Raw genomic sequence first — 72,089 nt, forward strand, 5'->3', positions numbered from 1 at the left:
AGATATAACAAGCATACATATATATGCATCCAACATTGGAGCACTTAAATATAGAAAATAAATAATAACAAATAGGAAGGAAGAAATAGAAATGATACAATAATAGTGGAAGTCTTAAATACTGATTTTCAACAATGGATAGATTATCCAAATAGGAAATCAATAAGGAAACATTGATCTTTAACCATACTTTAGATCAAATAGACATTACAAACATACACAGGAAATTTCTTCCAACAGTAGCAAAATACATATTTTTCTCAAATGCACACAGAGTATTCCTCAGAATAGGTCATATAATAAGTCAAAAAACTATCATCAAATTTAAGATGACTGAAATTATAATAAGTACTTTTTTTGACCACAGAGGTATAAAACAAAATTAGTAAGAGACAAAAATGAAAAATTCACAAATATGTGGAAATTAAGCAACACGCATCTGAACACCAATGGATCAAAAAATTGAAAGAGGAATTAAAGAAATCCTTAAAGTAAAAATAAAAACAGCATACCAAAACTTACGAGAAGTTGTAAACATAATCTTAAGAGGGTATTTTATAATCATAAAAGCCTACATTAAGAAAAAAGAAAGATTAAAAATAAACGACATAACTTTATACCTCCAGGAACTAAGAAAAATAAAACAAAACAAAGGAAATCCCAGAGTTAGAAGAAGGAAGGAAATAACAAAGAATAGAGTAGAAACAAATGAAATAGTGATGAAAAATAATAGAAAAGATCAACCAGAGACCCGATTCTTTGAAATAAACATTAACAAAACTTTCACTAGGCTAAGAAAAAAAAGGAGAAGATTCATATAAATAATATTGTAAATTGGGGCACCTGGTGGCTCATTCAGTTAAGTGTCCAACTTCAGCTCAGGTCATGAGCTCACAGATTGTGGGTTTGAGCCCCACGTCAGGCTCTGTGCTGACAGCTCAGAGCCTGAAGCCTGCTTCAGATTCTGTTTCTCCCTTTCTCTCTGCTCCTCCCCTGCTGGAGCTCTGTCTCTGTCTCTCTCTTTCTCTCTCTCAAAACTAATATAAAACATTTTTAAAAATTTAAATAATATTATAAATAAAAAAGGAGACATTAGAATGAATACCACAAAACACAAAGCATTTTAAGACACTATAATTAACAACTCTACACTGATAAAATGGATAAACTAAAAAGAAATGAATAAAGGTCCAGAAACATCCTAGGATCGAATTATGAAGAACCAGAAAATGTTAACAGAGCGATAATGACTTAGAAGATTGAATTACTAATAAAAACCTCTCAAAAAAGGAAAGTCCAGGACTAGATAGTTTCACTAGTGAATTTTATCAAATTTTGAAAAAAGAAATAACTATCTCAAAGCCTTCTGACAAATAATAGAGCATGAAACTTGACCAGACTCTTGAAACCAGTATCACCCTGATACCAAAATCAGAACAGGAGACTACAGGAAAATAAAACTATAGACCAATATTCCTCATGATTATAGATGCAAAACCTTTCAACAAATATTAGCAAAGTGAATTTGACAACACATCAAAAATATCATACACCATAGGGTGCCTGGGTGGCTCAGTCTCTTAAGCATCCAAGTCTTTATTTTGGCTCAAATCATGATCTCATGGCTCATAAGATTGAGCCTTGCATCTGGCTCCACACCGACAGCATGGAGCCTGCTTGGTATTCTCTCTCTGTCTCTCTGTCTCATTCTGCCCCTTGCCCCATCCTCAAAATAAATAAATGAACTTTAAAAAAAAGATAATACACTACAATCAAGCAGAATTTATCAATGGAGTACAAGGATGGTTCAATATATGTAAATTAACAAATATGGTACACTACATTAATAAAATAAAAGATAAAAATCATATAATTCTCTCAATAGATTCAGACAAATCATTTGATAAAATTCAATATCTCTTTGTGAAAAAAAAAAGCTCAACAAATTGGGTGTAAGAAGAACATACCTCAACAAAATAAAGGCCCCATATGATAAACTCAAAGTCAACATACTCAATAACGAAGAGTGCAAAGCTTTTCCTCTAAGATCAGAAACAATAGTAGGACATCTTAGTATCTTAAAAACTGTCTTAGAAAGAAAACCCTTTTATTCTGAATAACACCAAAACTAATAAAAAATTGAGAAATAAACTTAATTAAGGATGGGAAAGTTCTGTATACTGAAAATTAAAAAAACATTGGTAAAATAAATTCAAGGACAAACGTTCAGTAAGGGATTCTATGTTCAGGATCAGAATTAATATTGCTAAAATGTCCATACTACCCAAAGCCTCCTATAGACTCAATTAAATGTTTATCAAAATTCCAGGGCTTTTTTTTTTTTTTTACAGAAATACAAATAACAATCTTAAAATTAGCATGATACCAAATAAGAGTTTTGAATAGCCAAAGCAAATCTGAGAAAGAAAAACAAATCTAGAGGCATCACATTTCCTAATGTAAACTATTCTATAAGCTACAGTAATCAAAATAGTATAGTATCTGCCTAAATATAGACACAGACCAATGGAAGAGAATCAAGAGCCCCAAAACAGACACTCACTTATAAGATATTTGAGAAGAGTGCCCAAAATACTAGATGGGGAAAGGACAGTGTTCAATAAACACTGTTGAAAAAACAGATAATCACATGCAAAAGAATGATATTTGACCAATATCTTAAATCATTTACAAAATTAACTTTAATGGATTAGGGACATAAACATAAAACTGAAAAACTCCTAGAAGAAAACATAGGGAAAATCTCCCTAACTTTGGTCTTTGCAGGGAATTTTTAATTTTTTTATGTTTTATTTATTTCTGAGAGGGAGAGACAGCATGAACAGGGGAGGGTCAGAGAGAGAGGGAGAGACAGCATGAACAGGGGAGGGTCAGAGAGAGAGGGAGACACAGTTACTGAAACAGTCTCCAGGTTCTGAGCTAGCCGCCAGCACAGAGGCTGACGCGGGGCTTGAACCCACGAACTGCGAGATCATGACCTGAGCCGAAGTGGGACACTTAACCGACTGAGCTACCCAGGCGTCCCTGCAGTGAATTTTTAGATATGATAGCAAAGGCATACAAGACAGAGGTAAAAATTAATAATCATCAAACTAAACATCTGGAAAGCAAAAGAAACAATCAACAAAATGAAAAGGCAACCTACAGAAAGAGAGAAAATATTTGCAAATCATACATCTTTTAAGAGGTTAATAGCCAAAGTAATTAGGAACTCATACAACTCAACAGCAAAAACAAACAAAAACAAAAACACACACAATAGCAAAAAAAAAAAAAAAAGGTAAAAGGAAAACAATAGAATTAAAAAGTGGACAGAGGAACTGAGCAGACATTTTTCCAAAGAGACATACAAATGGTCAATGAGTACTGGCAAAGATGATTGACATCACCAATCATCAGGGAAACACAAATCAAACTATAATGAGATCTCTCTTCATACTTATTTCACTAGCTATTGTCAAAAGGTAAGAGGGGTGCCTTGGTGGCTCAGTCGGTTAAGCATCCGACTTCAGCTCAGGTCATGATCTCACAGTTCGTGGGTTTGAGCCCCGTGTTGGGCTCTGTGTTGACAGTTCAGAGCCTGGAGCCTGCTTCAGATTCTGCGTCTCCCTCTCTCTCTGACTCCCCTGCTCACTCTCTCTCTCCCTCTCTTTCTCTCTCTCTCTCAGAAATTAATAAAAAATTAAAAAAAAAGATAAGAAATAAGTATTGACAAGGATGTGGATAAATGAAAACCATTGTGCACTGCTGGTGAAAACTGGTACAGTCATTATGGGAAACAGCATGGAGGTTCCTCATATAATTAAAGTAGAAATACCAGGGGCACCTGGGTGGCTCAGTTGGTTAAGTGTCTGACTTCAGCTCAGGTCATGATCTTATGGCTCAGGAGTTCAAGCCCCACATTGGGATTTTCTCTCACATCTCTCTCTCTGCTCCTCTGCCACTTGCTTTCGCACTCTCATAAATAAATAAGTAAGTAAATAAAAAAATAAAATAAACTTAAAATAAAATAGAACTACCGTATGGTCTAATCTTACTTCTAAGTATATAATACACAAAGAAAATGAAAACAGTGTTTTGAAGACTTGTCTGTACTCCCTGCTTCTTAGAGTATTATTTACACTAGCTAAGACATGGAAACAATCTAAGTGACAATTGACAGATGGATGGATATAGAAAAAAATGTATATATATATACACAATGGACTATTATTCAGCCATGAGGAAGCAGGAAATCCTGATACCTGTGATAACATGAATTATTTAAAGCATAATGCTAAGTGAAATTACTCACACAGAGACAAACACTGTATGATCTCTTTAGATGTGGAATCGTAAAAAACCAACTAATAATAGCAAAGAGTAGAATGGTGGTTACCAGGGAGAAGGGTGTGGGGAAATGGGGAATCATTGATCAAAGAGTTAAAATTTCCAGCTTCCATGGGGCGCCTGGGTGGCTTAGTCGGTTAAGCGTCCGACTTTTGCTTAGGTCATGATCTCGTAGTTCGTGGGTTCGAGCCCCGCATCGGGCTCTGTGCTGACTGTCAGCTCAGAGCCTGGAGCCTGTTTCAGTCTGTGACTCCCTCTCTCTCTGACCCTCCCCTGCTCACACTGTCTCTCTCTCTCTCCTAGAAATAAAAAAAAAAAAATATTCCAGCTTCCAGTTATAAGATGAATAAGTTCTGGGGGGAGTGTGCAGCATGGTAATTATAGTTAATATAACTCTATTACACACTTGAATATTGCTCAGAGAGTAGATCTTAAAATGTTCTGATCTCAAAATGAAATGGAGGTGTACCTAGGTGGCCCAGTCAGTTGAGCTTCTGACTTTGGCTCAGGTCATAATTTTGTGGTTCACGAGTTTGAGCCCGGCGTCATTTTCTGTGCTGGTAGCACAGAGGCTGGAGCCTGTTTCAGATTCTCTATCGCCCCCTCTCTTTCTGCCCCTCCCTAGCTCATGCTCTGTTTCTTCCTCTCTGAAAATAAATAAAAACATTAAAACAACGTAAAAAATGAAATAATAATTTTGTGACATGTGAAGGTGTTAACTAATACTATTGTGATAATGATAATCATTTTACAATATATATGTATAAAATTTTAATACATGTACATATGTTGTGTTTTAACCCCTTAAACTTCTACAATGTTATATGGCAGTTATAACGCAATAAAGGTAGGGAAACTAATAAGATACAGATAGTTATATCTACATTTATAGTGCAAATAGTCCCTTATACTTTAAGATCTCAAAGTAACAACAAATAATCACCCATTTCAAAACCGTATTTGCTAACTATATTAGATTGAAATTCCCACATTAATTCCTTGTCCATTTGAGGCTGGTATCATAAAAGCTTTGTGAAATGCTATCAGCAATTTATATTTGAGAACCTACATTAAATATTTATTCCCAACCTATCTCAATATGTTTAATGTCTTTTTGCTTCTAGAGGCACAAATTGAAATATCTACATAAATCGATGAAGAAATTAACATCATGAGACTTACCAAAGGAAACAAACTTAAATGTTAACCTATCCCACTGATTAACTTTGAAGGAAAAAATGAGTATTGAGTACATACATACTGAGGTGAAGAGTCCTGCAATGAAAAAAAAAAAGTGTTTCAAAGTGATACAAAGACAAACACTACCTATTGTAAACATAGCCTGGGACCTAAGAAACCATCAGTCAAAAGTTCAACGTTTTTAGCCAAATTTATCTAAAAAAATCCCTTAGGAAAGATATTGAACACTGGTCAATGTGTTTCCACTTTACAAGATCAATAACTATAATTTTGATCTTTCTTTGACAATCTAAAAACCTAGTAATAACTATTCATAGTGATTTCTAGGCACGGTTACATTTTCTTTCTTAATCTTTAAATTAATCCAGACAGATACAATATTATCTCTGTTTTACAGACAAGAAAATTGAGACTTTGAGGCGTTTGGCAAAATTTCATACAAGTAATCCCAAGAAACCAAGAGTGTTTACTTTTAGATAATGAGCTTTCAAACATGATACTATACTGTGATCTCATTAATTTATTCTCTAATAAATATCTATTGAACATTCATTTTTGAGTTAGATACTGATTTTAAAATAAATGCTTTTAAAGAATATATATCATGCTAAATGTAATATGTGGTATTTTTGCTTTATTGATAAATATTTTTCACATAAAATAATTTTAGTTGAATTTTTTTCATATAAAAGTGATTTAGTATATTTGATGCCTGGTCTCTGATCACACTGGACATATATTTTTTTTTTTTTAGTTCACTTCAGGTCATTGTTAAGACTGTAAATCACCTATAATTTCTAAACATCTACTTCTTGTCTAGGACTCTGCTGAGTTAAGTGCTACCACAAAATTCTCTGTCTTCATAGGATCTATTGTAGAAGGTTAAAACATGAAAAATGGAGTTAACTTACAGTGTAAGGTGTGCCATAAGAGGAGAAATACTAGAGCCCAATGGATATACCCACAGCAGAGACCTGAGCTCATCAGGGAAATCTTCCCCAAAATAGGAAGTCTAAGGAGTCAGCTATGTAAAAAAGGGCGGGGGGGGGAAGGTTAAGGACAATGTGTGAGAGGCCTGAATGAGAGAAAACAGGCACGCTCTGGAAAAGGAAAGAAGTTGAGTGGGTAAAGATTGCAGAGCAATTAGGAGTATAGAGAAAATACATAGAAAAAGGCCATTGAGATACAAGACCAAGAGTTGTGCAACCCTAGATAAGAAGATTAGACCAGGGGTCTTGAAACTTTTTCATTCATTAAAACCACATTTCTTTGCTTTATCAACTTTAAAAAATAACAACTGATCCCTTAATGTGAAAGGTATGCACTTAGTTAACTTACAGTCCGTATTCTGTCTTATAAGTATACATATATGTATATGTGCACATGTGTGTATGTGTGTGCACACACGCATGTACTTTTGCTTGTTTGTTTCGCTATTGGTTACATTTGAAATTATAAATACTTTTTTAATGTTTTATTTATTTTTGAGAGAGATATAGAGACAGCATGAGCAGGGGAGGGTCAGAGAGAGAGAGGGAGACACAGAATCTGAAGATAGGCTCCAGGCTCTGAGCTATCTGTCAGCACAGAACCTGACGTGGGGCTTGAACCCGTGAGATCATGACCTGAGCTAAAGTCGGATGCTTAACTGACTGAGCCACTCAGGCGCCCCTAAATAATACTTTTAAATCTCTAATTTTGAACCACCAAATTCTGAAAGCATTTGAATGTCTCTTTACAAGCTACAGATATCAACATTGTATACTTGTCATCCCCTACATTCCACTAGGTTCCACTTATAAGGATAATGGTATTTACATTAAGCTGTGACAATGAAGTTTTCTGTGCTTTGATTAAGAATTGAACATACAAAGCATAGAAAGAGTTAAGATGATGAAGCAGCATGGAGATCCTGAGCTTGTCTCATGCTTGAAATGCAGCTAGATCAGCAACAAACCATTTTGAACACCTAGGAAATTGATCTGAGGATTAATGCAACAATGTGCATAACTTGAGCCAAAGACTCAGCAGGTACATGGTGCAAAGAGGTGAACTGGGGAGAGAAAAGCCATAGAGGGTAAGGAGCCAGTTTCAAGAAGAGAGGACAGAGAGAGAGAAAGAGAAAGGGGGAGAGTGCATTGGGGTCCTGCAAAAAAAGCACTCCCCCTGAAAGTAGCTGGAGAGAAAGAGAGAGAAAGAATGAAAACATTCACAAGGGACTGAACAAGAAATCTGTTCCCCAAAACCATTGCAGGGAGAAAAGAGGAGAGGGTTTCAATGCCACCAGGATTCTATAAACAGTGAAGTACAGAGTTTGAAGTTTGAACCTTAGTGCCTCATGGTGCTCTGATGAGGAAGTAGGGCAAATCCCTAAGATCAAGCAGCATGATCTGAGTGCTCCATGATTTCAGGGAGAGAAGTGTTTCCCCTGCTGGCAGTGCATTCGGTAGAGGCCCTCAGCCTTCTCCACAGGCAAAGGTCCCATTGAACCCCAAAGGGCAGCCACATTTGCTGGTATTGGAACAAAGACGCCAGGTGGGGACAAACCTGGCACTGGCTGTGTGTTGTGATTTGCCATAATCTCTGAACCACTGCCACTGTATGATCACATGAATGTTTTCTGGGGCAAGCCACACCCAGTCATTGTTCAATGAAATCATTCCCCAGAGAGTCAGCATGGGTCCAAGCCATGGGTGTCTCTGAAATGTGAGGTCTTGAAACACAACCCCATCTGAGATAAAACTCTAGAGGGAGGTGACCCTTCCAGGTGGCAGCTTGGACACTGACAAGGTAAATGTGGGAAGTGGACTGAGGCCTGAAACAATGAGAGGTGCTTGATCGTGGGTTGGTGAGAGCATGGTTACTGCAGACTAGGGATTTGGATGAAGCCATTTCCACCTCACTAGAGCATACACATGTGTATATGCACATGAGCACCACACTGATTCACCCCAGTTATCTAAGTAGCACCATCTACTGGAGAACAGAGCCATTATACCAAGCATGGTCAACTGCACCATGCAAGGACATTAACCAGAAGACCAGCACAAGTCATTTCACATGCTTGGTGCACAAACTATAGAGTTCTTCATAGTTTCAGTTCTAGGGGAAAACAGATATAATTTCTTTCAAGTTTCATTTGGTTTGCTTTTGTTCATTTTCTTTGCTTCCTTTTCTTTCTTTGTTTAAATTGTTTTCTTTTTTCTTTCTTTTCTTTCTATTTCCTGGATACACAAAGAGAAAATTTTACTTTATTTTTTTATTATTTGTAAACTTTTTAATTCTATTTCTTTTTCCATATTTTAGTTTATTCTATTGTATCATATATTCTTTTAATTTTTAAAAATCTTCTTAACTTTTTTCTTTCCTTCTTCTTTTTCTTATCTATCAAGCTTCTTTCAACAAGAATACTGAAACACACAGGATTTTGCTTCCTTTATTTGATTTTTTTGTTTTGTTTTAATTGTTTAATTTAATCTTTTTTATTTTATTAAAAATTTTCTTCCTCCAAAATGACAAGATGAAGGGATTCACCCCAAAAGAAAAAAGGAAGAAATGACAGCCAGCAACTTATCAATACAGATATAAATAAGATGTCTGAACTAAAATTTAGAACCACAAAATTAAGAATGCTAACTGGGGTTGAAAAAAGACACCAGAGAATCCCTTTCTCTGGAGATAAAAGAAACAAAATCTAGTCAGACTGAAAAAAAAATGCTATAACCAATATGCAATCTGGAATGGAGGTCATGACATCAAGAATGAACAAAGCAGAACAGACCAAATCAGGGATATAGAATATAAAATTTTGTAAAATAATGAAGCAGAAATAAAGAGGGAAACAAAGGCAAAGACCACAATACAAGATATCAAGAACTCACTGATATGTTAAAAAGGAATCATATCCAAATCATGGGAGTGCCATAAGATGAACAGGGGCAGAAAGTTTATTTGAGAAAATTATAGTGGAAAATTTTCCTAATGAGGAAGAACACAGACATCAAAGTCCAAAAAGCACAGAGAACTACTATTCAATTAAAAAAAAAAAAAACAAAAAACGACCATCACTTCAATACCCCACTTACAGCAACAGACAGAGTATCTAAGCAGAAAATAAACATGGAAACAAATTTGAATGACACACTGGACTGGATGGACTTAGCAATGTATTCAGAATATTTCATCCTAAAACAGCAGAATACACATTCTTCTCGAGTGCACATGAAACACTAACGACAATAGATCATGTATTGTGTCACAAATTAGCCTTCAATAAGTATGAAATGACCGAGACCATACTTTGCATATTTTCAGACCACAACACTATGAAATTTGAAATCGACCACAAGAAAAAATTTGGAAAGACCATGAATACTTGGAATTAAGAACATATTACTAAAGAATGAATGAGTTAACCAAGAAAATAAGAGGAAATTAAAAAGTACATGGAAGCCAATGAAAATGAAAACATGACAGTCCAATACCTCTGGGGTGCAACAAACGCAGTCATAAAAGGGAAGTTTATAGCAACCTAGGCCTTTCTAAAAAAGGAAGAAGAGTTTCAAATACACAATCTAATCTTACACATAAAGGGGCTGGAAAAAGAACAGAAAATAAAGCCAAAAACTAGCAGAAGGGAAATAATAAAGATTCGAGCAGATCCCAATGATACCGAAATAAAAACAAAACAAAACAAAACAAAACAAAACAGTAGAACAGATCAATGAAACCAAGAGCTGATTCTTTGAAAGAATTATTAAAACTGATAAACCACTTGCCAAAATGTTGAAAAAGAAAAAGGGAAAACCCAAATGAATAAAACCACAAATGAAAGAGAGATCACAACCAACATCATAGAAATACAATCAATATTAAAAGAATATTATGAGTAACAATATGTCAACACATTGAACAATCTAGAAGAAATGGACAAATTTTTGGAAGCATATAAACTACCAAAATGAATCAGGAAGAAATAGAAAATTTGAACAGACCCATAACCAGCAAAGGAATTGAATCAACAATCAAAAATAGCCCAAGAAACAAGATTCCAGGGCCAGATGGCTTCCCAGGGGAATTCTGGCAGACATTTAAAGCAGAGTTAATACCCATTCTTCTAAAGCTATTGAAAAAAAAAAAAAAAAAGAAATGACATGAACACTTCCAAACTCATTCTATAAGGCCAGGAGTGACTTGATTCCAAAACCACACAAAGAACCCACTAAAAAGGAGAACGAGAGACCAATTTCCCTGATGGACATGAATGCAAGAATTCTCAACAAGATACTAGGGAACCAGATCCAACAACACATTTAAAGATTTCTTTACCATAATCAACTAGGATTTATTCCTGGGATGCAGGGCTGGTTCAATATCTGCAAAATAATCAATTTGATACATCACATTAATAAAAGAAAGGGTAGAACCACATGATCCTCTCAATAGATGCAGAGAAAATGTTTGACAAAATACAGCATCTTTTGAGATAAAAACCATCAAGAATGTAGGGATAGAAGGATCATACCTCAAGATCATAAAAGCCCTATATGAATCACCCACTGCTAATATCATCCTCAATGAGGAAAAACAGGTCAGGAACATGACAGAGATGTCCACTCTCACCAATTTTATTCAACATAATGTTGGAAATTCTAGCCTAAGCAATCAGAAAACACAAAGAAATAAAAGGCATCCAAATTGGCAAGGAAGAAGTCAAACTTTCACCCTTCACCAATGACATGATAGTCTACATGGAAAACCCAAAAAATTCCACTAAAAATCTGCTAGAACTGATACACGAATTCAGCAAAGTTGCAGGATATAAATCAGTGTATGGAAATCAGTTACATTTCTATATATCTATAATGAAGCAGCACAAAGGAATCGATCCCATTTACAACTGTACCAAAACCCATAAAATACCTAGGAATAAACATAACCAAAATGGTGAAAAATCTATACACTGAAAACTATAGAAAAGTTATGAAAGAAAATGAAGAAGACACAAAGGAATGGAAAAACATCCCATGCGCATGAATTGGAAAAACAAATAATTTAAAAATGTCGATACTACTCAAATCAAACTACATATTAAATGCAATCCTTGTCAAAATAACACCAGCCTTCTTCACAGAGCTGGAACAAACAATTCTAAAATTTGTATGAAACCCAAAGACACTGAACAGCCAAAAGTAATATTGACAAACAAAAACAAAGCTGAAGGAATTACAATTCCTGACTTCAAACTGTATTACAAAGCTGTAATCATCAAGACTTTATGGTACTATCCGAAAAACAGATACATAATTCAATGGAACAGAATAGAGAACCCAGAAATAGACCACAAACATATGGCCAACTAATCTTTGACAAAGCAGGATAGAATATCCAATGGAAAAAAAAAGTCTTTTCAGCAAATGGTGTTGGGAAAACTGGACTGGGACATACAGAAGAATGAACCTGGAACACTTTCTTACACTATACACAAAAACAAATTCAAAATGGATGAAAGATCTAAACATAAGACAGGAAGCCATCAAATCCTAGAACAGAAAACAGGCAACAACCTCTTTGACCTCAGTCTCAGCAGCTTCTTACTTGACATGTCCCCAGAGGCAAGGGAGACAAAAGCAAAAATGAACTATTGAGACTTCATTAAGATAAAAATATTCTGTGTAGTGAAGGAAACAATCAGCAAAACTAGAAGGCAACTAATGGAATTGGAGAAGATATTTGCAAGTGATACATCAAATAAAGGGTTAGTATCCAAAATCTATAAGTAACTTATCAAACTCAACACCCAAAAATAGACACTTTTCCAAAGAAGACATCCAGATGACTAACAGATACAGGAAAAGATGCTTAATGTCACTCATCATCAGGGAAATACAAATCAAAACCATAATGAGATCCCACTTCACACCTGCCAGATTGACTAAAATTAACAAGTCAGGAAACAACAGATGTTGGTGAGGATGCAGAGAAAGGAGAATCCTGTTGCACTGTTGGTGGGAATGCAAACTGGTGAAGCCCCTCTGGAAAACAGTATGGAGGTTCCTCAAAAAATAAAAAATAGAACTACTCTATTATCCAGCAAGTGCATTACTAGATATGTATTCAAAGGATACAAAAATGCTGATTTGAAGGGGCACATGGATTCCAACGTTTATAGCAGCATTAATGACAATAACAAAAGTATGGAAAGAGCCAAATATCCATCGACTGATGAAAGGATAAATAAGTGGCATAAATATACAATGGATTATTACTTGGTGATAGGAAAGAATAAAAGCTTGCCATATGCAACAGCATGGATGGAACTAGAGTGTATTATGCAAAGTAAAAGAAGTCAGTCAGAGAAAGACAAATATAATAATTTCACTCATGTAGAATTTAAGAAACAAAACAGATGAACATAAGGGAAGGGAAGGAAAAATAAGATACAAACAGAGAGAGAAACCTTAAGAAACCATAAGAGACTCTCCAATACAGAGAACAAACTGAAGGTTGCTAGTGAGGTGTTGGGTGTAGGGATGGGCTAAATGGACAATGGGCATTAAGGAGCTCTCTTGTTGGGATGAGCACTGAGTGTTAAATGGAAGTGATGAATCATTAAATTCCTGAAATCATTCTTATACTAAATGTTAACTAACACGGATTTAAATTTAAGAAAAATAAAAAATAATACTGAAATAAAATGATTAAAATGTTTTTAAATTAAAATTTTTTTAAAGAATTGAACATTAGAAAGCACATTATTATGATTACATAGATAGTGTTCAATGATGTGCTGAGTCTAGACTTCCTTTTCACTGGGTTCATTGTAGATCTGAATCATGTACAAAGGGTATATTTGCCTCTCATAAAAACCCATCAGTTATTAATAATTATGTTACATGTTATTTTAATTCAAATTTCAGTCAAGTCTTTGGTGAAAAATTTGTCCTGTAGTTTCTTTTTTTTTTTTTTTTTAATTTTTTTTAATGTTTTTTTTTTTTAAATTTATTTCTAGGAGAGAGAGAGAGAGACAACGTGAGCAGGGGAGGGTCAGAGAGAGAGGGAGTCACAGACTGAAACAGGCTCCAGGCTCCAAGCTGGCAGTCAGTACAGAGCCCGACGCGGGGCTCGAACCCACAAACCGCGAGATCATGACCTAAGCAAAAATCGGACTAAGCCACCCAGGCGCCCCTGTCCTGTAGTTTCTAATTCTCTTTCCTTTATATTCCATTTTTGCAACAATAATTTTTGCATAATAATAAAATCTTTTCTATTGAGATCTTTATTAAGATCTCCAAGTTTTCTCTCTTGGAATATTCTATTCTCTTACTTCAGTGTGGACTGGTAAGCAGCTACAAACTTGGAACTTCTCTTCAGCACTTTCCTGGTGTAGAGCTGCTCTTAAAATGAAAGGACTAAGTTTAGCTTGATTTCATTGTGGCATGTCTACAAATTTAGATATATGAATCTAGAGCTCAAGACCAAGATGAAATTTGAAGTTAAATATTTGCAGGTAATTAAATGTCAAAGCCATTGGGATTGATGAAATCAACCAGTGAGAACACAGTACATAATTCTGATAATAATACCCAATAATATATGTGCAATATTGTTATTCTATGAATCCGAATATTAATTAAGATAACTGTTTCTTCATGGTTCAATAACATTAAGCTCATATTAGAAAAAAATGTTAATAATACTTAATAGCAATAGAATTATTGATGTAGCCATTGTACTATGAAATTCAAGTAATTTAGTCCAGGAAACAATTATAATCATGTATATTCTAAATTTTAAATATACTTTATTGTCAAAACAGAAAATAAAAAAGATTTTTCAAAAACAAGTGCCCAATTAATTTTCATTATTCATTTTTGCTGTTTCAAAATGTTGAGGGTTTTTTCAATTATATATCTACATGATATAATTAATTAATATTACTGTCCCTATTTATGCAGGGAATACACATTGAGTATTTTTTATGTATATGTGTATGTATATATACTAGAAATGAACTAAAGTTAATTTCCTTCCAGGCTACAGTATTTATGTTATCAGGGCTCTATTAGAATGTAGAAATATTATCAAGTCTCTATTCATGTACACACTTCATCTAACCCCTTTAAGTTGATGTTTGCCTAATTTGAAATATATCATAAGTGCATTTACTATATATGTGATGCAATTATTTACATTTGTGGTATAAGTTTGAATTACTTAAAGTACAGTTAGGCAAAAATTGCTTCGTAGCAAGAGTATGAAGGAGTATTTCATCACAAAATCAAGTATATTTTCTACAGTTTTTAGGTGAGAAAATCTCTTATATTACTTGAATCTTGCATATTAAATTTAAGGTTAATTTTTTTCTTCTATTTAACAAAGAGCTGTGAAGGGGGTACCTGAAGTGGCAGACTAAAAATGTAAAAAAACAATATCCTGTATAAATAGCTGACACAGCAACATTGCATGTACTTTTTATCTGGCAATTTACAAACTAATGATACTGTCATTATATAGAATATTAATGGTATGTATCTTTTCTACACATTATTAGAAGCGACTTAAGCACACTGAGAAACTACATTGATTTTTACTAAGCATTAATAATGTGAAGAAGGTGATCTGGAGAGAGATCTTACAGAATAGTGACTAGAGTTCAAACTGTAATTAAAATGTTTCTATTAGGCTTAGTAAATCTTACCATGAACAGGCAGCAAGAGAAAAGCTATTCAATACATAAAATACTGTAACTGAGCTGACAGGCTCCTGACAAACAGTTTCCAGATAGTTCTAGCTCTATGTATATAAAAGCCATATACATATATATATTGCCAAGGCTAATCACATGTAAAATCATAAATAAGTATGATGAGGCAATTAATTCTCTCTCTTTGTTGACAATTTTGAAGCAAGATATGAAGAACAAATTATTCCAAACCTGCCTTTCACTTTGCATTTAGAAAAGAACTAAGTTACTGAAGTGAACTCTTTTTCTCAGAATCAAATTTAGCAAAGAATTAGGAATATATTTGATATCGGGGAGGCACAATTATTCCACAAGATTTCATTATTCTACTGATGTTTATTTTTTTTATAAATGAGAAGGCACTTTGGTTTTAATCATGTCAATTTTTTCAAAACTTCTAGCAGTTAATTACAAGAAGTGAGTGTGCTTTAGAAGTTGAAGAAGACTGTTTTAAATAAATTGGTATGTGTTAATTAATAGACTATACCAACCAAGATAATTGTTTTTAAATTTCTAGTACTCTGGCCAAAGACAGTTTTGTTTTCTGTATATGTATGAGAAAGACCACACTTTCCATAATGTATATAACAGGTAAGTCTAACAGTCTTTCATTTATGTATGCAATTGGTTATTTCTTAAATTCACATTTAATCTGGCTTTACTATAAAGGACTATCGTAAGGAAATGAGAGAGCTGGTCATGGATAACAGAGAGTTTCAGACAGAAGAAACAACAATCCTGAGGTCTGAGATGTTCAAAGAATCTCAAGAGAGCCAAATGAGCTTAGTAGTCAGAAATGAGAGTAGAGAGGTAACTGTGATCCAGACCAGAAGATCCTGTTGTAGATCATTGTAAAGATATTGACTGTCATTTAATATACAATGAAGAATGATAATGGCATTTTAAAGAGAAGAGTGCAATGATTTCATTAATGTCTAAGAGAAATCATTACTGCATTTGAGAAAGTATGATATGGGGCTAGAATGGAGTTCAGAGTTCAATTCGGAGGGAGTTTTAATATTAGTAGATCAAACTAATAATAGGGAACAAGTGTATAAATTCTGAATATATCTTGAAGGCAGAGACAGTAAGATTTCTTCTTGAATTGGCTAGTTGTGTGTGTGGGAGAAAAGAGTCAGGAATGAGTCTATGGATTTTAGCTTGAGAAACTAGAAAGATGAATTTCATCTCTACAGACTTAGATGAATTCTGTAGGTAAAGCAGTTTGGAATTAATTGATCAAGAAACCTATTTTGGAAATGTTAAGCTTGAAAAGACTATTTTTATATTCAAGTGATGATGTAACTGAATATAAGAATCTAGGTATCATAAAGATATGTGGTCTAAAGATAAGTATTTAAAATATGTGGGCATATGGATAGCATTTAAATATAAGAAAATAAAATTAAGTTATAAAGGAAGTAGTAATATGAATAGAAAATTAAATCAAAGACTAAAATTCTGGGACAACTTCTTGATAAGAGGTCAGAAAATAAAGGAAGAGCTAACAAATGAGGCTGTGAAAGGACAATTAATGTGGCTGGAAGAAAAGTATGAATTTGTAAGAAGGGTTCTGAAAGCAAAAGGTAGAGATAGTATTAAGAATTGGAAGTGGTACCTGTGTCTAATGCTTTTGATAAGTCAGGTAAAATAAAAACTGAAAAGTGACAATTTAGCAATGTGGAGGTCATTGTTGACCTTCACAAAAGCAGTTTTTGTAAAATGATTGACGTGAAATCCAGATTGAAATAAATTCTGAAAAATATTTTCTCTCTCAAATGTAACAACTATATTTAATACTTTAGTGAATTAAATCCTTCTTTTCCACAGAACATAGCACAACTTAATAAAATGAAAGAATTCACTGAACCAATGGTTATCTTATGAGCAATGATAATTCTGAGCTCATCTTTATAAAAATATACGTTTATATGTTTAACATGTATTTAGCTCACACATATCTCCACTCTTGCAAATGGATATGAGTATTATAAAGTCTATCAAGAAGTGGGGTCCCTTCTGAGAAAGTACAGATGCAAGCCCAAGTTCAGACCAGTGTTTTTTTCTTTTCAGATATTCCCAAAAGTCCTAGAGTGAATAGAATTTGCTCCACCAGTCTGCACTCTTAGCTAAATGATAAGTATGACCTGCAGTCTAAAATGAAGTTCTTATAAAGCCTAAAGTGTATAAGAACCTGTGTGAAATTTTGAATCATATTAAAAACATATAACTAGTAACAAACTTCTGATGACATAGAAGACTAATTTTATGTTTTATGTGTACTTAATTAAAAACAATAACATGCTTTTCCAATTAATTAGACAAGTTTAAGATGAGAGGAAATAACCAGGGACTACTAACAGAGAGATAAAACATAGAGTGGTTTAAGGAAGTTAAAGCCTGCAAGACATACCGAGTTTTTAGATTAGAGGGCCCAGAAATTTTAACTTTGTCTGCCAATGCTTATATAGGAACAGAAGATGTGAGCATATATAAAAAGAGGGAGCTACAACTCAGCTCCCCACCATTATAATAAATACTTTAAAATATTCTTACATATAAATTGGAAAACAATACACAATAATCTGAAAAAACAGCTGGAAATCTTGTTGTCTGTGTAGTATTTGAAGATGGGATAATTTCCACTACGATAAAAAACACACATATTAGATAAAGAGATTTGTCAGACCTTGAAAAGTCATAATGAAATTACAAAGAATTCTTAAGAGATTAAACAGAAAATATAATTCAGATTGGGTAATCAAAAAGTGACAGATATAAAAAGTGAAATAAATAAATCCATGATAATATCAGAAAAAATTTAATTTAATACTCCTAAAGAAATAGCTCACGCAGGCATAAACATCAAAATAAAAAAGAGTGGACATAACATAATGGACATAGAATTCTACATATAATGAATAGAAACCTATCTTTTCAAGATTTTTCAAAATGTTTAGAAAATGTATATTAGAATATTAAATAGTGGACAATAGGTTTTATATATAACAAAATTTATTATATATATAATAAGTATATATATATTGGAAGATATTTTCTTAAAATATATATAAGAACTTATAAAATGAACATAAAAGAAAAAATCAGCCATAACTACAGTTGTAAAGTAAAAATTACACTTCTAAATAATCATCAGTCAAAACTTATAATAAAAAGTTAAGAATAATTAAAATTGAATGATACCCAAATTCACTATATATCAAAATGTGTGAGATGAGTGTCTACCACTTATTTTACTATTGTCTGGCAACTCCAAATACATCTTCCTCTTTTGTGCTTATGACACTAAAACAGGTACTTTGCAGACTATATTTCTCACTTGATTTCCAGTTAGGGAACTAGAAAAGCAGTAGGAAGTGAAAGGTGATAAAAAGACTTATTTGTTCTGGCCTCTTGCTGTTTCTTTTTGCATCAGCTCAGTCATGGCCCATCACCCACATAGCAGAAGTTGCTTTTAGTCTCTAGCATTTTTAGGACTTCCCTAAACCAGTCATATTGTACTCCTTCAGAGATAGTATAATTAACCAATGTCTATAGTGCTTTCCTCTAAGCTTCTACCTTCTGATAATCCAATATTTTTCCTATTTCACCCCAGAGCACAGTCTTTCTGAAACTTTTTTTCTTTTTAATTTTTTTTTTTATTTATTTCTAGGAGAGAGAGACAGCATGAGCAGGGGAGAGTCAGAGAGACAGGGAGTCACAGACTGAAACAGGCTCCAGGCTCTGAGCTGGCAGTCAGCACAGAGCCCGATGTGGGGCTCGAACCCACGAACTGCGAGATCATGACCTAAGCGAAAGTCGGACGCTTAACCGACTAAGCCACCTAGGCGCCCCTGAAACTATTATGTCTATTTTACCTTAGCCTTCTCATTTTGCTCCTTTAGTTATTCAATTTAATAATCAAGCCCTTAGCTTTTCAGAGGAAGAAGCAAGGTGGAGGACATGGCACTGACTGGGAGCACAGCCACTACCACCATGAGCCTTCTCAACAAGCCCAAGAATGAGATGCTCCCAGAGAAGCTGCAGAAGTTGGAGGAGGAAGAATTTAACCATAGATCCACTCTTTGTACTCATGCAATTAGTCAAGAACAACACCCAAGTGCTCATCAACTGCTGCAACAAGAAGCCCTTAGGCCACGTGAAGGCCTTTGACAGGCAATGCAACAAGGTGCTGGAGAAGGTGAGAGATGTGGGCTGAGGATCCCAAAAGTGGCAAGGGCAAAAAGAAGTCAAAGCCAGTAGACAAGGAGAACTACATCTCTAAATTGTTCCTACATGGGAACTCGGACACTTGTCCTGTGGAATCTACTCATGGCTGATAAAAAGGGACCTCCTCCCCATTGTCAAAATTATTTCCCTTTATAATGGGAATAATAACTTTTATCTAGTCACAAAATATTACTACTATTACTGCAACTACTACTACTACTACTACTATTACTACTACTACTACTACTACTACTACTACTACTACTACAATCCCTATATCGTATCTCTCTGCTGAAATACCTAAAATAGCCCAAGCTTCCCTTAGTGGAGTCTGGTTATAAATCTAAACCAATAAGCAGAAGAATTTATAGTCTTTTTTTTTTTCTTCCTGAGAGAGAGAGAGAAAGACAGCATGAGTAGAGGAGGGTCAGAGAGAGAGGGAGTTACAGAATCTGAAGCAGGCTCCAGGCTCTGAGCTAGCTGTCAGCACAGAGCCCAATGTAGGGCTCGAACCCACGAATCATGAGATCATGACCTAAGCCGAAGTTGGACGCTTAACTGACTAAGCCACCCAGACACCCCTAAGATTTATAGTCTTAAATGCATATATTAGAAAGCAAAGATTAAACCTTGTAGGATCAATATTCATCTCAAAAAATTAATAATGGAACACCTAAAAAATTCCAAAGAAATGATAGTGATGAAAATAGAAATGAGAGCTAAAATTAATGAAACAAGAAATGAGAAGATCAAGGAAATCAAAATCAGTTTTTATATAGAGTATAAAAGCAAATTATCAAAAACGTTTATAAATATATAGTGTGATAAAAGAAGTTTAAACCCATAAATTCAGTACTGATTTGATAACATAAAATAAATTAATGGAGGGGCGCCTGGGTGGCTTAGTCGGTTAAGCGTCCGACTTTCGCTTAGGTCATGATCTCGCGGTTCGTGGGTTTGAGCCCCGCGTCGGGCTCTGTGCTGACTGCCAGCTCAGAGCCTGGAGCCTGTTTCAGTCTGTGACTCCCTCTCTCTCTGATCCTCCCCTGCTCACGCTGTCTCTCTCTCTCCTAGAAATAAATAAAACATTTAAAAAAAATAAAATAAATTAATGGAATTGTTTTTGTTAAGGCATAATATAGAAAATATGTAATTATATCAATAATTTTGAGTATTATTTTTCCAAAATTCAAGATTTATTTGTTACAACAAATCCTAACAAAGTAAGAATAAGGGGAAAAGTTTCTTATCCTAAAAAAAGGTTTGCATTAAAATGAAACCAGGGAGTTTTTGGAAAATGGAATGGGAGGATCCCAAGCTCATCTCATCTGATGGACATACTGAGATAACAGCTACATCTACATGACAAACTCTGAACAGTTTGTGAGTAGTTCTATTTTTAATGTTTTAAGGAAACTCTACTGTTATCCAGAGTGGTAGCACCAGTTTCCATTCCTGATAATAGTGTAAGAGGATTCCTTTTTCTCCACATTCTTGTCAATATCTGTTGTTTCTTGTGTTATTAGCCATTATGACTGGTATTAGGGGATAAATCATTGTAATTTTGATTTGTATTTCCCTGATGATGAGCGATGTTGAGCATCTTTTCATGTATCTGTTAGTCATCTGTGTATCTGTATATCTTCCTTGGAAAATGTATATTCATGACTTCTGCCCATTTTAAATAGGATTATTAGTTTTTTGGGTGTAGAGTTTTATAAGTTTTTTATGTATTTTGGATACTAACCTTTTATCAGATATGTCATTTATAAATATCTTCTCCCATTCTGAAGGTTGCCTTTTACTTTTGTTGATTGTTTCCTTCACTGTGCAGAAGGTTTTTATCTTGGTTCAGTGCTAATAGTTTATTATTACATTTGTTTCTCTTCCCTCAGGAGACATATCTAATAAGAAGTTCCTATGGCCAATGTTAAAGAAGTTACTGCCTATGTTATCCTCTAGGGTTTTGATGGTTTCCTGACTCACATTTAAGTCTTTCATCCATTTTGAATTTATTTTTGTGTATGGGATAAGAAACTGGTCCAGTTTCTTTCACACATCACAGACCAGATTTCCCAACCAATGGTTGAAGAAACTGTCTTTTCCCATTGGATATTCTTTCTTTATTTGTCAAAGAAAAGGAGAGTATGGGAAAAGCCTCCCTCCCCCCCAAATCAGCTGGAAAAAAAGTGGAAAAGTGGAAACAGCCACAGGGACTGAACTAAGAAGGGAGAAAGGAGAGGGCTTAAATTCCAGTAAGACCCTATAAACAGAGGGACTGCAGAGACTGAAACTGCAGCTCAATACCTTGCAGTGCTCTGGTGGGAAATGTGAATCTCCAGGAGCAAAAGTGGGTCCAGGATGTCCTCAGGCCACACGTATTTTCCATAATCCCTGAAATGGTGCTACTACACAATCGTGTGAACTTTTTCTGGGGCGGGCTGCTGCACAGTTTCATGAAATTCCCTGAGTGTGGCAGGCGCAATCAACCCAGTAAGCTAAGCAGCACCATCTAGTGGAGGACAGAGCTATTACATGAAACCTTGCCGACTGGGCCGACCTTTCTCTTCAGAAACACCACAAATCTCACTGCCTGCTTAGTTTACAGACTATAAAGAACTTCATAGTTTAACTTCAGGGGAAAACGATGTAATATCAATTATATGACAATCTGTTCGCTAATCTCTCTATTCAATTATCATTTTTCTCTTTCTTTTTTGGTTCTTTTACTTGAATACTGAAAGAGAAAAATATTTTTATTTTCAATTTTTATTAAAATATTTTTTCTACTATATATTTTACTCCTTTGTAAATTTTTCATCTTATATTTTACTTCCATCATTTCAAGTTATTATATTTCATCATATTCATTTTCTCAAATTTTCAAATGTTTTCGTTTTTGTTCCCCTCTTTTTTTCTCTAAACAATCTGACTCGTTTCAATAAACAGTCAAACACACCTAGGATCTAAAATAATTTATTTGATTTTTTGTGTGTCTGTGTGTGTTGTTTTTAATTTTTAATTTTAATTTTTACCCTTTTTTCTCTATCAACCAAACTCCTTTCCATAACCAGACCAAAGCAAACCTAAAATCTAGCGTCATTGATTTGTGTGTGTTATTTTCAATTTTTTAATTTTAATTTTTTAGCCTTATTAATTCCTTTTCTTCCTGCAAAATGATGAAATGAAGGAATTCACCTCAAAAGAAAAGGCAGGAAAAAGGACAGTCAGGGACTTAAACAACGTAGATATGAGTAAGATGTCTGAACCAGAATTTGGAAACGTTAAAAAAAATACTAGCTGGGGTCAAAAATAGATTAGAATCTCTCTCTATTAAAGAAATAAAAGCTAAGCAGGATGAAATAAAAACTGCTATAACTGAGCTGCAATCTCAAATGCATGCCATGTTGGCAAGGATGGATGAGGCAGAGCAGCGAATCAGTGATATATATCAAAATGCAGCATAAAGAAAGATGTGACAGCAAAATGAGATATATATCTTTTCTCTCATCTTAGTACATGTTATTGGGAAAAAAAAGATTTTTAAAAATACATGGTGTTTTTTTCTATTTAAATATTGTTTCTTATTATGTCTCATTTCATTTTTTACCCATCCAATCCTTTTAAAATGTTGCTCAATTTGGCCTCTGTGTAGTGCAGCCTCACAGGACTCATGCCTACTTGCAAGGCAGGGAGATATTCCAGCCAGGGCAGTGGAACAGTGGTGTTAGACCTCAAGGCTGCAGACAAATCACAGTGTCTCCCCACCTCAGTATGCTGATTCCCTTCCCTAGTTATTGAGAATAAAGAGTGGCTAGAATTCCTGTTACCTTTTTCCTTTATTAATACAATGTCTATTTAACCTAACAAGTGTTAATTCAATGCATTTAAATTGTTTCCATGTGAACATGTCTAAGGGGTTGCAATTGTTTGTTTGAAATTATCTGGGAGGAACCTGAGTGCCTGTCCGTTAAACTTCCGACTTTTGCTCAGGTCATGGTCTCATGGTCCATGAGTTCAAACCCTGTGTCAGGCTTTGCACTAACAGCTCAGAACCTGGAGCCTGTTTTGATTTTGTGTTTCCCTCTCTCTTTGCAACCCTCCCCCCTTCTCATTCTCTCTCTCTCAAAAATAAAACAAACAAACAAACAAATAAGCATTAAAAATAGAAAGTTGAAGAGTCATATTACTAGTAAAGAAATTGAATCTGTAATAAAAAAAATAAAGTCCAGGACCAGATACCATTACAATTTAATTCCATCAAACACTTAAAGAAGAGTTAATACCTAGTTTTCTCACACTATCCCAAAAAATAGAAGAGAAGGAAAATTTCTGAATTCATTCCATAAGGGTAGTATTACCCTGATACCAAATCTAGGCAGACATTACAAAAAAAGAAAACAATAGGCCAATATCTCTGATGAACATATGCAAAAATTCCCGACAAAATATTAGCAACCCAAAATCAATAATATATTGAAAAGTTTTTTTGCCATGATCAAGTAGGATTTATCCCAAACATGCATGGATCATTCAATATTTACAAATCAGTCAGTGTGATACACAGTAGCAACTAAACAATGGATAAAAATAATATGATCATCTCAATAGATGCATAAAAAAATTTAACAGAATACAACATCTGTTCATGACAAAAATTCTTAACAAAGTAGGATTAGAAGAAATATACCTCAATATAGTAAAGGTCATAAATGACAAACTCATGACTAATATACTTGATGGTGAAAAAGATAAAGTTTTTTTCTAAGATGAGAAGCAAAGACAAGGGTGTCCACTCTCACCACTTTTATTCACTATAGTACGGAGGCCCTAGCCATAGCAATCAGATAAGAAAAAAAATAGAAAGCATCCAAATTGGTAAGGAAGAAGTAAAACTTCTACTCTTTGCAGATGACATGATGCTATATAGAGAAAAACCTGAAGGATTCCACCAAAAACTATTAGAACTGATAAAGGAATTCAGGAAAGTAGCATGGTACAGAATGAATGAATACATATAAATCTGCTCTGTTCATATACATTAATAACAAAGTTGCAGAAAAAAAGTGTTAAGAAAACAACCCTATATACAATTGCCCCAGTAAAGAATAAAATACCTAGGAATAAACTTAACAAAGAACAAGAAAGATCTGTACTCTGAAAACCATAGATCATTGATGAAAGAAATTGAAGATGATAAAAATAGAGAGATATACCATGCTTATGGACTACAAAAAATAATATACTTAAAATGTCCATATTACCCAAAGCAATCTAAAGATTTCATGCAATCTTTATCATAATACCAATAATATTTTTTTTACAGAGCTGTAATAAATAATCCTAAAATTTGTATGAAAGCATAAAAGGTCTGGAATACTCAAGCAATCTTGAGAAAGAACAAAACTGGAGTGGCTTCTGGGAGTCTGAGTCATTTAAGCATCCAGCTCTTGATGTTAGTGTAGGTCTTTATCTCAGCATCATTAGTTCAAGGCCTGCACTGGAACCTCCTTAAGAAGATTAAAATTAAACTAAGCTAAGCTAAGCTAAGAATAAAACCATAGGTATCACAATCCCAGATTTCAAGATATACTACAAATCTGTAGTACCAAAACAATATGGTAGTGTCACAAAAATAGACACATATATCAAGGAACAGGATGGAGGGCTCACAAACCAACCCACCCCTGTATGTCAATACATCTATGACTAAGGAGGCAAGAATATAAAACGGGGACAGTCTTTTCAATAAATGATGTTGGGAAAGCTGGACAGCTACATGCAAAAGAATGAAACTGGATTACTTTTTTACACAATACATAAAAAGAAATTAAAAATGGATTAAAGACTGGAGTGCCTAGGTGGCTCAGTCCATTAAATGTCTGTCTTCAGCTCAGGTCATGATCTCACAGTTTGTGAGTTCAAGTCCTGAGTCAGGGTCTGTGCTGATAGCTCAGAGCCAGGGGCCTGTTTCAGATTCTGTGTCATCCTTTCTCTCTCTGCCCCTCTCTGACTAATGCTCTGTCTTTCTCTAAATAAATAAACATTAAAAAGGTTAAAAAATGGATTAAAGATATAAATGTGAAATGTGAGAATATAAAATTTCTTAAATAAAACATAGTAATCTCCTGGATATCAGTATTAGCAACATATTTATAGAAACGTCTTCACAGGCAAAGGACACAAAAGCAAAAATATTCTATTGTGAGTATATCAAATAAAAAGCTTTTTTTAAAAAACATTCTTTCCTTTTTTTTTTTTTTAAGGTTTTATTTATTTCTAGGAGAGAGAGAGAGACAGCGTGAGCAGGAGAGGGTCAGAGAGATAGGGAATCACAGACTCTGAAACAGGCTCCAGGATCTGAGCTGGCAGTCAGCACAAAGCCCGATGCGGGGCTCAAACCCACGAACCGCGAGATCATGACCTAAGTGAAAGTCGGACGCTTAACCGACTAAGCCACCCAGGCGCCCCATCAAATAAAAACCTTTTGCACAGCAAAGGAAACTATCAACAAAACCAAAAGACAACGTAATGAATAGGAGAAGATATTTGCAAATCATAAATCCCATACGGAGTTAATATAATAAATTTACATAATTTGATATTAAAACACATCAATCTAATTAAAAATAAGCAGACTATCTGAAACACATTTTTAAAGACATACAGATGGACAACAGAAATAAAACGATGTTCAACATTAGTAATCATGAGAAAAATGGTAATCAAAATCAAAATGAGACATCACTTCACACCAGTCAGAAAGACTAGGATTAAAAAGATGAGAAACCACAATTTCTGGTGAGAATGGGAGAAAAAGGAACCCTCACATCCTGTTGGTGGGCATGCAAATTGAATGTCCTATGCAAACGCACTATGAAAAACAGTATAGAATATCCTTAGAAAATTAAAAATAGAAATACAATACAATGTAATAATTCCATTACTGGGTATTGCCCACAGAAAATGAAGATGCTAATTTAAAAGAATACATACATTTCTATCTTCGCTGCAGCATTATTTACAATAGTCAAGATAGGAAACCAAATTAAGTGCCCATTTATAGATGAACGGATAAAGAATATATGGTATACACACACACACACAAACACACACACACACACACACACACACACCATGGAATATTACTCATCCATAACAAAGAATGAGATTTTTCCATTTTTGACATTTTGAATGGACTCAGAGGGTATTATGCTAAGTAATCAGAATAAGAAACACAAAATTATATGATTTTGCTTACATGTGGAAAGTAAAACACAACAAACAGACTCTTAAAAACAGAACAAACTTCCGGTTCCCAAAGGAAAGGTGGGTAAGAGAATGGGCAAATAAAGAAAGAAAGTTATATTTTAGTCATGAAAAAGAAAAGTATAGCATAGTGAATATAGTCAATAACATTGCAATAATTTGCATTGTGATAGATTATGACTATACATATTGTAGTGAGCATAAAGTAATGTATAGAACTGCTGTATCAATATGCTGTACACCTGAAACTAATGTAACACCATATGTAACTATACTGGAATTAAATTTAAAAACTTAAATAAATGATTGATAGATAATAGACAGATAGATTTTAGATAATATTGTACATCTGAAATTGATATATTATCAATTATAATATTATATAAATATCAATCATAATAAAAAAATGTTTTATCAATTATCAAATTGATTGAAGGAACAGAATCATTCTCTTTAGAGTTAAAAATAAGAATTTCAACTATTTTTATTCAAAATTGTTCTCATGTTCCTAGTCAATATGAGACAAGATGAGTTAGTGAATCATAAATATTGAAAATAAATTTTATAAAATTATGCACAGTTTGTGTGTGTGTGAGTGTGTAATAAATGACAATTCTAAACTATATGTGGAGGGGTGCCTGGGTGGCTCAGTACGTTAAGTGTCTGACTTGGGCTCAGGTCATGATCTCACAGTTCGTGGGTTTAAGCCCCGTGTTGGGCTCTGTGCTGACAGCTAGTTCAGAGCCTGAAGTCTACTTCAGATTCTGTATCTCCCTCTGACCCTCCCCTGCTCACGCAGTCTCTCTGCCCCCCTTCTCTCTCTCTCTCAGAAATAAATAAAACATTGAAAAAATAAAAAAAATATATGTGGAAAAAAGATTTTTAATTAATAATTTAAGTTGAATGATATTTGCTCATATGAATATCATGGACCCTGATTAGTTATATACCAATAGTTATAATTTAAGACTAAACTCTAAATAACAACCAATTATAATTTTTGTATTATATATTGACCCTTACTCTCTGTAATATTTGAAAGAAAATTGAAAGATTTTAAAGTTGAATATTAGAATGTCTGATTCTTGAATAACAATATGGTTATTGCAATTGTTTCATTAAAAAATAGAAGTTTTTCCAACTGATAATAAAATGTAATATTAATATTTATAATAATCTTGAGGGTCTTATATATGCAGATGTAAAAAATCACATGAATAACATGAATTAGGACAAAAAGTGGGATTACAAGTCTTGATCTTCCATTTACTACTTTTGGGAAGTTGGACTAACCTGCCACCTATACATGTTTCACTCTCCTTATCTGTCAAATCGGTGGACTAGGTAAGATCAACAATGTGTATCTGTTTTAAAATAGAGAAGTTTTTCTATTCAAAACTAATATATGTTGGAATTGAAAATACCAATTCTGCCATATACAGGCAGAATTACTTTTCTGTGCACTGAAAGTCTCCAACTCTGCCTCTTGCTAGAGTTTCTACCTTCCTACTACAAATCTTGAAACAATTCCACATCACTTATCTTTTACCATAATAAATAAATTAAAATGTATAAATCTACAGAAAAAAAGAGAAACAGAACAGGAGGGAAAATTAGAATGTGCCAATGAAATGTAAAAATCTAGAAAGTGGATGGGTGGATGGTAATTCAGTCAAAATGCAAGAAAGAAAGCAAATGCAGGAAAGAAAGCAAAAAAATGATATAAGCCATCTCTAAAGCATTCCTTCTCTAAAGCAATACACCATATTTTAATCCTTAAATTCTTCCTACAAGTATTTTGAAGAAAATGTGTATATACTGTCAATGAGTAGCAAGAAAAATAAAAAATACAGTGCATTGAGAAAGGATCAATAAAAATAAAGGACCACAAAGATCCATCCATAAAGATATTGAAATCGTCGTATATAAACTATGAAAGAGTTGTGTTCATTATATTTAAAGAAATAAAAGACACATATGAAAATACTTACCAAGAACAGAAAACTAAAAAAGGTAAACTAGAAAATAAAATTAAAAGCAGAAAACATACTTTAAATATTGAAAAGAGTAACAATAATTAAAAACTCAATGTACAAACTTGAAAGAGATGTAGAAAGAATTTGTGCGTCAGAAGATCAATTAGAAGAAATTAGACAGAATGTCATATAAAGTCAGAAAAGACAGAAAAAAATGGAAGAGAATAAGCTAGAGTGGGAGGGCAGAGTGAGTAGATCTAACATTAAAAAAAGCTAAACATTCAATAGGAGAAAAAAAGGAGTGAATGTTCAAAGGCAATATCTGAAGCAATACTGACAAAGAGTTTTCCAGGAGTGATAGGAAAGCCAATCTACAAATTCAAGTTGAATAAATCTGAAATATATATTTTTTAAAGTTCACAACTGGCCACATTATGGTAAAACAGGAAAATATCAAATATACAGAAAAAATATTAAAAACAGACGATGGGAGTATATAGTTGACTTAATACCAACAATGGAATCGAGAACACAGTGGAAAGATATCTTCAGTAGGTTGAAGAAAATCTTTGCCATCCTTAAGTTCTACATTCAGTGTAAATATATTTCAAGAATAATGATAAAATAAAGATATTTTCACACAAAGAAAATCTTGAAGAGTTTTCCAACGGTAGAGACTCAGTAAAGGACATTTTAAAGCATAAACTTTACGCAAAAAGAATGTGATCTCTGATGGCAACTCAGTGATACCTGAGGAAATAACATACTAATAAAGTGGTAAATATGTGAGTATATCTAATTTAATATTGACTCTATACAACTATATTATTCATGATGTTTAACATATAAAGAAATGTTTTAGAAATGTTCAACGAAGGGTACATGTAACTGAAGGGTTAATATGTTGTTATATTTTGCATTATTAAGGAAGAAGTTTTACCTTCATTAAAATTTTACCTTACAGTGATGTCATCAAGGAGGCAAATACGAGATCCTAATCTCCACAAGCCATCAGAAATCAACAATTAGGCAGCTATCTATGAACAAAAACAGCTCTGGGAGAGCTTAGGAGTCCACTTAAGAAACTTCAGCTACACAGGAAAACAAAAAACCTGAGAATAACTGCACAAAGAGGGAAAGAAGGCAGCTAATTTTGCGTGCATCCCAAATGCCAACTCTGCTCAGAACCAAGAGCAAACTCCCCATCCAGAAAGAATTCTCCTCACTGGGAAAGGGAGACCAGGGAAGAATCTTCCCCTGACTTTTGGGGCAGTGCTCTAAGGACCTGCTTTGGTTTCACCCACCTAGAGACCAGAAATGCTGAGATGTATAGAGAAGGCTAGTAACAAAAAAGAAAAGCAAGGCTATCAGTATTAGCCAAGCAGCTAGAGTGGCCAGTTTTCAATGACTTGCTCTTCAGAAGATCCCAGTAGTTTTGCCATTAAAGAAATCAACAAACAGCACAGCTACTACTATAAATACTCTGCAGATTTCACTGATTTTTCACATCACAACTATTTGCATTGGCAGACACCAGATACCTGAGTATCTCCTCACTCCCTGGCACTCCATCCCATACTGGCAACTAGTCCAGAGCTCTACAGCTGTACAAGGACAAGATGCTAACCTAGTTGACTCACACCCTTGGGTCAGTGCTCCGATCTAGTCCATCCAACCGTACAACTGCACTTGGCAGTCCTGACGCCCATGACCATCGTCTGCTGACTGGCATGTGCTGTGCATGCCGTGATCAGATCCCATAACCAGGGAAATACACATAAATAGCCCAGGCCCCAAAAGATGCTTGTGAGCCCCCTGATGTGGCCCAACTTTTTTTTTTTTATCACTGACCTTCACTACTGGGCTAGCCCTTCCAGTTGTGTACCTACAATAAACACAGCATGACTCCCAACACTGACCTCCAATGCAGAGCTGTACCAGAAGGAACCCTGCAGTCATAGGAGTGCATGCCCACGGACAGAGCCCCTGCAGATGCCAGTAGGCCTGTAGTTGACCCTGGTCCTTGCTGCTGGCTTCAGCCCCCACTCAGTCAAGACTGAATTGTGAAAATATGAATAGATCGATAGTGTGCATAGGATTGATTCAGTAATGAAAAACCTTCCAAAAAGAAAAGCACAGACCAGATGGCTTCATAGGTGAATTCTATCAAACATTTAAAGGAAAATTAACACCACTTTTCAAATTAAAAAATATCAAACTAAAATGCTTCTGTGCAACAAAGAAAATTAACAGCATATTGGGAAAATATGTGCAAAACAAATATCTGATAAGAGGTTAATATCCAAAATATAAAAGAAACTCATACAATTTAATAGCAAAACAAGTAATAATGACAATCTAATTAAAATCTGGGCAGAGGAACTGAATACAAATTTTTCCATAGAAGACTAGAGATGGCCAACAGTTATATCAAAAGGTACTTGAAATCACTAATCTTCAGGGAAATGCAAACCAAAACCACAATGAGATATCATCTCACATCTGTTGAAATGGTTAGTATGAAAAAGTCAAGTGATAGAAATGCTCACAAGGATGTGGAAGAAAGGGAAATTTGGTGCAATGTGGTGGGAATGTAAATTGGTACAGTCACTGTAGAAGACAGTAGGGAGATTCCTCAAAATATAAAACTGCCAAAGGATCTAGCAATTCTACTTCTAGGTATATACCCAAAGGAAATGAAAACATTCTGTCAAAGAACTAACTATTTGCACTTCCATGTTCATTGCAGCATTATCCACAATAGCCAAGACATGGCAACAATCTAAGTGGGTATTAATGAAGATGATAGATAGGATAGATAGATAGATAGATAGATAGATAGATAGATAGATGATAAGCAGATAATATAACTCAGCTATAAAAAGAAAAAGAAATCCCACCATTGTAACAACATGGATAGTTCTCCTTAAGGTTATTAATCTAAGTGAAATAGGTCAGAGAAAGACAAATACAATATGGTCTCATTTATATGTGGATTCTATAAACATTAAACTCATAGAAACTAAGAGTAGAATGGTGGTTGCCAGAAGTTGAGGGGTGGGGGAAATAAGAAAATATTGTTCAAAGGATACAAACTTTCAGTTATAAGACAAGCAAGTCCTGGGATCTAAGGTACAGCATGGTGACTATAGTAAAAATATTGTAGTGTATACTTAAAAGTTTGTATGAGAATAGAACTTTAATGTTCTCACCATAACAACAATAACAGAATGGTAATTATCTGAGATGAAAGATGTGTTAACTAACTTTACTGTGGTAAACATTTTGCAGTATATATGCAACATATAATTTTTATGCCTTAATGTAGACAATGTTTTATGTCAATTATATATCAATAAAGCTAAAAATTTTTCACTTTGAGCACTTAAAAATGTACATTGTAATTTTGGAAATAATTACTAATCATTTTAGAAATATAGTTTTAATTTTAAAACCTGTAGAAGGGAAATATAAAATACATACATAATAAATATCCAAAAGAATTGTAAAAAATATATAAATTATCCAAAAGTAAAGAACATGAGAAAAAATATAGAATAGGTAAAATAAACAGCAAGGGTAAAGTAAAAATGTTTACATAAAATATAGTTAAAATAAGTAAATATTCCAGTTAAAAGATAAAAATATTTTAAACCAATTAAATGTGTATGGTTCATAAGTACTTAAAATGTAAAGATACAGAAGAAATAAAAGTCAAACAGTGGAATGGGCATGGCATTCTTATTTTAATATGAACAATTTAATTTACTTTATTTTATTTATATTAAATTTTTGAGAGGGACTAGGGGCAGAGAGAGAAGGAGAGGATCCCAAGAAAAGTCCATGCTGTCAGAATGAAGTAGGACATAGGGCTAAAACTCATGAACTACGAGATCATGTATTGAGCCAAAATCAAGACTGAGATGCTTATCTAACTGAGCCATCCAGGTGCCCCATATCAACAATTAATTTTATGTGAGGATGAGCACTGGGTGTTATATGGAAACCAACTTGACAATAAACTATTAAAAAAGAAATTAATTTTACAATAAAAAGCATTTCAGAAATCAAGATGATCCTTAATGTAAATGATACAATGTTTTTATCATGTGATGATGATAATCATAAAAGATCTTGATAAAATGTTTTAACAAAGAAGATATTATTTTAAATTTGAATGCGTACAATGACAGACATAATGTAAAATTAGACACACTTTAAGGTAAATATATAAATCAACAACCGTAATAAGAGGTTGTAACAATTGTCCTCAGGAATTAGTAGGACAATAGTGAAACAGGAGTCTGGAAGATTTAATCAATATGGTTAACAAACCTACTTTTGTGAACTTATATGGAACATTGCGGCCAGCAACTGAAGAATATTCCTTTTATGCACAAACAGAAACTTCACAAAAATTAGCCACATAGTGAGCCATCAAGAAAATATGAGCTAATTTCAACTTCTTGTACCAACATTGTTCTCCAACCAAAAGATAATGATGCTACAAATAAATTACTAAATGGTTGCTAGAAAATCCCATGTTTGAATACATAGCAATGAAAATGAACAAACTACTTCCATGTACAATGTAGACAAATCTTCAAATATTGAAAGCCTAATATTAAAAGAAGTAAGATATATAAGGACTTCAGAGAAGGACAAATAGAATATATTTGCACGTATAGGAGGATTAGGAGGAACTTAACAGAGTTAAGTAATTTTAGTATAATTCAATTGAATTGGAGTGCCTTTCTCCTTAAAAATCTTCACATTAATGGGGCACCTGGGTGGCTCAGTCGGTTAAGTGTCTGACTTAGGCTCAGGTTATGATCTCACAGTTTGTGGGTTCGAGCCCCATGTCAGGCCCTGTGCTGCCAGCTCAGAGCCTGGAGCCTGTTTCAGATTCTGTGTCTCACTCTCTCTCTGACTCTCCCCTGTTCATGCTGTCTCTCTCTCTCAAAACTAAATTAAAAAAATGTTTTTAAAAAAACCTTCACATTAATTATGGAAGATAAAAAGCCAAAGAGATATGTAACATTATTTTATGCTTTATAAAAATACGTTAAAACATCAGCCTTCACATGAAAATGTGCTTCTGAAACACTATTATCAGATTAACAGAAAAATAATTAATGGGATCTTGATTTGAATCTTATGTAAATGTATTGGATAATCATACTAAAGATATTTAAAAAATAACTTAACTAGAACTCACAACATATTTTTCTCTGAAAAAATTAAGTCATCAGTTATTATTAATCCATATTGCTTTTTTACTGATTATAAAATCACCAAGAATTTTGGTTTCACTTTGCTTAAGTAGGGGCTGTGGGTAAAGGGAAATACATGATTTTCAGAATTGAATATTTAACAAATTTGATGTAGTTGTATGTCAATAAGAATCTATAAAAGTTTGAATCACTGTCTTCTGCATTGCTTTCATCTAATTGCCTATGACATTAATTTTATTTTAAATATGTTTTCAGTAGCTCTTAACTGAATTATATTATTTCCCTCCATAATTTAATCTTGAATTCTAGTTCTTTTAAAAACAGGTTAATTTTTTTTCTAAAGTAAATTTAAAAAATAACAAATGTGATTTGCTTTTAGAACTGTGGACAATTTCCTCATCAATATAAGACCCAACTGTTTGTAGTAACTTAAGAAAAAAAACTGACGTTCAGGATGATAACTTTAATATATACTGAGTATTTAAATATTTTATTTTCTGCTTTAGAACACACTCATATTCTCAGTGAAAATGATACTGATATTTTAAAACTTCAATTTAATCCACAGCTGTAAAATTAGAAACAACTAGTGATAAGTCATATTAACAAAGATCAATGGATATGAGTTACAGCTATTGAAATCAGACTTCTGAAGCAATTATTTCTCTTAAAAATTATATGCATTAAAACTATGGGCAGAAAATAACTAGTATGAAAGAAATAGAGTTTGAGAATGAAAAACCACTTGAGAATATCTTGAGTTTCTGAAAATTAACTAGAAGCTTGAGTATTCTTGGTAAACAAAGTTAAAAGAAAGAAGATGAGAGAAGACAAGAAAAAAAAGCAAAGAAAAAAGCAAACATGGAAGAAAAGAAACATGGTTTATTTCATAAATCATTTAAATAAAACTACTTTCTTTGAGAATAAGTGATTTGAAAAATTAGAACAATTTTTGCTACCTACATGAAGGAAAGTAATACTGTAGTGATGATTTATCTGAATTCAGCAGAAAATCAGCTAAAAGAAATAGACCTTTCATATGCCATAAGATCTACAGGATGTCATCCTGTGAGGCAAGATCTTATGGTTTATCATTTTACCTACAGCATAAAAAATAACATAAATTAATCTTTGTTATTAAACTCTGCTTCTAATGAATATTATAGCCTGGTACCCACACATGTTTTACTTTGAGTAATAGCAACATACAATATTAGTAGTATTTCTTGACTATAATTTTCTGAAACTGTGAAATGTTTTGCAATTATAAAAGTAACATGAAACCAAATTCACTCAAAACAAGTCCTGGAGAAAATTTTATCAACCTCATAATGTTCAATTACACTAATATAAAGTGTAAATAAAACTTTTTTAAGACAATTAAGTGCAGGGGCACCTGGGTGGCTTAGTCGGTTGGGTGTCCGACTTTCCCTTAGGTCATGATCTCGCGGTTCGTGGGTTCAAGCCCCGCGTCGGGCTATGTGCTGACTGCCGGCTCAGAGCCTGGAGCCTGTTTCAATCTGTGACTCCCTCTCTCTCTGACCCTCCTCTGCTCATGCTGTCTCTCTCTCTCTCTCCTAGAAATAAATAAAACATTAAAAAAAAAAAAAAGACAATTAAGTGCATGTTAATGCAAGACACTGTGTTTGTTTTTGATACTTAAAAGGTGATTGAAGTTGAATCTCTGCATTTATTTAATTCAGTGAATGAAATAAAGTACAAGAAGTTCTTAGTTTGAAAGACATGCTATGGAAGTTCAAAGAAAGTATAATTCATTCTATTTTAAAGAAACCAGGGAAACTACTCAGGGCAAATGCTATCTAAGATAAATGTTGAAGGATAAGTAAAAGGTTGACAGACAAGGCAGATATGGGATCAGGTAAAAAAGAACATAAGTAGTGGCTTAGAATTGTGATTGTAAAGATAGATTTTGTTTGTGGGAATATGAAATATTCATAACAGTAATAAATTATATGTCCAGTAAGAGAGGGAAATAAAAACAGGAAGGGCTTTATATACCATTTTAAGGAATTTGCAATTATTTACTTTGTTATATAGAAAGAGAATCAATGAACACTTTTTAAGGAAAGGGATCACATAGATCCATAGATTCAAATACTATTTAAAAGACTAGATTAGAGAAGGAATAGGATGAAGCAGAAAACTGGTAAGAAGTTATTGATACCACCATTGGAAGCCTAGAATTAGGAGAATGTCAGAGGAATGCAAAGGACTGTATTTGAAAGACTTTTTAATTAAAATCAAGAGCGGTTGGTTACTAATTTGTAGAGACCAAAAGGAAGAAAAGGGGAAAGAATGGTTTCATGTTTCAGAAAAAATACACCAAAACTAAATAACTTAAAAAAAAAACCACAGTAATTTATTATTGTTAATGGATATCTTGGCTAACCAGCCATTTTTGCTGAACTGAGCCAAGCTTAGCTAATGTTAGCTGGGTTTGCTACTGTATTTTCAGTCACCTGCTGGGTCAGCTGGAGACTGGCTAATCTACTATGCTCCGAGCTGGGAAGCATGGTCTCTGCTCCATGTAGTACCTACTCCTTCAGTAAATCAGACAAGGCTTTTTCACATGGAGTCTAGGCAGGGTTCTAAAAACAATTAACAGAAGCATGTTAAAACTTGGGCTCAGAAGTAGCACACAGTTACTTCTACCACATTTCTTTAGCCAAAGTAAGTCACAAGACCAAACAAACAAACAAAAAGTAAAAAAGTAGGAATAAAGTCTTTTTTTTTTAAATGAAGTATAGGTGGCATACAATGCTATATTAGCTTAAGGTGCACAACATAGTGATTTGACAATCATATACATTATGCAATGCTTATCATAGTAAGTATAGTGACTTTCTGTCACCATACAAAGATTTTACAATATCATTGACCAAATTCCCTATGCTGTAATTTCATCCCAATGACTTATTTATTTTATAACTGAAAGTTATGATGAAAGAAGATACAATGTCATATCAACCAGGGTTACTGATTAAGAGAGAAAAATTGCAGCTTTTTTTTTTTGTAAACTACTACAGATAATAATTCATTAATAGAAAAGTACAAGATGTGGGTTAGCTTTGAAAGGAAAGATAAAATCCTACATTGAGTTTCAGGCCATACCTGAACGATCTGGAAACTCAGTAAGTTCAATTCAGGAAAGGTAAAGCAACTTGCACAATATTATATAAATACTTTAAGACAGGTTACATCTAGAACATAGGACTAGATCTGGAATCCAACATTCTTGCTGTTAATTTATTAATTTATTAGAAGACATTTCAAGAGGACCAAATGATCAAATGTCATTCATTCAACTTGATTCATTTTTTCTTGATTTTCTCTCTTCTCTCTTTCCCCCCTCTTTCCTTCCTTTCATTCTTCCCTTCTTTTCCTCAATTTCCAGTATATATTTACTACAAAACATGTGCTAGATTTTATAGATATGTTCAAAAGAACTAAACTTTGCCTTATTTCAAATTGGTTATATAAAATTAAATTATGATATAATATAATTAGAAAGAACACTGGACACCCTTCTCACTTAGGAAGATATTTATCTGTTTTGAGCTTCAAGTTGGTCATAATCTAGTCAACCAGTTTTATTTAACCTTTGGCAAATAAATGAATACCACAGAGCAGACTGAATATAATTAATTGCAAACTGGCTTTTGTAACTTAATCAAGCATTCTACTCCTGAAGCACAAATTTAAATTTTTTGTGTGGCTGCTAATTAGCATACATGAAGTCTATGCTTTAGTTGACTAATAATAAGTAACGGAGCAGGAGACTGCTGTTGTTTACCATTATCATAATAGTTGTAATGTCAATGTTTTATATCTCAACTAAAAAGGGTTTTAGAGGTGTAATGTTTCATTGGGGATAGGTATGACTAATTTTTTAAAAAACAAAGATCATCTTGTCCAGTAAAAGCAAAATGGAAACAAGCTAATTAAATATGAAAAATAATTTCAAACACGTGCAGTACTTATTTAAGAAATAAAATCCACAACTCACTCCATGTTAAGAAATTAATTCATTTAGTGGTGTTGATATGTGAGCATCTGTCTTGAGTGAATACTTGGTGAAGATGGAAGTTCAGATTTACTTCTATTGAATATTGTTGTCTAAAGAGGAGTGCTTATAAAGAGAAGGTCATCTTGTGTCTCTTGGCAGTATTAAAAATGTATACCCTCAACCTCAGCTGAAGTTATTGCAGTTTACTCATTTATCTAGTATATATGAAAGTTCTTCATAGATTCCTATGTTTTTGATGATCCTGACACTTATAAATATCTATTTAACATATTTTATAAACATTTCAATTAATGTTTAATTTATACGCTTATATTTATATATTTCAATTCAAGTGTTTAATAATTAAAATTATGCAGGTAATACAAAAGGCTCCAAGTAATAAGGTCACTTTCATTCTTTATTTATGGTTAAATATAAAACATGTACCAAAAAAGTCAAATAAGAAAGGAGGCTCATTGTTTAAATATAAAGGACAAATCTGCATAGTATTTATGTTTTTTTATACTCCTTTCCTAGTGTGTAAAATTAAGAAATTACTATATCTACCCTCAAAGGTAGAGAAGCATATACTTTTCCTAATATGTTTTGGTCTGCCTTATCTTTTTAAACAACATGTTAATTAACTATGTTAATATATATCTAAGAATCTATTGTGTAGAGAATATATTAATTTTTATTATTTATTTTCAACCCGTTCTTTAATAGGTTAATACTAACTTTGGTGCCTCTTACTACTTATATACATTTTATCCTCAGACAGATTTGTATAAGTTTGACCATATCAAAAACTGAATTAACAACTTCCAAGGAAGAAGGTGGAGTAAGAGAATCATAGCTCACCTCATCCCACAGATACTCCTAAATATCACCCACATTAGTTAAATAACCCAGAAAATGACTTAAAGCCTGGCAGAACAGATCTCCATAGCTAAATGTGGAGAAGGCGCCACATGAAAAAGGGTAAAAAAGGTGAAGACATGATCTTCTTGGGAGACTGTTCATGGGAGGGATGGACCCCAAAGGCATGGAGAAGGCTATGCTACACATTCTAAGCATGGGAGACGAAACTGGGAAGATGAATCTCTATAACAGTTGGCTGTGAAAACCACAGGGACTTAACATAATGAGTTCTTATAACTAGTGAAACTTAACACATGAACTTTAAAAAACATCAGGGTTGGCTCTGGGAGAGTTTGAGGGTGATAGGAAACTTAATCCCTGCCCTTAAAGAGACAAAAAACAGCCATGCTAAGATATAGCTAAGAAAGAGCAGGTTGAAAAATGCCTGGGTTATACAGGAAGACTTATTTACTAAATTCAGAACATGTGGTGGAGGGGCAGGGATCTTCAAGAGAGTTCTCCAAAAACAAAAAAGCTGGTGAATGCCATTTCCCTAGCCTCAACCCACAGCCTAGATCCATGGACACTTGCTGTAACCAGGCCAGCAGGAACTCTCTCCACATAGCTTGTTAACACAGCAGCATATCTCAGCCCTGCACTTTCCTGTGGACCCACCTCCTGCAACCCAAATGGGGCAATTCTTTGAAGTGGCTACAGGTCTCCTCTCAGAGCAGACGAGTGCAAGCCTTACTAATACCACGTACTCTACCATAGTCGTCTTCCTGTGGACCACCTCATCCAACAGGCCCTCAGCAGGAGTCCATCTAAAGTAGCACCACAAGCCTGGAAGTTTCAGGCAGCAACACTCCAAAATGACTCATACCCTGAGGAGAGGAAAGTATAACCACAAGAACTGGTTCAACTGTGGTCCCAGCAGTAAGCTGGGGTCAGACATTTAGTCTGATCTGGCTGCAGGACCCACCCACCTACAAAAGCTTCTCAGGGCACAAAACAGGGAGGGCACCCTGAAGTTTGATGCAACCGCAGTAAGGGCAAATGACTGGTCTGATCCAATTCAAGCCCAAGGAGTCCCCAGATTGGCTCATTAATGATACAGGAACCAAACCCTGCCCACACCAACCAAAGAGATCCATTAGAGATGACTGGACTAAATACAGATGTGGCTCAGCCACAACAGTAGGGTGCACAAAACACACATAATAGAACCATTGAAACACCAGGTTATGAGCAACAGGGCATATTGCACTTCAGGGCACTGCAGGACCTCTTCTTCATAAGGCCATTCTCTTCAAAAGCAGGAGATATGCTGACTTTCCTAAAACACAGAAGCAGACATGAAGAGTTAGACAAAATGAGGAGACAGAGGAATATATTCCAGATGAAAGAACAGGACAAAACCACAGCAAGAGACTTAAGTGAAACAGAGATAAATAATATGCCTGGTAGACAATGTAAAGTAAATGATCATAAAGACACTCAGTGGGCTTGAGAAAAGTGAAGGATCTCAGTGAGACCTTCAACAAAGAGGTAAAAAACATAAAAAAGAACCAATCAGTGATGAATAACTCAATAACTGAAATTAAAAAAACACTAGAGGGAGTATATAGTAGACTAGAGGAAGTACATACCTATTAATAATTTGAATGTAAATGGCTTAAATACTCCAATCAAAAGATATAGGGTGATAGGATGGATAAATAGCAAGACACACCTATATGCTGCTTAAAAGAGACTCACTTCAGATCTATAGACCCATGCAGATTGAAAGTAAAGGCATGAAAAAGCAGTTATCAGACAATAAACTATTTAGAAAAAAATAAAATTAAAAATTTTAAAAATTAAAAAAAGCATTTATCAGGCAAATGGAAGGGAAAAGAATTTATTCATTTCTTCTAGGTTTTCTAATTTGTTAGCATTTAATTTTCATAATATTCTCTTATAATACCTGGTGTTAGTTCTTACTTCTCTTTAATTTCTGATTTTATTTATTCACTTGTCCCCTCTCCTGTTTGTCTTTTGTTTTCTGTTTTTTGTTTTTATATATCTAGCTAAAGATTTATCAGTTTTGTTGATCAATAGATGACAATTTTGTGACAATAGATGCAAATAATAGATGCAAAATTTCTCAACAAAATATTAGCAAATTGAATCCAACAAAATATTTAAAAAAATCATTCACCACAATCAAGTAGAATTTATTCCTGAGACGCACAGGTTGTTCAGTATTCACAAATCAATCAACAAGACACATCACATCAACAAGAGAAAGTATAAAAACCATATAATCTTTTCAATAGATGCAGAAAAGTCATTTGACAAAGTACGATATCAATTCATCATAAAAAAATTCCAGCAACAACAACAAACTCAACAAAATAGATTTAGAGGAAGCATTACTTGAACATAATAAAGGCCACATATGAAAAACACACAGCTAGCATCACGCTCAATGGTGAAAAAGTGTGGGGTTTTCCCATAAGATCAGCAACAAGACAAGGATGTCCACTCTCACCTTTTATTCAACATAGTACTGGAAGTCCTAGTCACAGCAATCAGACAACAAAAAGAAATAAAAGGCAGCCAAATCAGTATGGAAGAAGAAATACTTTCACTATGTGAGGATGAAATGAAACTATATAGAAAAAAACCTAAATACTTTACCCAAAAATACTAGACTTATAAATGAATTCTGTAAGGTCATAGGATACAAAATCAAAATACAGAAACCCATTGCATTTCTCTACACTAATAATGAAGTAGCAGAAAGAGAAATTAAGAAAACAGTCCCATTTACAATTGCATAAACTTAACCAACGAGGTAAAAAACTTGTACTCTGAAAACTATAAGACATTGATGAAAGAAATTGAAGACAACACAAAGAAATTGTAAGACATTTCATTCTTATGAATTATGAGAAAAAATATTGTTAAAATGTCCATCTTATCCAAATAATTCAAGGATTTAATTCAATCCCTATCAAAATACCAACAGATTTTTTTCACAAAACTAGAACAAATAATCCTAAAATTTGTATGGATTCACAAACGACCCCAAAATAGCCAAAGTGATTTTGAAAAAAAACAAGAGGTATCACAAATCCCAGATTTCAAGATATACAACAAAAATATATTAATCAATATAATATGGTACCAACACAAAAATAGCTCAATGAAACAGCATAGAGAACCTAGAAATAATCCCAATTTATATGGTCAGTTAACCTATGACAAAAGAGGCAAGAACATAGAATGGGGAAAAGTATTTTCAACAAATAGTGTTGGAAAAATTGGACAGCTCTATGCAAACTGGACCACTTTCTTCTGGCATACACAGAAAGAAGCTCAAAATGGATAAAGACTTAAGTGTGAGTCCTGACCATGAAAATCCTAGAAGACAGCACAGGTAGTAATTTCGTGGACATTGGCCCTAGAAACATTTTTTTTCTAGATATGTTTTCTAAGGCAAAGGAAACAAAGCAACAATAAACTATTGAGACTTCATCAAAATAAAAAGCTTCTTTCCTTCAGTGAAGGAAACAATCAACAAAACAAAAACAATATACTGAATAGGAGAATATATTTCTGAATGATATGTCTGATAAGAGGTTAATACCCAAAATATGTAAAGAACTTATGCAACTCAACATCAAAAAAAATACTCCAATTAAAATATGGGCATAAGATATGAACAACATTTCTTTAAAGAAGACAGATGGCCAACAGATGCATGAGAAAATACTCAACATCACTCATCATCAGGGGAGTGTAAATCAAAACCACAATGAGATACCACCTCACACCTGTCAGAATGACTAAAACTGTAAGAAATAACAAGTCTTGGGGAGGATGTGGAGATAAAGGAACCATTGTGCACTGTTGGTGGGAATGCAAGCTGGTGCAGCCACTGTTGAAAACACTATGGAGTTTTCTCAAAAAGTTAAAAATAGAAATACCATATGATCCAGTAATTCCACTATTGGGTATTTAATCAGAGACTATTAAAACACTTATTTGAGAAAATATGTACACCCTGATGTTTTTTTACAGTGTAGAGTATTCAAATTTTGGAAACAACTTACTGTCTATCCACAGATTAATGGATACAGAAGTAGTATATATACATAAAGAAAAATTTCTCTGCCATAAAAAGAATGATTTATTTTTCCCATTTGCAACAGCATGGAAGCATCTAGAGGGTATAATGCTAAGTGAAATAAGTCAATCAGAGAAAGGCAAATATCATTTGATTTTCCTCATATATGAAATTTAAGAAAAAGTCAAATGAACAAAGGAAGAAGAGACAAGCCACAAAACAGAGTCTTAAATATACAGAACAAGTCAGTGGTTACCAGAAGTGAAATAGGTAGGGGGATGGGCGAAGTAGGGGATTAAGAGTGATGAGCACTAAATAATATACAGAATTGTTGAATCACTGTATATTTTACCACCTAAAACTAATATAACATTGTGTGTTAATTACACTAGAACTTTTAAAACCAAAAGAAAAGACAAAGAAGAAAAGATATACTAATGAAGAGACCCTTAACAACACCTACCTGAAGTCAGAAGGAAGAAATCAGAATTTAAACAGTGTTCTGCTTCTCAATTAGGGGAAATAACTTTAATCAGTTAGTACTTAGTGGGTTTCTATTTCCTATTACTTATACGAAGTAAGATATGTTTTAGTTGCATAGAAGATTAATAGGTAAATGGTTTGCAGTATTTAACCACAATTTTCCATATTAAAATTAGCAGGAAGGAGGGAGGATGAAGTTAAGTAGATGAGGGGAAGAAAGAGGAAGGAGAGGGAGAGGAGGAGGTAGAAGGGGAAGAGATGGAGAAGAGCAGAAAGAGAAGAAATATTCTATTGCATGATCTGTTCATTATGCTTCTAGCCTTTGACTACATGAATTATATGAAGGGGATAGGTTATGGGAGAGAATCCACCTGGAAAGCCCGAGAATTCTACAAGAACTTCAAAAGTACTTATAGTAAGCTTTGAGTTATAACAGAAAACATCCACATTTTTACTACATGATTAATTCACATGAACATCATGGAAATTTTGCTATTCCAACCTAAAATGGCATTATTGTTGCATTATTTAAGATTAGTAAGTTCTCTTATGAAAGATAGAAGAAACAAATTGGGATGATAAATAAAACTTAGAATAGATAATAAGTAGTTTGTGAGAATTGTTAGACATATATAGTAAGTTAAGCCTAAGTGTGTCAAACATAGATGGGAAGGGAGAAAAGTATCAAGCAAATATTAAATAGTCATGGAACACTAAATATTCATCAAACTTTGCTGATGCTCATTCTGGCCCCATTTTATCTCTTACCTGAGATATGTATGCCAATAAAATCCAGGGATGTTTGGCAAGTTGTCAGTGAGTTCCATCTACTGGCCAGGAGTCACTGGACCTTGGCTTGTCTGCTGTATAAAGTGAGTGTTGCCTTCGGGGCTTTTACTGAACCTCTTGTTCAGTAAAGCCTAGACTCAGGTTCCTGGAACCCCACGAGCAAGGAAGCCTGATATGATAGATAGAGGAAAGGATATATAAACACTCTGTAACACTAGATCTGTGGTCTTCCATTCTGCTTGCTCTATTTTGTAAGGTTTTTTTTAACCCACTTTTTCTCTTTTGATTTGCTGTATGATTTAACAGAACATATAAATTGAGCATATTTCTTTAGTCTGATAAACTTTCTTTTTAAATTTATTATTTATCTTTAGATAGAGAGAGAGCATGTGTGAGTGGAGTAGAGAGTCAGAAAGAGAGAAAAGAGAGAATCTTAAGCAGGCTCATGCTCAGCCTGAGCCCAATACAGGGCTCAATCCCATGACCCTAAGATCAGGACCTGAGCTGAAATCAACAATCAGACTTTCAATCACTGAGCCACCCAGGCACCAAGACTGATAACCTTTCTCCCATGGCCTCAGGTTTAATTTGCTTATAATACACTGAGACTTCAAGAATACATCCTACAACATGAGATATAATTGAATCCATCTGGTGATGTTTATGGATTAGTGAAAAATGCCAATTGGTTTCTCACATTCATATTAGGCTTTTTTTGTTTTTTTAAAACAAGAATAGTTTAACCACAACTCAGTGAACTACTGCTGGCCAATGATACCAGTATTTATTTTGTTTTGTTTGAATCAATTATTACCAAAATGTCTCAATTATATGCTTAATTCCCTGCATGTCAAAATGTTTACCATCTTCAAACATTTGTCATATAAAAGTCTCATCAAAAGTCCATGCCCCTAAAGCAGTTTCTCTTTCTTTTACAATGTAATGTTTTCCTAGATGCTCTAACATTTTGAAGGGGGCAGTAGTCTCATGTGTGACATAGTAATAGATCTCCTAGTGCTATATGATGAATGCTTCCATCCTCAGACAGAAAAATAGAAATTGGTGTTTCCCTCTCAACCTCTTCACCTCTCCTCTCCATCATCTCAGTATACAGACTCTGAGATGAACATAAAACATTTCCTCATTATGTGTAAGTAAGTTTGAAATGTATAAACAAGAATTGCTGGAATACCACATCACATATGAATAATGAAAGAAAAGCCAAATTTCCAGCTACATCAGACAGTTCCATTACTCACTAAGTCATTTTCAGGCAGTAAAATTTATGTTTAAAATGCTAAATTAATGGAACTAAGTTGCTCTAGACTATTGAAAATAACACACACAAAATAAATATTTTAGATCCTCAGTTGATGTGTTTGAATAGGTGATTAAGCAGAAACGAATTCAAGTGTCAAGGAAATAAAATTTATTCTTAAATAGAGTCTTTATGAAGAATCTGGAGCTTAGAATAGATAAATTAAAAAATCCAATCTTCGATACTTAATGTACTATGGACTCTTATAATTTAACCTTAAGAATTTGATTAAAAATTTTAAGCAGAGACACAAGACACCTGTATATATCCGTCTGCCAAATAGTTCCCCTCTGTGAAATTTTTTATCTTTTTTTAAGTTTTTATTGAGAAAGGATAGGCTTACAACAGTAAGAAATGAAGGGATCTCCAGCACAGTCTAGCAAAGCAGCCAAATCTCCACTTGAACAAAGGGGGATGGAGGTTATGTCTAGTTAGCCGTTAGGTTCAGATTATTCAGTAAGTTAATTTTTTGATCTACATGTTACTCTTCATGGACTATTTTCAGGTATAGCAAACTTTTTACAAACTTTAACATTGGATGACAACATTATTATAGGTTGTATATTTTGCCATGTTACACTCTATATTTTCTGTGCACATGGCAATTTGGTTGTTTAAAAATAAAAATAAAAATAAAAAATTTATCTATATAATGACATTCTAGCTATACATGAAGAACTATTATTTTGCATTCTGTTCCATGTTTTTACACCATATAAGCAAAAATTATTTAAATAATAAATTATTATAAATTATTTAAATGGTGTATTTAATTAAATTTAAATTATTTAAATAATTTTTTAAACAATTAAATTAAAATATAAATAATCAAATGGTACCAGTCTTTATCAACCAACAATTTTTAAAAGAACTTTCTTTTCCATTTGATTGAGATGACTAGGGCCTTGAAGTAACAAGTGACTCTGTAATGATATCATGCCTTAGGCACACCAAATTGTTTTGTTTGTTTTGTTTTGTTTTGTAGAACTCACAAAGCGAATGTCTCTAGTATAGATAGTTAATATCAATTGGGTTGATGGAATAGAAATTGAATCATTTACAATTTAATGCCTTATTTATAAGGCTAAATTAAATGTAAATTTAGTTGAAGAAAACAGATTGCAATCCTTTAACAATGAAATAATCTACCAATTATGAAATAACTTAAAATCTAAGATGATAGATATATATCTTTCTTCCACTGATGGATTATGAAATAGTGCTTCCTTCTTAATTGGTTTGGTTTTCCAATTAAACAATCAGTAGCTATTTAGCAAATGCCTACTATATGTACCATGTAATAGTTTAAAGTAGTTCAATTTTCTAAACTACTAATAAGCTTCCAGTTAGGTAAATATGTTATATATATTTATGTTATGTAAATAGCTAGTATGATTTCTTTTTTTTAAATTTTTAAATGTTTTATTTATTTCTGAGAGAGAGAGAGAGAGAAAGAGAGAGAGAGACAGCGTGAGCAGGGGAGGGTCAGAGAGAGAGGGAGATACAGAACCTGAAGCAGGATCCAGGCTCTGAGCTAGATGTCAGCACAGAGCCCAATGCAGGGCTCAAACCCATGGACCATGGAATCATGACCTGAGCCAAAGTCAGATGTTTAACATATTGAGCCACCCAGGCACCCTGCTAGTATGATTTCTAAAGAGGTTATTTAGCTCTAATTTTCTAAAATCTCATGTATACCTAATAATTCTTGAGGAAAAATATTAAAAATACTATTCACAGATTAACTTTCTTAAGCATTATTCAAAAAGTTTTTATCGACTGATATGTGACACAATTATTGTCAATGAAGCAAGGTAAATCCTCTTTCTGAAATTCATTCTAAAAAAATGTATTATTAAAAGTTAATTCTGAGGTGCTTGGGTGTCTCAGTAGGTTAAGCATCTGACTCTTGATATCAGCTCAGATAGAGATCTCTGGGTTGTGGGATCAATACCTGTGTTGGGCTCCACACTGAGCCTTGGGCATGCTTGGGATTCTCTTTCTCCTTCTCTCCTACCTGTGCACATTCTCTCTCTCTCACTCTCAAAAGAAATAACTAAACTTAAAAAAATTTAAGTAAATAAAAGTTAATCCCTTTCTAAATGAGTTAAACCTTGAGTCTGGGATTCATAGACTTACACTCACATTGAGGACTTTATTCACCTTAGAGAAGGCCATTTCACAATTGTTTCTTCAGTGGTTCCTCATTTATAGAATAAAAACCAAAATCCTTTTTCTGACATCAAATGAATGCAACATAATTCCTTCAGCTTATTTTGCACCATTTCAGTTTAGGCATTCTGTCTAAAGCAAAACTCAAATAGTGAGTGATTTTTATTTATAAGTTTTAAGAGATTTTATTTTTAAGGAAATTTTAGGTTCATAGTAAAATTAATCAGAACATACAGAGATTTCCTAAATAACTCCTGTTCCCACATATGCTTAGCCTCCTCCACTACCAAAATCCTACAACAATATGGTACATTTGTAACAGTTTATGACCCACATTAAAACATCATTATCATTCATTAGGATTCACTCTTGGTGTTCTACATTCTATGGGTTTTGACAGATATATAATGATATGTATTCACTACAATAGTATCATACAAAATAGTTTCACAGCCCTAAAAATTCTCTCTATTTCTTGTATTTATCCCTCTTTGTCCCTTAACCTCTGATAACCACTGATCCTTTTACTGTCTCTGTAGTTTGCCTTTTTCAAAGTGTCATATAATTGGAATATATATACAGCATGTTGTCTTTTCAGATTGGCTTCTTTCACTTAGCAATATGATTTAAGTTTCCTCAATGTATTTTCATGGCTTGATATATCATTTTCTTATTTAGTGCTGAAAATATTCCACTAACTGGATGTACAATTTATTTTTCCATTCACTGATTGAAGGTCATCTTGGTTGCTCCTAAGTTATGGCAATAATAAATAAATCTACTCTAAGTATCTGTGTTCCAGTGTTTTATGGGCTTAGGCTTTTAACTCATTTAAGTAAATATCAAGAAACGTATTTTCTGGATCTTATGTTAAGAATATGTTTTATTTGGGGTGTCTGGGGTGGCTCAGTCAGTTGAGTGTCTGACTTGGCTCACTCATGATCTCACAGTTTTTAAGTTTGAGCCCTGTGTTGGACTCTGCACTGACAGTGAGTAAATTGCTCAGGATTCCCTCTCTCTCTCTCTCTCTCTCTCTCTCGATCTCTGCCCTTGCCTTACTCGTGCTTTCTCTCTCTTTCCCAAAATAAATAAATAACAAAAAGAACATGTTTAATTTTATAAAGAAACTTCCAAATACTATTCCAACGCCGATGTACCTGAATGGTACAGCACTGAATGAAAGAAGCAGTGAATGAAAATTCCTGTTACTCCAAATACTGGTCATCATTTGGTGTTGTCAGTTTTCAGATCTTTGCCATTCCAGTAGGTGGATAATGGTATTGATTATCGTTTTAATTTGAAATTGCCTAATGACATATGATGTGAAGCTTTTTCACATGCTTATTTGCTATATGTATATCTTTTTGGTGATGTCTTTTTGTCCAGTCTTTTACCCATTTTTTAACTGAGTTATTTGTTTTCTAATTTTTGAGTTTTAAGAGATCCCTGTATATTTTGGATGAGTCTTTGATAAGATATGCCTTTTACAATTATTTTATCCCAGTTTGTAATTTGTCTTCTCATTGTATTTATAGTAGTTTTTGCAGAGTCTTTTTTATTTTAAATAAAATCTAAATAATCATCTTGTAATAGATTGTGCCTTTGATATTATGTCTAAAAATTCATTGCCATACTCAAGGCCAATTGAATTTTACCCCTGTATTTTCTTCAAGGATTTTTATAGTTTTGCTTTTACATTTAGGTAGATGAACCATTTTGAGTTAGTTTTTATGAGGGGCATAAAGTTTATGTGTATGTATGTATGTGTGTATGTATGTGTGTGTGTATGTATGTACGTGTGTACAGTGGCTGTTCAGTTGTTTCATTCCATTGTTTGAAAAGACTATTTTTGTTCTATTGTATTGCCTTTGCTCCTTTATCAAAAATCAGTTGGCTATATTTATGGGTGTCTATTTCAGGGCTCTCCATTCTATTTAATTGCTCTATTAGGCAGTACTCAATTGTGCCCATAGAGAGGACTATGAACATACTACTTATCTCTGCTCATAGTCTTATTTATGTCATAGTAGATATCCTTTCAGTGTGTATCCAAAACAATACTGCAGCCCTACCACCTTCCTTCTCACTAACTAAATATCTGCTGTACCCTAAAAGACTGACCATTTTTCCAATTAGGCTGGTGTCTCTGGTCCTGGTACCTGGAGGCTTATTGTTTCTACTCTCCACTCGTTGTCAAATGATGAAGGAACAATGTTATTTATTTTGCTGCTATTCATTGTCCTGCTGAAACTCAAAAATGTAAATTAAGGCTTTAAGTTGCTGAGACAAATGAGACTCTTGCCCCTCAAATCAAATAACCTGGTATTTCCATCTGGAATAGATAGGGTCCAAATTATTGTGGTTCTCTGAGTATCCACTGGCTGTTCAATGATGCAGGACTGTGTATCTTCATGGGATTCCCACAATTCACAGGGCTGATGTTACTCTATGGGAAGGGAGAGTATTTATCTTTCTATATTTGCACATTAACTCCAACTAGGCTAACAGCTAACCACCCATCTTGTCCTCTCTTGATCTTAGAGTAATAGACTAGAAAATGTCTTCCCTGAGGTTAGAACTTCAGAGTTCTCAAAATTACTTTTGGGTTTTTTTTGGGGGTCACCTTTCTAGATCTTTGTGAACCTATATATTAGGTCTCTCATTCTTCTTGAGTTAAGTATGTATTATAAGTTTCATCATACCATAAATACACTCTTTGGATGGTGATGATACATTAAATAGTCATTTGTTACATTTCTGTGCTATGTTAAGAAATAACAAAAAATTGTTTCAGAAATTTGTAGTAATGACATTACATTATGAAAATGCTTAAATATAAAGCCCATTTCATCAAGAGTTTTTAAAAAACAACAAATGTAGAAGTAAGACAACATTATTGTACCAGTTTTAATTACATGAGACATATGTAGGATTGATGCAGCAGATCAATTTTATTTAAAATAAATGTGCTGAGAATTATTTAAAATGTGTTGGATCTTGTTTTCTCGAAGTTTCTAATAAAATGCAGTGAAGAAGAACATTGAAGAGACTAATTTTAAGATCAAGGTAAACATGTTAAGATATGAGATTAAATTAAGAGTAATTTCAATCAAATTTAATTTGCAGAATGGCTTACTGCTCTGTGAAAGAAAGGAAAAACATGAGATGCTTTAGAATGCTGTGCTGAATTGACATACCTTAAGCCTCAGTGGATATGGATTCAATCAGTCAACTAAGTCTTTTTATTTTTTATTTTGTCTTTTTAAAGCTTCATAACATTTAGTATGACCGTGACATTTTTGCTTCCTCCTCTGTTAGGTGTGAACTCTACTAAAAGTTTATAAAGGTGTTTAGGGAGAAACAGAATACAATCTTTGCCAACCGGAGTAAGAATTTATAGAAGAGGATTTATATAACTTAAGTCAATAAAATCCCCCAAAGAAGTAATTGAAACATCTGGAATCAATAATTTCATAAAACTAGTTTCCTCTCCTCAACTTTTCTTTTTTTTTGCTTCCTGGCAGGTTATGCAACCAATAACTGCAGGAAGTTATATTTGGTTTGAGGATTGAAATATTTGTGGATATGCAGCTGCAAACATCAGTTTGGGTTAAATATGAGATAAACCATACAGAGTATTTAGAGGATAGGAGATGGAAATAAACTTATTTTATGTGTATTTTTTCAATTACAAAACAAACAGAACCATTGTAAGAAATAACAGCACTTTTAAAGATCGGTGCTTGAATTAAACAAATATAGATCTCTAGAAATGAACTAAATGTGAAAAGTCAAGACCATGTGTTAATTTGATTTATCTTAGTGAAGACTCAATTGTTGAAATACAAAAGAACATTTCACCAAATTTTATAAGCACATTAATATTCGGTTAGAGTCCAATAAAGAAATTGTAGACAAACAAACCAAACAAAAGAAGTCTTTTACCTTCTTCTTTTTTGAATGTGGTATTAATATCTAGCCAAATGTTCAAGCCAGAAACTTGAGTCATCCTTGACTCATTCCCTTACCATGAATTTTTCTAAATATAATAGATACCAATGAGGAGTTGTTTTTTTGTTTGTATTTCATTTTGCTTTGATTTGAGTTTTTGGAATAATGAATTGTAAATAAGGACAGGGTCTCTGCTTATTTTACTTTCATATACCCAGTGCCTATAATAATAGCTTGTATTATTACAAAAATTATTGAAAATTTGCTTAAAATATGTGTTGAAAAGTTTTAAAAAAAACTATGTAGATTATACTACCAGTGACATTGTCAGGCAGAAAAAGATGTAATAAAATCACTCTATTTCAAGATATAAGAAAAGTGTGAAAAACTTGCCATCTTGGGTGAATTATTTAACCTTTCTAAAATCAAAGTTTTATCCTGCAAAACAAAGGTTACTAATAACACATCAACATTACAAAATGAATGCATGAATTATTGGTGACCAAGTACTCTCCCCTTTCCTTTTTGTCTTACAGATCCTGATAGAGAAAGAGAATGGAAGAATAATGGCATAACCAAGAGAAAGTAGCAGCTTTCATGATGGCATGACTCAAGTAAAAAAATGGTATCAGTAGCTCACTGGAACAATCGGAATTTAAGTAAGATGGGGCTAGTGGTGGATGAAAAGTACTCAAGATATTATGTCAGAGTACATACTCCAGACAAGAACCATTCTTTGGAAATAGTTATCTGAGAAGGTAGCTCCCTTCAGCGTTAAACCTAAGCAGATTCACCACTCAATAGTAAGTGAAAGGGAGAGGGTAGCATCAACTCTGTAGTCTGAAGTGACTGCTACTAAAATCTATAAAAGGATTAAAGTCCAATTACTAACATACTGATAATCAACCCAGTATGACCTTCATCTATTGGGAAGTGGGATGTCTAGAGATATGACAGACAGAAAGGAAAAAGAAAGAGCAAAGGAAAAGGAATACATATACTTGTAAAATCATAAACATCACTCTTCGTAAATCTCCTGACCAATCCTGGCATCACATCTTCAAATGAACTTAAAATTAGATGTTTGTCCTGTAATGGCAATGCCTATTTTATTAGTTATTTTTGAGAGATGACAGAGAGAGAGAGAGAGAGAGAGAGAGAGAAAGAGAGAGAGAAACAGAGTGTGAGTGGGCGAGGAGAAGAGAGAGGGAGATATAGAATCTGAAGCAGGCTTCCGGGTCTGAGATGTCCACACAAGTCTGACGCGGAACTCGAACTCACAAACTGTGAGATCATGACCTGGACTGAGACTGGATGCTTAACCAACTGAGCCACCCAGATGCCCCTTTAGTAATTACAATTTAAATGCTTATTCCAAGAACAGGGGACATTATTTATTCATTAGCTACTTTGGATATTTACTTACTAAGAAGTCTTAAAAAAGGGTTCTATTCCAAGAGACTTTTCTTTAATAATGAGGTAATCAGAATAATATAATATTTTTGGAGCTTTTATTAAACTCTGAAATTTATTAGTTTTGCCAAAGTAACATAACAAAAATTCTACTTGATTAATTAATTAATTAATATAAATCTTGTTTTATGTAAAGTGGTATTAATTCTGATTCAAGTGTGTAGTCATTGTGTTTATGCTGTTTAAGCCATAGGTATTGAACAACTTTATTTTTTTCATATTGAGTAAATGTTTATTTTTAAAAGTTTTTATTTATATTCTAATTAGTTGACATACAATATATTAGTTTCAGATACAATATAGTGATTAAACACTTCCATACAACACCGGGAGCTCATTTTAGCCAGTGCACTTCTCAATCCCATCACCTAACTCAGCTGCCCCACCCACTCACTTCCCCTCTGATAACCATCACTTTTTACTCTAGAGTTAAGAGTCTGTTTCCTGGATTGCCTACCTCTCACTATTTTTCAATTTGTTCATTTATTTTGTTCCTTAAATTTCACATATGAGTGAAATCATATAGTACTTATTATTGACTTATTTCACTTAGCATAGTACTATCTAAGTTCATCAATGTAATTGCAAATGGCAAGAGTTCCTTCTTCTTTCATGGCTGAGTAATATTTCATTATATATATACATTTATATATATCACATTTATTTATTGATTGATTTACTTTTTATTTTTTTAATAGTTTATTGTCAAGTTGGTTTCCATATAACACTCAGTACTTATCCCCACAACTGCCCTCCTACACGCCCATCACCCTCCTTCCCTTCCCCCCACCCCCATCAGTCCTCAGTTTTTTCTCAGCATTCAAGAGTCTCTCATGGTTTGCCTCCCTCCCTCTCCCCATCTATTTTCCCCTCTTTTCCTCCCCCATGATCCTCCATTAAGTTCCTCCTAATCCTCCTATACGTGCAAACATATGGTAGCTGTCCTTCTCTGCCTGACCTATGTCGCTCAGCATAACACCCTCAAGGTCCATCCATGTTGCTACAAATGTCCAGATTTCATTCTTTCTCATTGCCATGTGGTATTCCATTCTATAGATAAACCACATATTCTAGATCCATTCATCAGTTAATGGGCACTTAGGCTCTTTCTATGATTTGGCTATTGTTGAGAGTGCTGCTATGGACATTGGGGTACATGTGCCCCCTTGCATCAGCACTCCTGTATCCCTTGGGTAATATCCTAACAGTGTTATTGCTGGGTCATAGGGGAGTTCGATTGTTAATTTTTGAGGAACCTCCACACTATTTTCCAGAGGGGCTGCACCAGTTTACATTCCCACCAACAGTGTAAGAGGGTGCCTGTTTCTCCACATCCTCGCCAGCATCTAGAGTCTTCTGATTTGCTCATTTTAGCCACTCTGACCAGCGTGAGGTGGTATCTCAGTGTAGTTTTGATTTGTATTTCCCTGATGAGGAGGGACACTGAGCATTGTTTCATGTGTCTGTTGGCCATCTGGATGTCCTCTTTGGAGAAGTGTCTGTTCATATCTTCTGCCCATTTCTTCACTGGGTTGTTTGTTTTTCGGGTGTGGAGTTTGGTGAGTTCCTTATAGATTTTGGATATTAACCCTTCATCTGATATGTCATTTGCTACTATCTTTTCCCATTCCTATGGTTGCCTATTAGTTTTGTGGGTTGTTTCCTTTGCTGTGCAGAAGCTTTAATCTTGATGAGGTCCCAGTTGTTTATTTTTGCTCTTGATTCCGTTGCTTTTGGGATGTATCAAATAAGAAGTTGCTGTGGTGGAGGGCAAGGAGGTTGTTTCCTGCTTTCTCCTCTAGGGTGTTGATAGTTTCCTGTCTCACGTTCAGGTCCTTTATCCATTTTGAGTTTATTTTTGTGTATGGTGTGAGAAAATGATCTAGTTTCATTCTTCTGCATGTTGCTGTCCAGTTCTCCCAACACCATCTGTTAAAAAGGCTGTTTTTTTTTTCCATTGGATATTCTTTCCTGCTTTGTCAAAGATTAGTTGGCTCTATACTTTTGGGTCCACTTCTGAGTTCTCAATTCTGTTCCATTGGTCTATGTGTCTGTTTTTGTGCCAATAGTTTGTCTCTTTTTTTTGTCAGCTTCTTGTTATTCTATAATGGTGTCTTCTAAATCACTTATTCTCTTTTCTGCCTCTTCAATCCGTGCGTTGGACACCTCCAGTTTATTATGTATTTCATTTATCGCATTTTTTAATTCATCATGCCTATTTTTGTTCTCCATGTTGTTTGTAGCCATAGTTTCTTTGATGTCCTCTATGCTTTTTGCAAGCCCAGCGATTAATTTTACGATTATTGTTCTAAAATCTTGTTCAGTTATGCTGCTTATATTTGTTTTGAGCAGTTCATTAGCTGTCAATTCTTCATGGAATTTCTTTGGAGGAGAGCTCTTTCGTTTCGTCATTTTGGTTAGCTATCTGTCTCTTGTTAGTTTTAAAGACTTGTTATGCTCTCTGCACCTGTGAGCACTGCTGTACCCAAGAAGACTCTTTGACTGTACAGGGCCTAGTCTTTCAGAAAGTGTTCTTTTTTTTTTTTAATGTTTTATTTATTTCTAGGAGAGAGAGAGAGAGACAGCGCGAGCAGGGGAGGGCCAGAGAGAGAAAGGGAGTCACAGACTGAAACAGGCTCCAGGCTCTGAGCTGGCAGTCAGCACAGAGCCCGACGCGGGGCTCGAACCCACGAACCGCGAGATCATGACCTAAGCGAAAGTCGGACGCTTAACCGACTAAGCCACCCAGGCGCCCCCAGAAAGTGTTCTTTGAATGGTCTCTCTTGGTCTCTCTTGTTGAGACCTTGGTTATTTTATTTTCCTACTCCTAGTGGTATTTGGGGACTCTCCACCGTGTGTACTTTGGCTTGTTTCTTGAGGTAGCCCTGGAGAAGAAAACATACAAACACACAGGGAACAGAGGGACACAAATGCACAGACAAATCCAACAATCACACTAACCGAGAGGGAAAACTGAAAAGTAATGAGAAAAGATGCAGGAGGGAAGGCGAATGATAGAAAATAAAAATACATTGAAAAGTCATAAAGAAGAAAAGAAAAGGAAGAAAGAAGAAAACCGATAGACAAAGATCCGTTTAAAGCATATAACCAGATTTCCCAGCTACAATTAAATAGCTGGGTGTATGCAGTGCTGCTTGAAGAGCATAGAGAAAGAGAGAGTTGATAGGGTGGAGATGAGGCAAAATTGGAAATAGAATGAACAGGCAGAAGGGATAAAAAGCTTTTTTCAAAGAGCTAAAGGGTGGATTATGGTTGGAGAGGTGAGAGAAAGATGGTGGTGTTATCCAGAGAATCTATCTAGTCTGATTACTCTTGAGAGGCTTCGTTATACTGCCATTAAGGGTTCCGCTGTTTGCTGCTTCCCTGTTGCCAGGGATTGAGTGGAGGTTGGGGGAAGTGTAGCAGCCTCAGATCCGCCGGGGTCAAGCAGCAATACAACCTGAGTGCGTTTGGGGATCGTAGCAACTTCAGGTCCGCAGAGTCCACGTCGCCGCACCCCGCCACAACTGCTTTACCGGCCACCACTGCTTCAGCAGGCAACTTTCGCTCACTCAGCCGCCGCTTCACCCGGCGCCTGCAACATTTCACCGGGTCGCAGCCTCTGCTGCTTTAGCGGGCTGATGTCGCGCGCCCCACTGCCGCTTCACCGGTGCCAGGACCGCCTCCGCAGGCGTTATTGCCGGTTCACCGGCCGCCGCAGCCATGGATGGTGCTGGGCGCACGGCAGTTCTGTTTTTTCCTGGCGCCTTCTGGGACCAGGGCACCTAGTTTAAAGTCCGCACCCCAGCCAGAGCTAAAAATCACGGTCTGTCCAAGCTGAGGTTTTTTTTTTCCCCTCTTCTCCAGGGTGGTTCTATGAGCAATCTCAGCTTTTCTTTCCTTTCCCTTGAACTCGCAGCAGCTCACCACCACTCGCCAGTTAATCACTGGCTGCAGTTGCACGCAAGCCGGGTTCCCTCCCCTCCCTCCATATCTCTGTGTCCCGTAAGGCTTTTATCTTCCCCAGTTCGCACTCACACACTTATGACGTTTCCTTCCCAGTGTACTCTGTCTCTTTCTCTTCCCAAACTCCTGTAGCTCAGTGTCCTGTGACTTCAGGCCTTCTCTGTTTGAGATGAGTGCAGGCGACATGTACGGTGCTCCCTGCTTCTCCACCATCTTGCCTCCTCCTGTGTCTTGTTACAGTCTTTATTTAAAAGTCTAGATTATCTGATATAAGTATGGTAACTCTGGCTTTCTTTTCGTGAGCATTAGCATGAGAGATGATGCTCCATCCCTTTACTTTCAATCTGAAGGTGTCTGTAGCTGTAAAGTGGGTCTCTTGAAAGTAGCATATAGATAGATCTTGTTTTCTTATCCGTTCTGTTACCCCATGTCTTTTGGTTGGAACATTTAATCCATTGATGTTTAGAGTGAGTACTGAAAGATATGAGTTTATTGCCATTATTTTTCTTGTAGAGTTGGAGTTTCTGGTTGTGTACTCTGGTCCTTTGTAGTCTGGTGCTTTTGGTCTTTTTTTGCCCCCATCTCTTCTCCCCTCAGAGAGTCCCCCTTAAAATTTCTTGCAGGGCTGGTTTAGTGGTCATGAACTCCTTTAATTTTTGTTTGTCTGGGAAACCTTTAATCTCTCCTTCTATTTTGAATGACAGCCTTGCTGGATAAAGAATTCTTGGCTGCACATTTTTGTGATTCAGCACAGTGAATATATCCTGCCACTCGTTTGTGGCCTGCCAAGTTTCTGTGGATAGGTCTACTGTAAACTTGATCTCTCTTCCCTTGTAGGCTAAGGACTTTTTTGGAAGTCGTCTTGATCATGATGACATGAAGATCATCTTGATGATGACAGCTTTGTAGTAGAGGCTAAAATCTGGGATTGTGATGCTTGCTGTTCTGGTTTTCTTCTTCAATATTACTTTGGCTATTCGGGGTCTTTTGTGGTTCCATACAAATTTTAGGATAGTTTGTTCTAGCTTTGAGAAGAATACTGGTACAATTTTGATTGGGATTGCATTGAATGCGTAGACACTGACTTTTTAAAAATATTTATTCTTCCAATCCATGGGCATGGATTTTTTTCCATTTCTTTGTGTCTTCTTCAATTTCTTTCATAAATTTCCTATTGTTTTCAGAACACAGATCTTTTACATCTTTGGATAGGTTTATTCCTGGGTATTTTATGGTTCTTGGTGCAATTGTAAATGCGATCAGTTTCTCTATTATTGGTATATAAAAATGCAACCGATTTCTGTACATAATTTTGTACCTTGTGACTTTGTTGAATTCATGGAACAGTTCTAGCAGACCTTTGGTTGAGTGTTGGGTTTTCCATGTAGAGTATCGTGTCGTCTGTGAAAAGTGAAAATTTGACTTCTTCTTTGCCAGTTCTGATGCCGTTTACTTCCTTTTGTTATCTGATTTATGATGCTAGGATTTCAGCACTATGTTAAACCACATTGGTGAGAGTGGACATCCCTGTAGTGTTCCTGATCTCATGGCAAAGCTCTCAGTTTTCCCCATTGAGGATGATATTAGCTATGAGCTTTTCATAAGCAGCGTTTATGATGTTTAAGTATGTTCTTTCTATCCTGACTTTCTCGAGGGTTTTAATTAAGAAAGGATGCTATTTTGTCAAATGCTTTTTCTGAATCTATTGACAGAATCATATGGTTCTTATATTTTCTTTTGGTAATGTGATGTATCACATTGATTAATTTGTGAATATTGAACCAATCCTGCCACCCAAGAATGAATCCCACTTGATCATGGTGAATAGTTTATTTTATATGTTGTTGAATTAGATTTGCTAATGTTGAAGATTTTTGCATCCATATTCATCAGGGATATTGGTCTATAGTTCTCTTTTTCTGCTGGGCCTCTGTCTGGTTTAGGAATCAAAATAACGCTTTTCATAGAATGAGTCCAGAAGTTTTCCTTCCATTTCTATTTTTTGGAACAGCTTGAGAAGGATTGGTATTAATTCTGCTTTACATGTCTGGTAAATTTCCCCAGGGAAGCCATCTTGTCCAGCAGTCTTTTTTGTTGGGAGATTTTTGATAACTGATTCAATTTCTTCACGAGTTATTTGTTTGTTCAAGTTTTCTATTTCTTCCTATTTGAGTTTGGTAGTGTGTCGGTGTTTAGGAATTTGTCCTTTTTCTAGGTTGTCCAGTTTGTTCACATATAATTTTTCACAGTATTCCTTGTTCATGGCTTGTATTTCTGAGGGATTGGTTGTAATAAATCCATTTTTACTCATGTTTTTGTCTATTTGGGTGCTTTATCTTTTCTTTTTGAGAAGCCTGGCTAGAGGTTTATCAATTTTATTTGTTTTTTCAAAAAACCAACTCTTGGTTTCATTGATCTGTTCTACTGTTTATTTGGATTCTATGTTGTTTATTTTTTCTCTGATCTTTATTATTTTTCTTCTGTTGATGGGATTGGTGTTTCTTTGCTGTTCTGCTTCTAGTTCTTTAAGTGCACTGTTAGATTTTGTATTTGGAATTTTCTTGTTTCTTGAGATTGGCCTGGATTGCAGTGTATTTTCCTCTTGGGGCAGCCTTTGCTGCATTCCAAAGGGTTTGGATTGTTGTCTTTTCATTTTTGTTTGTTTCCATATATTTTTTAACATCTCCTCAAATTGCCTGCTTGACCCATTCGTTCTTTAGTAGGATGTTCTTTAGCCTCCATGCTTTTGGAAGTTTTCCAGACTTTTGCCTATGGTTGATTTCAAGTAGTAGCATTGGGCCCTGAAAGTATGTAGAGTATGATCTCAATTCTTTTAAATACAAAATTTCAATAAATAGTCTCAATGAATAAATTGAGGGCTGTTTTGTGTCCCAGTATGTGATCTATCTTGTAGAATATACCATGTGCATTCGACAAGAATGTGAATTCCACTGCTTTGGGGTGTAGAGTTCTAAATGTATCTGTCAAGCCCATCTGGTCCAATGTATCATTCAGAGCCATTGTTTCTTTATGATTCTCTGTCTAGATGATACATCTATTGCTGTATGTGGAGTATTAAAGTCTCCTGCAATAAGCACATTCTTGTCAGTAAGTTTGCTTATGTTTGTGATTAATTGTTTTATATATTTGGGTGTTACCGAATTTGGTGCGTATACATTTATAATTGTTAGCTCTTCCTGATGGATAGACCTTTAATTATTATATAAAGCCCTTTTTCATCTCTTGTTACAGTCTTTAATTTAAAGACTAGTTTGTCTGATATAAGAATATCTACTTCAGCTTTCTTTTGAATTCCATTAGCATGATAGATAGTTCTCCATCCTCTCACTTTAAATCTCCATCCTCATCACTTTAGTCCTCAGATCTAAAATGAGTCTCTTGTAGATAGCAAATATATGGGTCTTGTTTTTTTTTTTTTTAGTCCATTCTGATACCCTATATCTTTTGATTGGAGCATTTTGTCCATTTACATTCAGTGTTATTATTGAAAAAAAATTTGGTTTAGAGTCATTGTGTTATCTGTAGGTTTCATGCTTGTAGTGATGTCTATGGTACTTTGTGTTTCTTGCAACGTTTCCCTCATAGAGTCCCTGTTAGGATCTCTTGTCGGGCTGGTTTATTGGTGATGAATTTCTTCAGTTTTTGTTTGTTTGGGAAAACTTTATATCTCCTTCTATTCTGAATGACATGCTTACTGGATAAAGGATTCTTGGCTGCATATTTTTCCTGTTCATTACATTGAAGATTTCCTGCCATTCCTTTCTGGCCTGCCACATTTCAGTAGATAGATCTGCTATTACCTTTATGTGTCTACCTTTGTATGTTAAAGCCTATTTATCCCTAGCTGCTCTCAGAATTCTCTCTTTATCCTTGTATTTTGCCAGTTTCACTATGATATGTTGTGCAGAAGATCTATTCAAGTAAGGTCTGAGGGGAGTTCTCTGTGTCTCTTGTATTTCAATGTCTGTTTTCTTCCCCAGATTGTGGAACTCTCAGCTATGATTTGTTCAACTACCCCTTCAGTCCCTTTCTCTCTCTCTTCTAATTCTGTAATTCTTATGATAGGGAAAAATTACCATTTGATTACATCACTTTGTTCTCTAATTCTCCTTTCATGATCCTGGATCATTTTATCTCTCTTTTTCTCAGCTTCCTCTGGTCCCATAATTTTATCTTTTAATTCACCTATTGTCCGGTCTGCCTCTTCAATCCATGCTGTGGCCACCTCCATTTTATTTTTACCTCATATAGTATTTTTTAATTCACCATGACTATTTTTAAGATAGTTGATCTCTATAGCAATGGAATTTCTGCTGTCTTCTATGCTTTTTTCAAGCCCAGCGATTATTTTTATGACTATTATTCTAAATTATTGTTTAGTTATGTTGCTTATATCTGTTTTGATAGTGATATTTTGGACCCTGTACCAGGTGTGCTTTGATTTATTCATTGAAGTAGCCCTGGAAAGTAAAACAAACAGTTACACAAATAGGAAACAAAAACATGCAAACATACAAACAAATAAACAAGCAAACAAACAAAAACAAAAAATAATAAAAAAGCTAGAAACCAGAAACACCAGCTACAAGTGAAGAACAGGGGAGGCCATGCTGATGTAAGAGCATATACAAAAAGAGAAATGACAGGGGTGGGGAAAAAGAAAAAAATGACATTGACCAGGCAGAGAACTAAAAAGCTTAATCCAGAGAGAGAGAGAAAGGAGAATAAGGAAGGAGGTGAGGAAAAAGAAATGAAGATAGAGTTGTCCAGAGAAAGTATATGGCCTGATTATTCCAGAGAGAGAGAAAGGAAAGGAAAGAAAGAGGTGTAGACCATGTCAAGAGAATGGATTAAATATGTCTGTTTAAGCAAGCCAATAACCAGAGTAACCAGCCTAGAAGAGGGAAGAGACAAGAAGGAAAAAGTGGAGAATATATCTAAATAACAAGAATTGTCTTAGAATTAATCCAGGCAATGCCACAGCACTGGTCTGGAGGAGGGGGCCATCCAGTTCCACAGCTTCAGCCTGCTCCAGTAAATACACAGTTATCCACCATGGAGGGGCATGGGTTGGTGTGGAATGGTCCTGCCTCCACTGTAGGCCCTGCCTTGGTGGTGGTGGGGAGAAAAATGGCGACTCCCTAGTCCTTTCTTCATTGACCTAGTCACTCCTTTGGATCTGTCCTCACTATTCCGCCAGCGCAGAGGAAGCGGTCTATTTTGCTCTGCCATCTCCCGTGTCCCATACTTAGCTGGGATTTCAACTCATTCTCTGTCTACGTTAATGGGGAAGCACCTTTCAATGCCACCTGATATATGGTCCCCCAACTGGTCACCGGCTCTTCCTCAACACTTCAGGGGAGGGGAGCAGTTTCTCCTGCTGCAGACTACCTTCCCTGACCTCCCACTGAACCCAGAGGTGTTTCTCCTCCTCCCCAGGTCATGAACAGGACAGTTGGCCCCAATCCAAAGAAAGCCCTGCAGTTAGAGATGGAATCTCTCTCCATCCCAGTCTGAGGTTTTTCTCTTATCCAGATACATCCTATGCTTCCCCAGCAGCAATTTCTCTTCCCTTTGTGTCAACATAAGGGGATCCCTCACCTCTGTGCCTATGCAGTCTGTTTCATCTCTCTCTATTTGCAATCATCCACCTATGGGACATCCAGTTTTCCTGTTTTCTCCATGGTAGACTACATTTATTTTCCTCCCAGACTCTTGGGGTTCAAAGTCCTTTGGCTTCAGCCCTTCTTTGTTTGAGAGATGTAGGAGGTATAGATCCCCTACTTCTTTGCCATGTTGGCCCCTACCATCTTTTTTTTTAAATTTTTAATGTTTTATTTATTTCTAGGAGAGAGAGAGAGAGACAGCGTGAGCAGGGGAGGATCAGAGAGAGGAGTCACAGACTCCGAAACAGGCTCCAGGCCCTGAGTTGGCAGTCAGCACAGAGCCCGACGCGGGGCTCGAACCCACGAACCGCGAGATCATGACCTAAGCGAAAGTCGCACGCTTAACTGACTAAGCCACCCAGGCGCCCCGGCCCCTACCATCTTATTTATTTATTTATTTTTCAAAGCTTTATTTTTGAGAGAGAGAGAGAGAGAGAGAGAGGACGGACAGAGAGAGAGGGAGACAGAATGTGAAATAGGCTTCAGGCTCGGAGCTGTCAGCTCACGAACCCTGAGATCATGAGCTGAGCTGAAATTGGAAGCTTAACTGACTGAGCCATCCAGGCGTCTCCCATATCTCAGCTATTATAAATAATGCTGCTGAAGCAGCTTTCTCAAAAATAAATAAAAAATTTAAAAAATTTATATTGGCCAAGACATGGAAACAACTTAAGTGCCTATCAGTGGGTAAATGGATAAAGAAAATGTGATATATAACAGAATACATATATAACACATCAATTAATATAATTTTATGTAGTATATAGTTAATATTCTATATAATGTATACGTGTATATGTATATATAATGTATGTAACTTATCTATAATTAATGCATATAATAAAATATCATTCAGCCATGAAAATAAAGAAATCCTATCACTTGGAACAACATAGGTGTACTTAAGGGCATTGTGCCATGTGAAATAAGTCTGGCACAGAAGGACAAATAATGTGTGATCTAACTTATATGTAGAAACTAAAACTATGAATTCATAGGTATGGAGAACATGTTGGTGATTGCCAGAGGAAGCAGGGAGGGGTTAAGTGAAAAGAGTGAAGGGAATTATGAATGACAAACTTCCACTTGTAAAATAAATAAGTCATGGGGAGGTAATGTACTTCATGGTGACTATAGGTGCTAAAAGAAGGGTTCTTAAAAGTTCTCAAAATAAAAAATAACCATATTTTTTTTATGGTTATGGTTATGGATGCTAACTGAACATTATGGTAATTATTTCACAACATATACATATATCAAGTCATTACATTGTACCTCTATAACTAATATAATGTTATATGTCAATTATATCTTTTTAAAAGAAAGAAGGGAAAAAAACTTGGAGAAGTGAGATGAGAGATATTAGAATATCAGTAGCAAGAAATATGGAGGGAGAGCATCTAGAGTACATGAGTCTGCGCCAAGACATGTGGGGTTCCGGGATAGAGAAGAGATCACATTGGGAAGTAGGTGGTACAGTTGTCAATAGGCTGAAGATAAAATGTAGGAGAACCACAGGAGAAACTGATGTTCTTACCTAAGGATGCTAGACTTTTTCAAAAGGCCAGATAGAAAAGGTTATGGTTTTCTTTTAACCATTCAATTCCTTTTTGAATATGAGAACGGTGTAAACAAAAGCAATAAGACTAACCATACAATCCTTTTTACTTATAACATGATTTTGAGGCAAGATAATTGGTCCAAAATATGTGATATAATGGACCAAGAGTAAAGTAGAATTAAGTTCTAGCAATGATTACTTAAATAAAGAAAAGAAAAGAAAAGAAAAAGGAACATTTGCTACTATCTTTGCAATCATGTTTTAATATAAATATGTGGACAAGGATTATAATATAATACACAAAAGTGAAACAGACATATATTATGACGAATTTCCCTATAATTTCCCCTATAATAATATCATACCTAAAAGATGGTCAATTTTTACTGAATTGACTTAATAGCAATGAAGAATAAGAAAAAAGCAACACTAAAAGAGATGTTACAGTAACTTGAAATGTTTTTACAGCTGCCAATATCATTCCACTTTTTAGCACAATTCCTTTTATTTATGTGTTAGGCAATAACCTCAGGAACAATTAGGGAAGTATGTTTCTTTGAGTTGGATAATTAAATGCCAAGAAAACTCACCACTCAATATGTAATTCACTCAAAATCTTGTTGTTTGAAGGAGCCAGTGTTCATATATAGGATGGATTGAATTCCTAACAACATCTGGCATGAGCAATGGACTTGGCCCTCACCATAATAGCATTACATTCATGGTTGGAATGACAGCTAAATGGATGGATGGAGCTTGTTTTTAATGGGGCGGTTTCATGACTACAGCATAATGAATGAGAGTGTTATAACCTCTGGTCACATACACTGTGGCCTGTTGCCCCTTACAAGCTGTATCAGGGGATAAAGAGTAAATTCCTGTTGTCAGATCTAATGGTGAAAGATTCTGGTTTCTAACTTACTGGGAGAACAAAGTAGAATTTCCATTCCAATAATCTGGTTCAAAACACTTCCTGATCACCCTGGTCAATTTGTTGTGTCACTTAATTAAACCCAAAGCATTGCAAATTGAATAAGTGAGCAAAAGAAAGACTGTTTCTTCAACCTTGAAAAACAGTCCTTAAGACAAATATTAAATTAGTTAAATTCTAGGACATGAATTACCGGAGGTTTTCTCTAGAGCTTTTTCATGGGTTAAATATGGCTTGAACTAAACAGCAAACAAAGTCACAATTAAGAATTAAAAAAGAAATTGAAATGGAAGAGCAAATTCATACAAAATGATAAAAAGCAGAATTCTCACCACAGAGTCTGTCTCTCTCTCTCTATCTCTCTCACTCTCTGTGTCTCTCTCTCTCTGTCACACACACACACACACACACACACACACACACACACACACACACACTATCTGGGGAAGAGGATAGAGAAATCGCTGTATTATTTTAATTTTTCCCTAAGCTCGAAAAGTTAGCTCTATAAGTTTTCTGAGTTGAAAGCCTTTGGGTATTGAGAGAAATACCATTGATATTTTAGTTTGAAAATGTGTTTTGTTTTGTTCTTAGTATATTTCTTTCCTTTACACAGATAAATACAAGCTTTGGCAAAGCCTAGAATGAGTGGAAAGAGAACTACAATGATGTGACCTTTGTTGATGGATACTCACCTACTCATCACACTTATGTGTTTCCAAAATTTTTGTTTACAATAATGAAATTCCCTTGTCACTCACACACTGTCATGATTTAGGCTACCCTATGTTTTACTAACCTCTTTAGGGAGAATTATAACTGAGCTCATATTTGCAAACATCTGTAGGTGTCTGCTGTTAACGTACATGGAGCGAATAGTTCTACATTGCCTTGAACTTTTCATTTTCTCAGTTTTGAAAACATGATGATCTGCCTCTAGAGAATAGATGTTGCCTGATAAGATGTATTTATTAAGGAAATGTGCATAAACTATGGGGAGGTAGCACACTTCCAAGGAGACTAACAGATTAGGATATATGGCTCCACAGCAAAGCCCAGGGTGCACTTTGTATTTTAAAGTAATGCAACTATACTTTGGGCATTTTTAGGTTAATATGCAAGAGTTTCACTGTTTGGAATAATTCAGGAAACATTATGTAAATTGTATGTCAGTTGAAAAATGAACATGAAAGTGTTAGCATCCTGCAATTTGCTCTATATTACATGCTGTGGAAAAATGCTATAGCTAAACAGAAATGGAAGGAAGGGGGGACCTTTGCTGATTCTTTTCCAATGAGTTAAAATTACTCAATATGTAGTTTCAGTAAAATGTTTATGAAAAGTAATGGCTACATAGGTGTAGAAACAGTAACACTGTATCTGTATTTTTGATTCAATTAGTAAACTGAGAACATCTTAAAAATTTTAAGGCATTTGATAGCTGATAACATTGGGAAAGCTTTTATATCTAATGGTATAAAAGGAATTACACACACTATTTTCTTAATTTCAAGTTTTTATATAAATTCTAGTTAGTTAACATATATGGTAAAATTGGTTTCAGGTGTAGAATTTAGTGATTCATCACTACCATATAGTACCCAGTGCTCATCATAAGTGTGGTCCATAATCCCCATCACCCATTTAGCCTATCCCTTACCCACTTCAACTCTCAGTTTTTCTCTACAGTTAAGAGTCTCTTTTGGTTTGCTTCCCTCTCTCTCTCTTTCCCCACACTCCTATGTTCACCTGTTTTGTCTCTTAAATTCCACATATGAGTGAAATCATATGGTACTTGTCTTCCTCTGACTGACTTATTTCGCCTAGCACAATACACTCTAGCTTCAACCACATCATTGCAAATAGGAAAATATCATTAGTTTGGGGGACATATTTTGAATTTATGTTTGTGTATGGTGTAAAAAAATGGTCCAGTTTCATTCTTCTGAATGTTGCTGCCCAGTTTTCCCAACACCATTTGCTGAAGATACTGTCTTTTTTCCACACACACTGTTTATTAAGATCTTCTTCAAGACTTATTCACCAGAATAAGACTTATTCACCAGATTATATTTAAACATATATAGATTATATAAATATAATCTTAGTGATTGAAACACCATCAGTACTTCAAATATGTTCCAAGGTTTTCAAAGCTTGTAATTCGAATTACAAATACCACGACATCAAATGTTCAACATGAAGGGGAAAGTACTAGTTCACATACAAGAACATTTTAAGACGAGGGGATAAAGGTAATAGAAATCAGAAACTTTTACAAATTTTTGCTTTTATGTAACTTTATGTACATAATTTGTGCATGTGTGCCAAGGAACAGGTATTTGAGATACATGAAAACCTTTAGTATTATGAGTACATAAAGAGACTATTCCTGGTTTTTAGGAAAATAGCTACTTTCTAGTTAATTATACATGTTACTCCAACAGAAGATGAAAGAGTATACCAAAGCAATTTTTAAATTATTCCATCTGCTGTTGGTCAATATTCTTAATAAATGTTTCAAAACTTTATTTGGAAAATATCACTTATTTTATTTTATTTTAATTTTTATGCCTTTATTTTACTTTGAGAAACAGAGAGTGAGTGGAGAGGGGCAGAGAGAAAGGGAGACACAGAATCTGAAGCAGGCTCCAAGCTCTGAGATGTCAGCACAGAGCCCAACGTGGGGCTCGAACCCACGGACTGTGAGATCATGACCTGATCATAACCTGAGCTGAAGTTGGACACTTTACCGACTGAGCCACCCAGGCACCCCATAAATATCACTTATTTTAGAAACAATAAAACAAAGTATGAATAAATAGTAACATATTAAAATCTTAATGTTAGTTGCACTAAAAAAATCAACTGTCAGGACCCCAATTATATCAATTTTAAAAGGCTTTTCGCCATTAGGGTTTATAAAAGCAGAGACAAATTTTAAGCAAACTAGCATGAATTTATTCCTTGGCAAGTCATAGACAGAAACTACACTAGGTAGAATTATCACCTGAAGGAAACGTTATTTGCAACATATAAGAATATCATAGGTAATAGCTTCCAAAGCTGTGACTCCCCAATCAAGGGTAAATGAGTTCCTTTTATTTAGAGTTAAATTAAATATTTAGAAAGAGGAACTTTGTCATTGTATGGTGGGCATAGTTCACGCATGTGCCCTAAAGAAACATGCCAATACATACATTGTATGTTACATAAATGAGACTCATACTCTTTCTTGGGCAAAGATTGTAGTATTATAATGAGGTAATGATACAGTCGGTCACTCTTTTTTTTTTAAATTTTTTTTTTAATGTTTTATTTATTTCTAGGAGAGTGAGAGAGACAGCGTGAACAGGGGAGGGTCAGAGAGAGAGGGAGTGACAGACTCTGAAACAGGCTCCAGGCTCTGAGCTGGCAGTCAGCACAGAGCCCGACTCGGGGCTCGAACCTACGAACCGCGAGATCATGACCTAAGCGAAAGTCGGACGCTTAACCGACTAAGCCACCCAGGCGCCCCAGTCGGTCACTCTTTGAGTCACTCCATGGTCCATCTGCACAGGAATGGGTTAAAGGTTAAGCTTAAACTGGTCTTGGTGGTCTGGGCCACAATAGCTCTTTGTCCAGGTGCTTGTTATTGCCTGAAGTATAGTTTTGTTTCCATCAGGGGATGCTATGCCCCTGAGTTAAGAGATAACCTAGAAAGAAAAGCTTAAGGAAAAAATGTGAGACAAAAGTTGGTGGGTACAAGCAGGTGAACAATAAAAGTCAGGTCTTGGGGTCTAGCTGGTGGCACAACCTTTATAGTGACGTAATCTGTCAAAGAAATGGTTACATGACTTCTCTTTTATATTGTGCTTTAATTTTTTTATATCTTCTTTTATAATTTTTTTTGTTTTTTAATGTTTATATCTTTTTGAGAAAGAGAGAGAGAGAGTGCAGGGGAGGGGCAGAGAGAGAGGAAGACACAGAATCTGAAGCAGGCTCCAGGCTCTGAGCTGTCAGCACAGAACCTGATGTAGGACTTGAGCTCACAAACCATGAGATCATGACCTGAGCTGAAGTTGGATGCTTAACCAACTGAGCCACCCAGACACCCCTATGTTGTGCTTTAAATCAGAGGTACCACTTACTTACTGAACATAGAATTAGTGTCTATGTATAATTATTTACTAGGCCACATTCATTCAAAAATTTTTTTTAATTTGGCATTTTGTAGGGTACATGGCCCCAAAGAATAAATATGGTATTGTTTTTTTTGTGTGCTAGTGATTCTAGAATTGTGAAAACACAAATACACAAAGACATGAAAAAGAAACAATAACATTTCTCCATCTTTGATCCAACTGTAGTGTGCTGGTTTCCTTCAGTCTTAATATTTGTGATGTAGATATTTAAAGCCAAATTTCAATATAACTCTATGTGCTTTGTTAAAAAGCACACATTGTTAATTCATCGAAACACTAAAATACATTATATTTTAAAAGACATAATTATAAATCTCTTTTCAAGTATAACTTTGTCATCTGTTAAAGAAATTATTCTAATACTTGTTAAAATAGTAAGGCAGACTTTATTCAAGACTAATTTTTTAATGTTTTATTTATTTCTGAGAGCGAGCGAGCAGGGGAGTGTCAGAGAGAGAGGGAGACACAGAATATGAAGCAGTCTCCAGGCTCTGAGCTAACTGTCAGCATAGAGCCTGAGGCGGGGCTCAAACCCATGAACCATGAGATCATGACCTGAGCTGAAGTCGGACGCTTAACCAACTGAACCACACAGGCACACCTATTCAAGACTATTGAGATAGGTGTCAAGACTATCACAATAGGGGGAAAAGATGAAGCTCAAGCTCAAATACAGTAAGAACAAGTAGGGATTTATGGTCAAGGAGCAGATTGGCTGGGGGTGTGATTGGGAGGAAGGTGGCGAATACAAAATTACTAAGAAGAAACATCAAGGTTAGCGGGAATTCTTGTTAAACTGATCCAACAGAATTCTTACTAAAGTTAGGCCAGGGTACTCAGATATCACCTGGGGATGGTGGAGGGTCAAGAATTTGATAAAATGTCAATGATTAGATGTCAAAGACAGGAGGACATTCTTTAAACTGACTTAGCAAAATTTTTGCTATAACTGGACTATGAAAAGATAAACATAGAAGCCCAGGATCTAGGTCTAATTGAAAAGAAGACTAGAGGAGGCTGACTAAAGTTTGGTCAAGGAGAGAATCATTACATGTCACAGAAATAAGGAGGTAATACATTGTATCCCAAGTACCTGCAAGAGTGAGAGGAAAACAAGAAAGATTCAATAAGCCTTTGTTAAATGAATAAATAAATGTATGAAATGTCTGTGTAGATTTTATTTATTTTTGTTCCTATTTAATATTTTAAAAACAGATTTTGTGACATTATTTGACAATACACACGTATAATAACATTGTAAAATATTGGATCTTTGGACTGGTTGATGTTAATAGGAAGCACATATGGGATAAATCTTCACAGTTTGAAAATCATGGCTCCATTTTTTCAAGCCTCTTCTTTTACAGACCAAATATTCTAGAGAAGAAAGACAGGTAAACACCATATAAGTAAGGAAATAGATAAATAGAACAAAATTGAATAGTTTTCAGTGTATTGAAAGAAGTAAAATCTAGTGTGTGGTAGAGGAGACTTGGTTAAAGGGAGGGGTGCTAAGAACTCCTTAGAAAAGTCAGCCATGCACCATCCTGAGGTGATTCCTCTAGGCAGAGTGACATGTTCCAAAAGGCTATTCCAAAGGAGAAAGGCCCGTCTGAAGGACAGACTTGCCTGTGTGACTGAGTCATAGTTAACAAGGGGGAATTTGCTAAATGTCAAGTGAGACAAAGATAGATTTTAGAGAACTTGTGAACGATGGTATAAAAAGTTTTAATGTACATAATTAAATGAGAAGAGAGATTAACTTAGTTCTCCAGTTCACAAAAATTGTTTAGAAGCCCTGTGAATGAAGAGACTCTCATACAGAAAAATAGAAAGGAATAAAGTATACAAGAAAACTAGATGAAAGTGGCAACCAGCAAACAAGAAAATTTTTAGAAAATAATTGGTCCAGTGTATCAAATACCATCAAGAAGTCAAATAAAAGAAAACACGTAAGATTGTGTTTTGCCCTTGGGAATGTAAAAAACAAAATAGGGCCAACTTGAAATAAGTATATTAATTTTCCATAACAAAATATCATGGACTGGGTGGCTTAAACAACAAGTGCTTGTTTTCTCACAGTTCTGGAGGTAGGAATCTGAGATCAGGGTCCTAACAGGTGTAGTTTCTCCTGAGACTTCTCTCTTTGGCTTGCAGACAGCAGTTTTTTCACTATGTTCCTACATGGCTTTTTCCCTGTATGCATGCATGCCTAGTGCCTGTCTCCATATGTCCTAATCTCCTTTTCTTACAAGGACACCAGTCATCTTGGATTAAATCCCACCTTAATGGCCACATTTTAGCTTAATTATCTGTTTAAAAGCCCCATCACTGAATATAGTCACATTTTAAGCTACTGGGGGTTAGAGCTTCAAAATATAAATTTTTGAGGAAAACAGTTCAGTCCATAACATCTACACAGTTAATTCTCATAATTTTCATATTTCATATTCATGAATTTGTCTCCCAGCAAACAATTCTTTGTAATCCCAATGCTGATACTTACTGTGCTTTTATGATAAATTGTGTATATTTGCAGAGCAGGGGAAAATTTGATTCTCCCAACGC

General features: G+C 34.8%; 1 long non-coding RNA gene and 1 pseudogene across 1 annotated transcript; one reads left to right on the forward strand and one right to left on the reverse strand.

Annotated features, from left to right (window-relative positions):
- The first annotated feature begins 19,249 nt into the window (after positions 1 to 19,249).
- On the forward strand, positions 19,250 to 19,635 carry LOC120243777 (annotated as a pseudogene).
- Positions 19,636 to 38,431: 18,796 nt separating this feature from the next.
- Positions 38,432 to 44,444, reverse strand: LOC120243783. Its single transcript, XR_005531393.1, has 2 exons — positions 44,258 to 44,444; positions 38,432 to 40,228 (listed from the first exon to the last, which is right to left on the reverse strand). It is a non-coding gene; the product is annotated as an uncharacterized LOC120243783 (long non-coding RNA).
- Positions 44,445 to 72,089: the final 27,645 nt, after the last annotated feature.

This window comes from Hyaena hyaena, unplaced genomic scaffold (genome assembly GCF_003009895.1).
Source record: "Hyaena hyaena isolate Hyena2069 unplaced genomic scaffold, ASM300989v1 scaffold_368, whole genome shotgun sequence".
Classification (NCBI taxonomy): domain Eukaryota; kingdom Metazoa; phylum Chordata; class Mammalia; order Carnivora; family Hyaenidae; genus Hyaena; species Hyaena hyaena.